The sequence below is a fragment of the Acomys russatus genome, chromosome 20 (genome assembly GCF_903995435.1).
Source record: "Acomys russatus chromosome 20, mAcoRus1.1, whole genome shotgun sequence".
NCBI lineage: Eukaryota > Metazoa > Chordata > Mammalia > Rodentia > Muridae > Acomys > Acomys russatus.
The window spans coordinates 49,053,023-49,125,111 of record NC_067156.1 but is presented as its reverse complement, the minus strand read 5'-3'; the positions used below and the strand labels follow the sequence as shown (position 1 = coordinate 49,125,111).

The window sequence follows — 72,089 nt, the reverse complement described above, 5'->3', positions numbered from 1 at the left end:
TCAGAGGATGTGAACACACTAAATCATGGTAATATGCCAGCCAAATGGAAGCCAGCATTAATTTGGGCATGTTATGTAATCCTCTTTCACAAGGAATTTTTTGTCTCAGTGACTCACTAAGTCATCTTTAAATTTGTTTAAGGTTCTCTTCATGGAAATAGTCATTTCTTAATAGAGATGACACATCTGGCCAGGATATAACACAGAACTTAAATGGTTTCAGGTGACTCACAGCAGCTCATTTCCCTCACCTCAACCTTTAACCACTTTCAGAACTTCAAGAGCAATAAGCCCTATTACTTCCATTTATCTTCTCAACTGAGAACCTGTGTCCAGAAAATCTTGGACTTCTTTCATGAAAAGGTAAATTAGCCTGATTTTCATTTTCATTTATTTTTCTTTCTGACAGTAAGTCCCTGATTGCTTCATCTCAGGGTTGAAGGCAACCATCCACCCAGCTCCTTCCTGGACAGGGAAGTTTCCTAGGAGGTCCCTGAAAGATGACTGACTTTTAACTAATCCCTGCTGTAAACAGAAGATCTCTGTCAGAAATAATCAGTCAGGTGTGCTCATGACAAGTTCATGTCAGTTGGATATTCTCTACTGAGTAGAAATCAACATAACTCAGCATTTACAACCGACACAAGGTTTAGATTAAAAAAAAATATTATCCACTTGCCTACTTTACATTTATTGATGACTTAAACATATTTTAAAATCATTTATTAAACTTATCTTCCATGTGAAAATAAATATAAGACCTCTTTTCTGTATTCTGCCTTATTAGAAGGGCAATCATGTTAATCCCATTTTTGCTGTGGGAGTTGAATCTGGTAGGTTTTGAGGTTTTTTGTTCTTGTTTTTGTTTTTTTCTTAAAAAAAAAAAAAAAAAATATATATATATATATATATATATATATATATATATATATATATATATATATACACACCAAAGTTAGAAAAAAATCCCATGTCAGCTGGCACAGACTAAGAGCTGTGTGTGTGGGGCGGGGGGGGGGGGGGAAGCCAATCACTTAAGTGAAAGAAAGTGTTTATTGTGGTTCACAGCTGGACAAGATGTGGTCCCTCACCGTGGCAGAAGCATGAGGTATCTAGTCACATTGTGTTCACTCAGGAAGCAGAGAGATGGAGCCTGGTGCTCAGCTGTTTGGGTTTTGTTTTGTTTTTTCCCTTACTATTCTGTCTAGGACTACAGTCCATGAGATGGTGCTGCCAACAGCCATGGTAGGTTCTGGCTCCTCAGCTTAAGCCTATTTGGAAATGCACCCATTTCATCACTAAGTGATGCGCATGTCATCACTTAGGTGATTATTAATCTGGTAAATTTGATAATGGAGATTGATCATCACAGATTAACTTCTCCATCTACAGCAAAAGCTCCACTTTATACCCTCTGCTGTATGGAAGATATAGCCTAGAACCATACACAGTCATGCGAGCTAAATGTGTTTTGCCATATAATTTTATATTTCGCTAAGAATTAAATTTTTTATATCAAAGCTGGCATTGTGGATGTTATTTTGCAGTCAAATGATTGTTAACTGGTGCCAATAGAGAAGTCAAATGGACCAAGTTAAAGTCAGGATTCTGTTGGCCTCCAGCCTTGTCATAATACGTAACTGGACAAATCACTTCAATTGTTCATGCCTCAAATCCCTCACTACTACAAAGGGAAACAGTGCACACTCGCTGCCTCATAGTGAATGAAAATAACACATTCTTATAACGATTTCAATGCAGCTCCTTTGCCTTTGATTATAGAATGGCTGGCGATTACTACCGTAAAATAATTATGTGAGGATTTACTCCTCAAGAACATGATTAAATCATTTTATTCTGATTCAGTAACATGTTACATATTGTCGTATTTCAGAACTTTTTATGCAGTAATAAAAACTTTCAAGTAATGTGCAAGCAATTAAAGCAGCACCATGGCTCTCTTTGAATCTGTGCCTCATAGATAAAAGGGCAGTAAATCAACATGCAAGTCAGGAATATGAGCTTTGAAGTCATGGCCTTTGCTTACAATAATTACATACTATCAATTATTAGCCTTGATCACAGACTACATTTGGGGAGGGGAGTGAAACATAGTCTCATTCTATAGCCCAGCTATTGTGGGGTGAGGGTTGACTTGGAAGCAAGATATCCAAACTGATATAAGTCAGGAACGGTTTGACACACATACAGGCTTAGCTTAATCTGTCCAGAAGCTGAACCCCAAGCTCATCCAATCATCATTTTCTATATCTCATTTGTCACCTTGCATTCACATACAAGAACAGTAAAAGATAGTAATTTATAATTTTATTGGTTCTTCTAGGCTCGCAAGATGGTTCCGTGCACATAAGGGCCAAATGAACAGAATCAGATAAAAGCGATATATCCTGTGTAGAAGAGCTAAAAGTGTTTGTGAAGTGTAAGCTAAAATTTCCCAGCAGCTATAGATTTTACCGTAAGTGCAAAAGTGAGAACGAGTTGCCCAGACATAGCACAGGGAGAGGAAGACAGTATGGATCAGAGCCAGACTGAGACTCATAGAAAGTCCTGGCAGTGAGCTAGGTTTGCATCCTGAAGCTCAGGAGAGCTGCCTAGAGTCTGATGGATCTCCCAGGGCTCACAGGATCTTTGGGCTCTCTGCCACATCCCTGCCTTTGATGCTCATATCCCTTTTAGAGGCCCAGAACATCAGCTTGATGCACAAGTTTGTATTTCCAGAGCATCATAAAAGGAGCTGTGTTTGTTATATTAGCCGCATTTTTTACGAGAGCGGAAATGAGCCCTCTAAGGGAATCAGGCAAGGAAGGATCAGACAACCTCACAGGTTTGAATCCCTCAAAGGCTGGAAACCGTGCTCCAAACAAGTCACCTGTGTCCTAGCTCTCCCTTCACAGCTACAGGAAATGCGGTTAATTAGGATCCAGGAGACTCTTTGACCTGTTCAGGTCTTTCACAGTCAAGAATTTTAAGATGGATCCATGCCCATAAGGGCTAGGTCAACAGAAACAGATAAATGGCAGTATCCTCTGTAAGAGAGCCAAAGGAACACTAATAGAATCTTTTTGCCATATTTTCAGTCCACTGGGGCTGTGGGAGTCAGATCTATTGCAAAGACCTGAGAAAATATAATAATAAAATCACATAGTGTCTGTGCCTGAGAGAAATAAGAAGGAACAATTTATTTGTGTCCTTAGGTAGCCTAGTCTTCAAACTCCCACCATGAGTAGGTGGTTATCCACCAGAGTAACCAGGGCCAGGCTGGCCTTGTCTGGAGTCAGAGCTTGTCGCCTCCAGATGGTCAGTTTGGGTGACAGCAATAGGTCAGAAAGGCATTCCTAGTATGAGGAGCTGGCTTCCTCCTGCTGTGGCAGATCTAAGAGATCTCCACTGCCACCTTTAGTGCAGTGGGAGCGGATGAGCTAGGGCCAGCAGGAATGTCTGGCAGGGGCTCCCATTTGCTTGTGTTAGCTTTCGCTTTTGCAAAGGGATCACGTGCCTAACTCCTAGTAGTTAGAGCTTGGTCTCTTGTATTTTGGTTATGGTTAGCTATTATTTTTAATGTTTTTATTTTTGAGCTTGGCCTCACATTTTGGTTATGGTTAGCTATTATTTTTAGTGTTTTTATTTTTAAAATTAAGAAACTCCATTTCTTCCCTTCTTCCCTTTTCTCCCTTCAATGCCTGTCATGTATCTCCCCTTGTTCTCTCTCGTGGCCTCTAGTTCTTTAATTGTTCTTATACACAGACACACACACACACACACACACAGACACACAGAGGCACACACACACACACAGACACACACACACAGACACACAGAGACACACACACACACACACACAGAGACACACACACACACACACACACACACACACACACACAGACACACACACACACAGACACAGAGAGAGAGAGAGAGAGAGAGAGAGAGAGAGAGAGAGAGAGCGCATGTTGCCTTCTCAATCCACATCATTTAATATTTGAAAACAGTGCAGCTTTAGTGGGTAGGATGCATTCTGTTTCCACAAGTGCTGACTGGGGAGCAATTTGCATTTCTGCCAAAGGGTGCCTTTACCTCCCCCCTCCTCTCTCTCTCTCAAAGTTTTTTCTTATTTAACCTTTTAGTCCATGAAGAACCTTGAATTTGCCCTCTTTGGAACAATAGTATGGGGGGAAAAGTGTATCTTTCACCGAACACATAAATATCTCCTTGTTGTTAACATCTTTTCAAGTGGGTTTCTGGTTTTCCTAGCTGTTTAGCTAGTGGCATATGGCTGGCTAGCTGCTCCTTTAAAGGCATCCCAGATACCGTCGATACATTTTTGATTATTTAATATTTGTATTGATTATTGACCAATAGAATACAGTTTATTTGACATTTGTAACTACTTGGCTTTTAGACTTAAAATTATTTGGAATTCCCCTGGGAACACCTGTGGAGTCATTGTAGGCATTGAAGGACTCAGGCATTGACCTCTTAATCCTAGAGTCAGTTACCCAAAGAGGATGATAATAGAGGCCAAAGTATTGTACAAGAGAGAGACATTTCCTTCAGTGGTGTACCCACTAATAAGTTGCCCTTGGTCCAGGAAATTACTTTCTACTCAAGCTGTGGTTAAAAAAAAAAAAGTCTATTATTAAAGTAATTTCTCACATCCAAAAAGAAAAAGGAAATTGGAGGTGGGCTTGAGGGCTTCAACAAAGGAGAGAGGGAGATAAGAGAAGGAAATGGACGTATGCAAGTATTAAAGAATAATAAGTTAAAAAATTTAAATAGCTAAATCCTCATTTATAAGGTAGCTTATAACAATTGATAACTATTATAAAATATAAAATATTTACTCATAATATGCCACTAGAAGAATTGTTATATATCAAAGATTTCAAAACTACCAGAAAAATCCAACCCCCCAAATTCAAATTTTTCCAAGTTAAAAATATGAACTTTTCCTTTTTTATGCTTAAGTTGTATATATAAACTGTATGTGGAGTTGTTTTTGTTTGTTTGTTTGTTTGTTTTATGTTTTTGTTTGTTTGAATTTAATGTGTTGTGTACTTCTTGAGTGCAACATCCTGCAAATACACAGGATTTTCAGATGAGTGTAGTATTTCTCTTCTTAAGTCATAAACTGGTTGCAGTATTCCGTCTTTGAACCAGTTGCCTATTGTTTTCTTCTCAAGGAAGCAGTCACACTGTCTGCCATGCCACAGTGAGAAGCTGCAGTCTCAGAGGGACCACCTCCTTCAGTGTGCATTGCATCCTCCACAAACATGGCAGCTGGAAAGAGGTCTGAGTGTTTTGTTCTGTATGCTAAAAACCGATAGATGGCTCAAGTGCTGGACAGCTGGCTGTGCTGGGCGCCCCACAGGAGGGTTCGAATACCTACACAGATTGATACTGCCTGTTCCAAAGAAGCCATCTTAAAGGATGAGACAGTGCCATACCAAGAAACAGAATACAACTTAAACCAAATCTTCATAAGCACTTTACCATCGGTTCTTTTATTTTTAACATACTATATGTGAAGGACAACTTGACTGTGGTATCCTTGACATTTTCTTCAGCTTCTTCCACCCTGAATTCCGCACCCCCCCCCCATGATAATAGAGAATAAAAAGAAGTTTTATTTTGATTCCGTTGAAAATAAGGTAAAATTGTAACATGAGGGGATGTGAATTGACTGTGGTAGATTGAAAGTAATTTTTTTTTCCTTTAGCATGTTACATCAGCCAGCATGAGAGTCTTCATTTGTAGTCACTCCCTTTGGATGTATAGACAAGTAGAGACAAGCTTCCTGCATCCCTGCGGTGAAGCACGGGCCTGAGAAACTGCCTATAGCTATAGTAATCCTCACTTGTCTTCACTTTCTCTTTGTGAAGCAAATGTTTGCCCTTGGGGAGGTGAAGTGCTTTTGAATATACATGAAAGGCAATTATGTCTCAAGAAAAGGATGTTTTTTATACATTAAGTTAGTAATTAAATGAAATGGACCTAAAGGAAGTTCTTTCTGAAATTTTGGTATGAAATTTGGGTGCATATTTTAATAACCAAAAATTACTTTCTCTAGAAGTTTCCCTGTTGGCTCAAAGGAAAAATCAGTAGCTCAAATTGCCTAAACCAGGTCAGGGAGGTAAAAACTCTGGCTTGTTGAGTTATAGATTCATTGCTGAAATCTGAAAAAAAAATTAAGAAAAGTTTTCACATTGAAGACAGAAGCCTATGTTGATACCCTTGACCCACATTACCACCAAAGACCACAGAGATGTCCGTGGCCTGTGCCGGTACTTCATGGTCCAAGGCCCATGCTGTAGCCAGGAACCGTGTGGTAGTCTATGATCTGCGCTGCTGCTGACTATAAAGGCCTAGGAAGCTTCTATTGCAGAGAGTCTAATGACTACAGACTCACAGCTGAGAATGGGAGACACAGAAGGTTTTTGTGACAACCTCTCTTCCCCCATCCTCACCTCCTCCCCCAAAGAAACAGTCTAGACAGGAATCCATTGAACAGAATTCTTTAAAATTGTGATAAGGATGGTGACGTGTAGCTCTTCACAAGTGATGGCTTCCTGTGGGGGTGGGAGGTCAGAGTGGGGAAGAACTCCGTTTTATTAAGGGGCTGGCCACTGGGAGTTTAACCATGTTCCAGTGAGTATTGGCTTTGGTATATTATTTTCTTCTTTTTAGTTCCTCTTCTTTTGTTTTTGGGGTAGTCACAAGGATTAGGGGGATGGGGAGTGGACCTGGGAGGACTGAGAAGTGAATATGATGGGATGCATTATGTAACATTTCCAAATAATCAAAAAATTATGTTTTTAAAAAGACAAAAGCCTTTAGTTCTGGTACTAGAAAATGTTTTTTTTTTTTTTTTTTTTTTTTTTTAATCAGAATCTTCTACCATCCCTGAGGTATTACATGGAGTGTCCTGGATCAAGACTCCCAGTTTCTACCCTCCACCAAGTGAGCTAGTCTGAAGTACCTAGGAAGAGAAGCAAAATATTGCTGTACAAATTCCAGCAGATCAAATTCTATCTCTTTGTTGTTTTCAAAAAGTTGCTCCCCAATACCAGGACTCAGTCTTGTGTCGTGCTCCTGCTTGAATGCTGCAGGGTCTTTGATCCCATTGTGATTCCTGAGGTGGTCAACTGTAAAAACCTATCTTTTGTTTGGCGTGGTTGAGCCCTAGCACACACCTTTAATCCGAGAGCTATCTGTACACAGGATTTAATAAAGTTAACCCTAGGTCAAGAGGCAGAACAAGAAACCAGCTGACAAGGATTAAAGAGTAGGAGGGACTTTGAGTTGAGGGGTATTTAAAACAGCGTGTAGAAGTAGAAAGGTCTTAGGATTTTAGCTTGGGCTCTTTTAGCTCTTTTTATCTCTTTGGCTCTTAGCTCTCTGGCTCTTGAGCTCCTCAGTTGCTTAGCCTGTGGCTTTTGGGCCTTTGAGCTAGCAAACCTTTGGCCTTGGGGTTTTTGTGTTTGTTTGGTTTTTGGATTTTGTTTTTTTGTTGTTTTTCTTTTGGCCTTTTTCTCCTGGGCATTCAGCTAATCTTTTGGGCCTTTTCCATCATGATATGATGGTCAGGATGTGAGTAGGATGGTCAGCTGGGTGCTTGCTCTTACTCTCTAAGCTGGCAGGTTTTTCACCCCAGCATGTGGCTCCTGAGTCTTTATTGGTAAAATGGAAACATATAGGATTTTTACTTTCTTTGTAACAACATTGAGTACATTTGTCTTTGGTATCCTCTGATCATTCTTGAAACTCTTGAACATATCATCCATCCAAGAAAAATTTACTGAATTTCTAAACATACAGTGCTGGGGTGCAGTATGGTGGTACAGCAGTAAGCAAGTGAGACGGCCCCTACTCTCACTAGGCTCTCTGTGTAGTTCTGAGGTTGCCATGTACTAGGAAAGGCATCATAAGATCACCTGGCATTGCATTTGACAGTCACCTAATTCTATCTAATTGCTCTCTTGTAAATCTCTAGTGAACATTTGTTGAGAATTAAAAGACCCATGAGAAGTGGTCCCAGGCTGTATGGTTTAGGATTTGGATGTTTTTGATGATATGTGATTGGGTCTTAAAGTTCAACTCTCTTGTTTGAAGAATGCAAACACAGGGAGGGGTTGGGGGGGGTGACACTTCTCTGACACTACTTGGTCACTTTCTCCTCAGTGCTCTTACTGACATTCCTCAACTCAGGACCATTTGCCCCTCACCCTTTTGTTTTTACTTTTCCTCTATCTTCAGCATACAGCTCCCATCTTCTGCTGTCTTAACCAGACAACAGCAGCCCCTTGACTGCCTGCCACCTAAGGAATGCAGAGACACCATCATCTCAGAGATGGTGGAGTATGCCTTTCAGGTAGAGGGCAGCTTGAAAAGTGCATTTTATTGCTGTCTTTAAAGGATGCTTAAAAATGTCAGGTGGGCTGGTGCATACCTGTGGATGCATTCCTCAGAAGGCTGAGGTTGAAGGTTGTAGGGTTGAAGTTTGAGGTCAGCCTGAATTTTGTGGCTAGTTAGACTCTTTGGAGATAGATGGAAAGGGGGCGGGGGCGAGAAAAGGGAGAGAGGGAGGGCAGCAATCATAAAGCCACAAGATTGCAGCATTAGAGAAAGAATTTTCTATTTTAGTTTACAATTCAATGAGAAGGCTGAATCAATACCTCTAAGAGATTGTGAGTAAACCTTTGAGTTTTATCTCAATTGCCTCCACAAAAAGGACCTCAGGTCCCCATAATTGAGCCTGCTTATTGTCAGGAATCTTGAGTATTCAAAGAAAAAGTACAATTTGTTCAGATAATCTATTGAGCGACACTACTGACGCACAAAGAGCCAGGCATAGGGCTAGAAGCACAAGATGCGATGAAGAATGAGATGTTCCCTGACCGCTCTGTACTTTCTTTGTTAATCAAAGGGCTAGATAATGGAATCTTACATTAGTGGGTTCTGGAAGTAGCTCCAGATTTGCATATAACTGCTATTAACCACTGTGGCCGGAACCTGGGGGTAGGGGTGAGTTCCTTGCTTGTTTTCTGCACTAGTTTTCAGCTGTAGGATGGAGAGACTACCAATTATTATAAGAAGTAATGTGCATGTTGCCTCCCATTCCTTGTCTTCACCCCGCCCCCCAAACTAGGAAATGAAACCCCAAAGCATCCATTGATCTAGTTTCTTCCTGAATCTGTACTTCTCATAGCAAACAGCCCCGGATCTTCTACTATTTATAAGACCTAGTATCCAGATTTTTACCATATTGGCAGCCCAAGAAGTTCCACTCCAACTGGAGAATCCAGAACTTAGCATGGTACCCCAAATATGGTCTGAAGGGAATATATGTCCTCAGTGGTTTGCACATTGTGCCTCACAATCTGGAAATGACTTGCAAAGTCCACAAAACTGGCAGCTTGTTTCACAGGCAGGGAACCAAAGCTCCAAAAAGAGGCAGAACTTACCCTGTGAAAGCTGCTAGGCATGAAGTGAGCAGCTAAGCTCCTTGACTTAGGTTTTCTTCTTATCTATTGCTCTGTAGAAAGAACCGTTTGTTCCAAGACATTTCACTTTGGCCAAACAGGCTGTGGAACTTCTAGCTTTGTCTTCCTAGGAAATCTGAGAACAGATCTTAGGTTTTAAAAACTTACTTTCATAAAACGTAGGCTAAATTTTCTCCTGGTATCATTTTGGTGAAGATCTGAGCTAAGCCTCATTGAATTTGTCATTAGACCCTTCAGTATAGAATTAGTTGTGTGTGTGTAAGTGTGGCATCTTCAAATCCATATATAATAATAGAAATAACACAAAATCCCCTTGACTTTCCATGGCCAGGGCTCTGTTTATCTAAATGTCTTACGTTAAATATGGATATGTCCAGAGGGGTAGGAATGGGTAAAGGATAATAAAATAGCAATTGCCTCTAGGGAATAAGAGAGGAATGGATGGGAAGTAACCCTCTAGTGTAAAGTTGTGCGTCTCCTATTCACTCTTTTTCTGGAGTCATTGAATCAGAATCTTGAGGTTGAGAGGAGGGAATAGAAGGCAAAATATGTAAGCCCTGTGAAAAAGAATCCCCAGAACTACTCATTCTAACTTAGTCTTTAATGCCTTCATTTCCTCCTTACAGAGAGTAAGCAGGATGTATTTCTGTGCAACCAAATGACAAGAAATGAAACAAAACAAGGCATTGCTCTACGGTCTGTTAAAAAAACGTGTTTCTTTTGGAAGTCTTCTTGGTGTTTGATAACAGTGACTTTTCCTTTGGTGTCACATGGAAATAGAACCCTTGCAGAGTGACTTCATAATAGAGTCTGAGATTCTCACAATGGGGGCATCATCATTATTAGCTCCATAGTAGAACTCAGCCTTGAGGTCCTTGTCAAGAAACTCTGGGCTGAAGGAATCCAAGTAGAAGAATCACATTGCTACCCATGGAAAAGCCAAAAGCATTCTTCCTGGCTTTTTTGGCTACTAGCTATTTCTCATGTAAGAATCTGTCAAAGATCCCCAGGGAAGGAATGAGCATTTAATATTCCATGGTGGGAGAACAAGTGAATATTACTATTTAGATGTAGGAATGTTTGGAAATCCTCAGAGATGAAGAACTTAATATCATGACCAGAATGAATATGGGTGATTGACTCAGGTTTTTTTTCTTGTTTGTTTGTTTTGTTTTGTTTTAATATTCCGAGACATCTACCACGGATAGCTTTAGACTTAGGTTTTTAAGTAATGGTCTGTGAAGACCACAACCAATATATAAAAGATAATTTGGCCTTCTGTGCTGACTGTAAGCACTTGTTTCACTTTTTCCCCCTAATTCTTTCCCCTCTACTCTTAAACACACTAGTTGTGTGTGTGTGTGTGTGTGTGTGTGTGTGTGTGTGTGTGTGCACATGTGTATGTAACTGGTATGCATACACAAAGCATTCTAAACAAAGCATCCACTTTGGAAATAGTTTACTATTAAAGGACTATTGGGTGTCAAATCTGTGGATGTCTCAGCATGACCCTGAAATGATAGAACAGATGGTGTCATTGCCACATCAGGGGTGGAGGACAGGGACAGGTGAAGGGATGTCTCAGAGCAGAGCAAAGCAGAATGTAAAATATGAATATGAAGCTAAAAAATCTGTTCATAATTTGGGTAACTACTGACATAGAATTTCCACAAAAAGAAGCTTCCTTCTCAATAGGTTGAAAATATATATAGAGAAAGGTCTTATTTGAGACAGAAATATTCATCAATGAAGATGTGCATCTAGTTGCCTGTCAACCAATAGCTAGGATAACTATGAAGAAATACTTTTCTCTGAAACAAATCTACTTGATACCTGTAGATCCCAGTAGTATATGGCATTGATGAATCCCTGACAATGAAGCCTAGCATTATGGCCTCCTGGTTAAGGCCAGTATTAAATCTAGGAGTAGGTCAAGGTTATGTTTTCAGACAAAATATTAAGGGTCTTTTAAAAGTCTGTTTTATATATTTGGGTGTTTGGCCTGCATGTATGTCTGTGTTTGGTGCCTATGAAGGCCAGAAAAGGGTGTCAGATCCCTTGAAACTGGAGTTACAAATAGTCATGAGTCTTTGTGTAGATGCTGGTAACTGAACGCAAGTGCTCTGTAAGAGCAACAAGTTGCTTTTAATTGCTGAACCATCTCACCAGCCACAGAGGGTCTTGAACAAGAAAAAAGAGAACAAATCTGGGCATCAGACATACTTGTATAAATGAGGCAATTGTCTATGACTTCCGTGGTCAATATTTATGTGACTGACTTAATGAGCTTCACATTTCAATACCTCATTGTTTTATTGGATACTTTTAACATTTTTATTACAGATGTTATTGCTGACACTTCATTTAAGGTAAGTTTGCCTCTGTATAAAAATAACTTGTAGAGATTCTATTATTTTAAACCATATGAAACAGCATTTGGCCATTTTCCATCCTCGTGATGTCAGTTTCATATGGTTCAGACTCAGTATCACTGTCAAAATCAGTCCTAGAGATTGATCACACACTCTCATATGTGTTTTACCACTGGCAAAACACGTTGTTCAGCCCTCATTGTTTCCTCTTTAATGTTGCATTTCCTCTCTCTTCTCCACTGACCCCCTTACAGACAACCTGCTCCAGGCACTGGCAAGGCAGGGGCACCTGTTTTAGGAAATAGAACTTAAGTGTGCTCCTTCCTACTGCTCCCTCTGTAGCAGTGGCTGTTTTCAGGTTACTGCATGGTAGCTTGGTACCCCAGAAGGCAAATGGCTGAAAAATCATGACATATTTACCACCTGGCTCTGAAGAGGAAATGTTTGCCAACCTCTGCTTTAATCTTGAGGATGGAGTCTATACAAAAGAATCCTAAGAGAGACGTCTTTCTACTTAAAACAATGACTCCTCCTGTTGTTAAGACCAAGCCCTGTATGCTTGCAGTGTCTTTTCTTTTTCTTTAAAGGCCCTTTATTTTTCTAGATTCTAGTTAATGGAAAGTATTTGGGTGCACATACTATTTCAGTTTGTGTTATTAAGTATACAATTTTAATCTAATTTTTAAATTTTAGGGAAGTTGATTACATGAGTAATGTATTTATATCATTCTCCCACTCTTCGAAGCCACAGGAAAACATAGTTTTATAAACTTTCTTACAAATGCAATCACTTCTTTATAATTAAATATTCTTATGGAGGCTGAAGAGATGGCTCAGTGGTTAAGAGTACTAGTTGCTCTTCCAGAGGACCAAGTTCAGTTCCCAGCGCCCACATGGTGACTCACAACCACTCGTAACTCCAGTTCTTGGAGATCTTGCACACTTTTTTGGCTTCCAAGGGCATCAGATATACGCACGGTACACTCATAGGCATAGAATATAAGTAAATATTCAAAAAATAAATATTTTTCCTATTCCCATATCCAACTTTAAAGCCATTTTTGCATGTTAGAATGTCCCACTTAACACATCAATTTTTGGTAGGATCCACCCAACATACCATTCTGACTTAGTTACTGAAAAAGGAGATAGGAAGTATTTCCCTCAGAGAACTTGAATAGGGTCATTATTTTACTTCCCATGATAATGAATCTACTTCAAAAATCACTGCTAGTCTTTAATGTTTCAGAAAAAAATGTAATTGTATCTTCGGATTTATTATTGACAGTTATGCTTAAGGTAAATTAACTGTTGTTAGCAAAGTTCAAATCTTGTCAATTTAAGAAAAAATAGCACATGGACTTGGAAGGAATCCTAAATGAAGTGACAGAAGTTTGGAAATAGCTCTGTCATGAGAGGCTTCCAGAGGACAGAGCTGCCTAGTGTGCTGTGTCAGGCCTGTGAATGGCCTTTGATCTGCTAGTGTAAGACATGTGGCAGCGCCTGCCCAATCAGTGCACTACACAGGGTCCCAACCCTACAGCCTCCATTCTTTCTGTAGATATCTCACTCTAATATTCACGATGCTCCAAGGAAAGCTTATTCCACCCTTATGCTGCTGAGGCAAACAAAATGAAAGATAAATGTTAGGATGATTTAAGCATTGCAACTCCTCCCCTTTCTCGTCCAGAAATCTAACTCTCAGAGGCCTGAACTATGGCCATTGTTGGGTTGGGATCCCATGTAAGAATATGGCTTTGGACCACAGTAAGAATATGACTTTGGACAAGAAGTAAAATCATTGCCGTGGCAACTCTAAAGTGATCAATCCCCTTCTCATTGTGTCTCCCAAATGGTTCTCTTCCTTTGCAGCCAAGGGTCTGAGCTACATAGCCCCAGTTACCTTACGACATGCCAATCACAAAGGGCCCTGCTTGGTGAATTTATCAGGAGACAGTCTTGGTATTTGAAATTTAAAGGAGAGATGTTTGACCATTGTTCTCCTTTGCAAGAAGAAAATACCCCAGCACTACATGTGAGAAGCCATTGGCAGGTCATTGGAGGAGAGACAGTTTAACCTGTGAGTTTTGTTTCAGGTCAGCTCATGCAGCCATTATCAAAAGAAGTTTGTGCAGAGGAAACACATATGCTCCATAAGAGTCAGCCCATTGTGTGCATCTAATAACGTTACATATCCTAATTCCTGCGTGTACTGTTTCGCCAACGTGTAAGTTAACATGGCACCCGAGTCAGAACCCCTCAGGGAGTCTAATGTGTACCTGACCATATAGACTGATTGGCATTTACTCCTTTGAAAAATGTACATGAGGGGCTGGAGAGATGGCTCAGTGGTTACGAGCACTGACTGCTCTTCCAAAGGACCTGGGTTCAATTCCCAGCACCCACATGGCAGCTCACAGCTGTCTGTAACTCCAAGATCTGATACCCTCACACAGACATACATGCAGGTAGAACACCAATGCACATATAATAAAAGTAAATTTTTTAAAAAAGGGAAAAATGTACATGAATTGCTCAAGATATGACTCTGTAAACTAAAATTGCCTGTCACTGGCTGCATTTGAGGGCTGTGGGTAATGGATAGAAGAGGAGTGGAGCACTGAGGCCCAGCTCCCTGTTTGTAAGAGAAGCCTTATTGTATATGCGTTGAGCATTCAATTTGCTAGGAGAGTGGATGAGAAAAAAAAAAAAAACCTATCTTATGAAAATGTTTGAAAAATTACCCTCACCAGGATCAGACCAAAGCAAGAGGTCTCAATATTTGAGCTCAGAGGGCTTTAAGTTGAGTTCTGTCCCTGTGGTAAGAAAGATGGAGAAGTCGCATAACCCCTCAATCTCCTTGCTTCCCCCCCCCAAAATCTAACTCTGTTTTTCCTTCACTCACTCATAATGCTTCAACCACACTAACTCTTCTTTCCAGCCACTTTTCAAATGTGTACGGTCTGTTTCTGCTTCTAAAGTTTTGGACAAAATTTCCTCCTCTCCACTACCATATGATGGATATGGTGCCAGGACTTAAAAATATGTGAATTATGTATAAGCAACTATAAAGTATTAAAAAGTACATGGTTGTGGCCTTCTGAATACTTATTAAAATAACTGATTTTAACTTAGAATGTATTGTATAGCAGACACTGTGCTTCGTTCTGCTTAGGAATATCTCCTTCATTATTCAAAACAGCCTTCAACACAGACATAAGATATCTACTTCCCATCTTATATATAATAAAACAAACCTAGTGAGACCCTGGACTTGTCCAACTTAGAAATAAATATGCAAACTTGATCCATAGAAGAAACAGGTTCAGCTTCCCATTTTCTTACTTCAAAATTAGAATTTCATATCTGTACAGGAATTTAGAATTTTATAGAAACTCTTTCTTGGACTGGGTGGGTAGTTCAGGGGCAAAGTCCTTGTCTAGCAGATATGAAGCCTGAAGTTTTATCCTGAGCATCTGCAAAAATATATATTCTTCTGTCATTTGCCCTGTGAGTGCTTAGTAAGCACCTGTTGCATTCCAGGCACTGCGGCTGGGTGTAGTGAAGGGCAAAACGCAAATATCAAACAAGATACTGTTACCCTCACACCATCGTTTCAAATACTATGGACACAAGCAAACCTTTATAAGAAAATAATTTCCAAAAGCAGGGCCTTTATAATACTCATGGCAGTACTCTATTGTAGGCTGGAAATGTGGAAGGCATTTCCTTTCCCATATAAAAAAAGGACTCCAAACTTAATTTTCTTTCCCAAGTTTATACTGGGTGTATTTATAGAAAATGGATGCTTGAATCATTTCAAGTGGGTTTTATATAGATACTTTTACTTTTTAAAGTTTGGGCCATTTTTATATGAATGTGCAAGTAAAACCCACTGACAACAATGTAGTGTAAAATTTAATAATTGGGTTTCTCTTGTAATTAAGATTCTGCTGACAAATGTTTTCACTGATGTTTTCCATGCCCCTTTGTTTCGCTTCTTGACCATTGTTAGTTTTCTCATGAGAGGTGATTGTCTTGTTTATAGTTTATTCACACTGAGCTCCCAAACATATATCTCAATAGGTTATAAAAATTATCATAATTTTATAGATCTGATCATTATAATTCAGAGAGGTGAAAAGATTTCCCCAGGATACAGCAACTTGTTGGTTCCACCCTCCTTCTATCTCCTGGGGCACAGGTTTCTATCTTTGCTTCAAACTCTTATAATTATTCACTATGGTTACAAAACAAAGGGGTCTCCATGACAGAAGGGTGGGGGAGAATGATTTAGTGAGACCAGAAGCAAATCTCTCTAGGTAAGGTGCATGTGTAACTCAGGAGTTTACAAATCAAGGCTCCCATGCCTTCTAATCACTATACAATTATATACTAGGAAGCAGAAAGGTTGTATTTCATAAATATTATGTATAAATATTTATATCACTTTCCCTTAGAGCTTTGCATCTCACTCTTCGAGTCCAATACAGTGGAAAATGTCTGAAGCCCACTTCTTGATTGTTCTTCTTTCAGCATAAGTGAGACATTTAGAACAAGTGTCATCTTTTCTTCATAAGGCAAAATTATTATTACATTGTTTTAAAAAATCAATAAATATTATTTTTTGGAAAGATCCTTTTTGTCTTGAGATATAATTAATGAGACACATCGGGGCTGTTTGATTGTTGAAATAAAAAATTAAATTGAAGGTTGTTCCTGACTGAAAAAAATTACAGTTTAAGGAACTAATTGAACTACTGGTCATTTGCCAGGGAATATTATTTTTAATGAGAATAAGAAATTTGGCTAGACTCTTGTTTGTGAGTAGTACCCAAAAAATTCATGCACTTTTGCATCTTACACTCCAGGGGAAAGAACAAGAAAATACATAATTGAACAATATTATTCAATGGGATAAAGAGGAAACAGGCTGTGTATGAGCCTTGCTTTAAAATGAACAAATTCACAGAACATGCACATCTGACAAAGTCGTTCTGTGCCTATGATGAATCGCAATAAAGGACGCAAAACTAGCTAACCGTGCCTGAATCCTGGCAACATACACACATTCTCTAAGCCACAGACTGTCACATATGCCCTTATATTAAGACTAATAAAATGATGGATGTTTCACCACTTGTGGCTTTTCCCTTCATTCAAACTAAGGTTTCTGAAGACACCCAATGGAAAGATGGTGTCTAATCTATGAGAGTATTCAATCCAAAGCAAACCCACCCTTCTTTAAAACTTCCTCAGAATGAACTCGACAGTACAACCTCCTACAGTAGCTAGGTCTCTGCAATGCCTTCTTAGAGGCATGGTCTGTGGACCTCCAAGGTCGTGATGCATACTAGCAAACCAAACTTGCTGGTGTGTTTCTTTGTGTGAGATGGTGACAAGTGTAGCACTTCATCTCTGTTGTCCCAGAGTTTCTTTTTTTTCTTCCTCCTCCTCTCCTCCTCTGCAAGGATGTCTAATGTGAACACAGATTACCACCTCACACACTACCCTGCCCTCTAAATAACCTAAGTGGTCAATGTTATTAATGCAGGCAGGCATACCAGAGAAAGCTGCTTAGAACTGCTAAGAAAGACAGCATCCTGGCCAAAGAATATGTATGACAGTGGAGCACTAAACCAGGGGAGGGGAGTCCAGTAGCACTGATGTTTAAGTTATACTGCTTTCCACACAGTGGGAGTCTCCACTTCCCTTTGCTTACCTAGGGGTGACACGTCAATCAGCTGCTGTCAGCTTCTACCTCTCTGTCACTGTGACCATCTTCTCTGCTAGTCACCCATTCTCATCTCCATCCAGTGTGTCTGTCTTCTGTCTACAAAGCCAGACCTAGTCCTAGAATCTAGACATTCCTCATTTTCTTCCTTAATCCCGAAGACTTTGAGACTCTAGTTAAATCCTCACATAAATCCATACCAAGTCATTCTTTGTCTAGCACAATAATGATTGAGTGAAGTGCCATCCTCATACTGGGCATTTAAAGTACTAAGGGTTCTTTTTTTATTGGGAAAAAAAAAACAGTATATTCTAATCACGTCTTCACCCTCCATGAACCATCCTCATCCCAGATCCTCCTCACCTCCCCACTCACCCAACTCCATGCTCCTCTCCTGTTCTCATGCTCTCCCTTGGTTTTTATTTATGTCAAGCGTGAGACTGCTAGGATTTAGTGGCTAAAGCCCTGCAATGTCCTGTCCTGCTTGGGAAAAAAACGACCCAAAATGCCAACAGTGTTCCTATGAGAAACACCTAGCCCCCTCCTCCAGATAACAACTGTCAATCATACGCATCTCTTCTGCTCCTCATGCCCATGTAAGATGCCAGTGATCAAGGCCAGCATACTCCACTGAGCTGGCTGTAAACACACAACCTCTCTCTCGGTAAAGCAACTAGGAATGCTTGCATCAGAGCTCAAGGAAGAGAAACATTCGCCACCTCTGTTTCTACTCCTTTCTTTTTAAAACTAAGTGACTGTCATGGTTTTTGTTTTGTTTTGTTTTTCCTTTTTCTGAGACAGAGTTTCTCTGTGTAGCCTTTGTCCTGGACTCGCTTTGTAGACCAGGCTGACCTCAAGCTCACAGTGATCTGCCTGCCTCTGCCTCTCGAGTGCTGGGATTAAAGGCGTGCACCACCACACCTGGCTCTGTCATGGGTCTTTAAAAGCCTACTCGAATTTCCTTTCTAGACCTTTAGCCATTTGAATCCTTGTAAGGCAGAGGCTCTGGAGCTGAGCAGTTATAACTTATAGAGTACTCCTTCCCAACTGGCATTCTTTTTATTAACATTCAAAGTTAGTGTAGAAAGTAATGCATTTTACAATGCAGCCAGCAGGTGTTTTTGTCAGCAAGTGTGTAAAAGCATTTACTGCCATTGCTTGCCTCAAGTTCAATAAATGAACTACACCATCTAGTGGAGAACTCAGAGGTCATATCCTAAACTTATTTGGCAGTAAAACAATCTCTGTCTATCATCTTCTATACTGGTTGGCTCTCTAGTTAAAAAAAAAAAAAAAAAAAAAAAAAAAAAAAAAATGAAGACAAAAAACATATGAGGAAGTGTAAGGAGCTGGAGGTGCAAGAATTCATGGAAACAAGGGCTTATGATAACCTAGTAAAAAACCTGAAATTCAGATACGGTTGTGTGAAAAATCGCCACATATTTTGACAAGAAATCTCTCTCCACATGTTGGTTACATCCATGCTTTCATTTATTTTATAGGTTTTTTTTTTTTTTTTTTTTTGAGAATTGTATATATGGGTGCGGAGTTTACATTATTCCCTCATCCATCCAACCCCTCCCCTGCACTTGTAAATCCATGGCCTCTCTTTCTTTAATCATTATTGTTACATACATATGTGTGTACATTTATACACACCACCTGCTGACTCCATTTAGTGTTACACATATATGTATTTAGGGCTGACCACTTAATATTAGATAACAAATTTATCCCTGGGCAAGACTGATTCTCCCTTTCCCAGCAGTAATTAATTGTCTGAAACTCTCCATCGATAGGTAGGAGCATCGTGAGATTTCTCCCATCCATGTTGGCATGTCAAATGCTGTTGTGATTGTTCCGGTCTATTTTTTTTAAACAACTAAAGTGTTGAGATTCCATAACTGTAGCTTCCCGACATATATAGACCACATAGTCTTGCAGAAGATATTCTGGTTCCTGTTTTCCAAGATTTTCCCTGAGCCTTATGTGTAGGGGAAGGTTTTAAATGTACCACCTGCGGCTGGGAACCTCCCAGTCAGTTGTTCTCTGAAGTTTGATCAGTTGTGAATTTCTGTGATGGTCCCTGTCTGCTTCAAAAAGAAGCTTCTTTGATGTTGAGTGAGAGCTATACTAAGCTATGGGTAGAAGGGTAAATATTTAGAATGAAGTCAGAAATTATGCTGGCTTGGGAAAGTGGCAGGAGTAGGGTTTCTTCTGGGTTCTGCGACCTCATCAGCCATTACTAGTTGGCTATACTCACAGTAACAGGCATGAATTCCCTCTTGTTGATCAAGCATTAAGTCCAATTAGAGAACTGTTGGTTACCACAATGCCACTATTGCACATTTGGGGACATCTCACTGGGCTGGTTGTTGTTATGGTTTCTAGGTATGACATCTATGTAACACTAATGGCTGCCTTTTCTCTTTTGGCAGTTTACATGGCACTTTGTACCATGAAAGGTAGTTCTCAGGAAAGAGGTTTTTGGGTTGGTCCAACTTGATTCCCTCAAGTCCTGCATCCAAAGTGTACAGTGTCTTCAGCAACAGGGACTTACTTCCAACTCTGGGAAGGAAGTGAGGGCAATGGCAATTGACTATTGTTTTGTGGAGCGTGGTGGAGAGTATTATGGATTCTCTTGACAAATAACTCAAAAAGAGGTTTCTCCTGCCTGCTACTGGGAATTTTGGTGTCTATGGCTCATGGGGCAAGCATATCACTCCAAGTGGTTTAACTTTATTACACACACACACACACACACACACACACACACACACACACACATATGTGAAATATAAATTTATATGATTCCCTGTGGACATCCTTAGTGCTATTTATCCTTCGTCCCCCACTCTTCCTCTTTATTGCCCTCCATTCCCCATTCCCAGTTAAGCACTCCTTTTTTTTTATTAGATTTGTTCTTCATAATACCTGTTACTTCTTTCTCCATAGTCCCTTCTACAACCCGATCTGTTTCCCATTTATTTATTTATTTATTTATTTATTTATTTATTTATTTATTTATTTATTTTTGCTTTCCTGCTACCAGTGGTTACTCCAGCTATACACTCACACTTAAAGAGGGGGACCTGGGATCCATAAATAAGAGAGGACATGTCGCCCTTGTCTTTCTGGGTCTGGGTTACCTCACTCAACATGACTTCTTAATTTCATCCATTCACCTGAAAACTTCATGATCACATTTCTCGTTACAGCTGAATAGTACTCCTTCTGTATTTCTGCCACTTTATACTTGTCTGCAGAAGGACATTTAGGTCTGTGTTAACTGTCATCTACTGCAAGAACCTACTCTGATGATGATTAAGAAATAATATCATCTATGGATATAGCAATATGTTATTAAGAGGTTTTTTTTTAATACTATGCCCATTTATCAGAATAATAGCATTGGCTTCTCCACTAGCCCCTATGACCTATCTAGTCGCAGGGTGTTAGACTCTTTAACAGAGATGGATTCCACTCATTGTATGGGCCTTTGGTGTAATCTGAAAGAAGTCAGTTAGTCCCAGAAATGTCCTGCTACCCTTGTACCAGTGGGTGCATGCAAGTACAAGCACTATGGAAGTCAGTGTAGAGGTACAACCCGCCCCCCAAAAAAGCCCTGAAAACCAATCTTCCAAATGATCCAACTATATCACTCCTGGGTATGTATCCAAAGAATTTCATATTCTACTATAGAAATACCTGATCATTCACATTTATTGCTTGCATATTCAAAAATAGCCAGAAAACGGGAACACTGTAGATGTCTGTCAACTGATAAATGGATAATGAAAATGTGGTGCCTTTACACATGGAATATTATTCAGCTGTGTGTAGTGGAAGTTTTGGTTTCTTGAAAACCCAGTTATGTTGTTGTTTTAATCCCAAGTGTGTGATTTTAGTTTGTCCAGAGCTGATAACTGCCTCATGTGACTTGGAAAGGCACGTGGTCTTTTCTAGCTGCAGATGATTTAATTCTGAAGACTCTGAGAGGGAATAAATACCAGAGCTCAGAGAGAGAAAAATAACTCAAGGATTCTTAAAGGAATGCTGGGGGCAGGAGGTTCGAGGAGATGATCAGAGAAGGAAGAAGGCTGCTGCCGGACATCCTGATAACTGAGGTTGGTATTGTCCCAAAGAACCCAATGACCCTAACAAGCAGGGAGTAGTAAAGAGGCCTCTGCACCCTTTCCCACTAGCTTCCTTTCTCTCCTGCCTACTGTTGAGGGGTTGGTAGAAGGAAGGTAGAGGTGTAAGATATCCCAAATAAAACAGTTAAACATAGTGTCAGCAGCTATGAACAAAAGTAAAGTTATGAAATTCTCAGTAAATGGATGGATTTATAAACAGCCATCTCTTCCTACAGAAGGGAAAAATGTCACTTTTTATCTCATTTCTTTCAATCTTCAGATATATATGCTCCATTTGTAACACTCACATAGGTCAGGAATTTAGCAAGGAGGCACTGGGAAGAGAGGCCTTCGAGAGTGTGGGGATAGAGCACAGTAGTGCAACCGGCTAAAAGGGAACCATGGAACATGCTGAGTTACACTGTGGTGAAGTATGGGAGGGCAGGGTAGAGGGGGGAATACGGGGAGAGACAACCAACATGAAAGGCCTTTGGCAGATGCCATATGAAAAGCTTCGCACAGAAGCATAAAAGTGTCCCTACCATAGAAGCCTCACAAAGCATTTACAGACACATGTATTAAAAGGTTTGGTGGAGTTATTCTACAATGGCACGGACAGTGACCCAACTAGATATCTCATGCTAGCAAATAAAAATCCCAGTACTAGGAATGGGTTGTTTCTTTTGGAGTTGTCAGGGGAGTGATGGCTTTTGCCAATACTCCCGCTACCCTCCAGAACTGACAAGACCCTGTTACTGACTGAATCTCAGATCACGAAGCCAGCAAGCTGACACTCTTCTACAAGCTTTACCCTTACAAGCTAGTGCTCATGTAAGGGTCTATGCACACTGTCTAAGCCCCGATTTCACTCAGCTATGAACTTTAAAACTTACAACAACTTCTCTGACAAGAATGTTGGCCACTTTTTGATGTATCTCTGAGCCATTTTTATTTTTTTTCCTTTGAGAACACTGTTCACATCCATAGCCCACTTTTAATTGGATCACTTGCGTGTTTGTGACTCTCTGTTTTCTGACTTTTCCTTCTTCATGTATTCTGGTTATTAATCATCTACCGGGTGTGGAAGTGACAAACATTCTCTCCTGCTCTGTGGGAAACTTCTCTTTGCAAGAGACAATATTACAGAAATACCACAGTCAGAATGCAGAGTTACGGAGCCCATTCCCAGTTGGCTCTGTTTCTTTACAATTAGACTTTATTATACAACCCAACTAGCTTACACAAGAGGGAAAAAAGGTTAAAAGGAAACAAGAGGGAACCTTCCGGTATCCGTTCCATGTGACGGGTCCCTAGATGTCTCTGGCCTGCGCGCTGGTCCAGTCTACTCGCTGATCCTTTTTCTGATCCATGTGCACTTGAGCTCAGTCTGAACCTACTGCCCCTCTCGTCCTCTCTGCCTGTCTGTCTCTCACGTGCAAGGGCCAGTCTCCTTCTCCCATCAATTAGAAACACAATAATTCAGGTGGAGTGTGTGTGTGTGTGTGTGTGTGTGTGTGTGTGTGTCCCCGCTTCTAGGCCCAGGATGGCTCCACCCAGTCTATCTCAAGGTTAATCTCAAGGAGTATTCGTGGTGTGTCCAAGGGCAAAGCCCGCCAAGACTGCTTTCACCTGTGACAAAGCTTACAATCCTTCCCACAATTCCCAGTGGATAAATCTACAAAGCGATCCTTCACCTAAGGCTCTGGGAACGATGCAGAAGAGGGAAAGGAAGGGTTGTTGGAAGCAGAGGAGCAGGGAGTTTTCTGCTCATCAACATGACTGCCTAAATATGAGCTGAACAAGGACAACAACAGACATTCCAAAGTGGATGGGAGAAACATCCCAGGCCTCAACCCTACACAAAGAACTAGAGGCAACTAAGGAATGCTATGGGAGAAACAGTCTTCTCCAGGGAAGAGCACACCAATTGGTTATCCAGTACCAAATGGTCTGCCCTGAATACATATATACATATGAGCAACATTATACAAACCAAGCAGGTTATATTTAGGAACATAGGTGTATATATATACTGTTGTGTTTTTAAATAATGGGGTGACATGATTTTAAAAGAGGTAGAGTGCTAAGAATTTGTGGAAGAGAGGCCAGAGCCATGATGGCTACACAGGAAAATATGAATGATAATAAGTACACTAAAGCCTGCTCGTTTTATGAATGCTTTCTGGGGAAAGAGATAAGCACTTACTCATCCATTTGGTGGTTTGAATAAAAATGGTGCCCAGTGGTCCATAGGAATTGGTACTATTGGGAGGTGTGGCCTTGATGGAGAAAGTGTGGCTTTATTGGAGGAAGTGTGTTTCAGCTGTCTTCCTGCTGCCTGCAGATCCAGATGTGGGACTCTCAGCTCCCTCTCCAGCACCATGTCTGCCTGCCCGCCACCATGCTTCCCAAAATGAAGATAACGGACCAAACCTGTGAATCCAGTTTTTCTTTATAAGAGTTGCCATGGTCACAGTGTCTCTTCACAGAAATAAAACCTTAACTAAGACACTGCAAATAGAGGACCAACAACAGACTGAAGAAATGATTCTGCCTAAGTAGCTTGGTGGACTAACATGCTTAATTAGTGTTACTTACAGGAGCATGGGTGATTTATGAACAGATGGACCGCTGAAGAAAATGTGTCTCTTCCTATTGTACGATAGAATTTTCTTGGGGAGATGGACCAAAGTAACAATTGTACCAATGTCCAATTTGGAAAACCAATAAGATTTTTATTGGGTTGCTAACAGGAGGATGGGTAAGAGGTTACTGACAAGGAGCAGGGATGACTCAAAAGCAGCTGCATCACCACAAAGAAGGCTGCTCATCAATCAGAATATTTTTCTTTGGGGGTGGGGTGGGGTGAGGGGTTCAAGACAGGGTTTCTGTGTAGCCTTGGATGTCTTGGAACTCAATTGTAGACCAGTAGCCCAGACTGTCCTCAAACTCAGAGATCTGCCTGCCTACTAGAATTAAAGGTATAGTCCACCATCACCACCACCACCACCACCTGCCTTGAAATATTTGTCTTTCTGCAGTTTGTCTGGTTAAAGAGTTTCCACCTGAGAAACTATTTATTTACTTTTATACTATTGGGTGTGGCTCCTTTAAGAATTGTCCAAGTTTCTGTTGTTTTGGATATGGAACCTTTTGTTCACTTCCTGAGGCTCATGAGCTTCCCCTTCCTTCCTCTGGCAGATGTTTCAACTGGAGGAAAGGGAGAACGTGCCATACTACCTTCTCAACACCCTTTAGCTTGTTTATAGCCCCCAGGGGGGAGCGGGGTTTTCCCAGCCCCTTCAACCCTAGCAACCTTTGGTTACTGTTAGTTCCTTGGTGAGAAGTGGGGCCTCATGATGCCCTATTATCTTCACCACAAAGCAAAGCCCAATCTTGATCAGTCTGTGTTTACCTATTGAGATCAAAAGGCAGGAGCCCTGTCATGCGTGGAAAGCTGTTTCATGACACTTGCGCTCACTAGTTTTATGTCAATTTAACACAAACTATAGAAATATGAGAAGAGAGGGCCTCAACTGAGAAAAGGCTCCATAAGATGCAGCTGTAGTTCATTTTCTTAGTGACTGATGGGAGGGCATCCAGTCTATTGTGGGTGGTACCATCCCTGGGCTGTTAATCCTGGTTCTATAAGAAAGCAGGCTGAGCAAGCCATAGGGAGCAAGTCAGTAAGCAGCTCTCCTCCATGGCCTCTGTATTAGCTTTTGTCCTGTTTTGAGTTCCTGTCCTGACTTCCTTCTGTGATAAACAGTAATTTGGAAGCATAAGCTAAACAGATCCTTTCCTCCCCAACAGATTTCTTCGTGGTGTTTTATCACAGCAATGGTAACCCTACTTACGACAGAAATCTGTTCCTTCTTCTGCCTCTCACACTCATTTCAACCTCTCTTCTGGGATGTTCCTTGAGCCTTGGAGGGGTGACATGGATGCTCCATTTAGGGATGAACATTCAGTCGTCATTTATTCTCACTACTTTGAGAAGTTATAAGTCTCTTCAGTGACTGCTGCCCACTTCAAAAAGAAGCATCTCTAATCAAAGACGACACAAGCAAGTATCTATGGGCACAAACATAAATGTTCACGAGACAATTTAGCAATTTGTCAAGTTGAGTTTTAAACGTCCTATGTACACGAACTCTGTCTCCTTGGGGTGCCTACAGAGAGCCAGATGCCATCCATGTTAATTGCAGGCCTGTAAGTGCATTGACAATCACCTGTACGTTAGAAGTCTAGATTTCAATCGAGTTTTGCGACATTGTCACAGCTATCCTCACTGAAGACAATTTAGCTACAAAACCGAACCAAAAACTGATCTCATAAGTCAATTGTACAGTGTCTCATTTATTAAACACTGATTTGAAAACTCTGGCGTTCAAGAGGCTATAAAACACATACATGCAAAGACGATGATTGAAAATCACGTAAGGGATGATTTAACAGTATCTTTGCGCCCCTCCACTTACCCACACCCCCTCGAAAACAAGGGTCCTATTTTTAGTTGAATAAATTCTGGGGGAAAACATACTTATTGCACCTATTCATTTTGCAAATGATGAAGCGAGGAGAAAGATCACATCTAGGATCTCAGAGTATCAGCACTAAAGAAAAGCTTCACAAACTCCACTACCTAACATTGCCGGCGTTTCCGGCGGGAAACTTTTACGTCACCGGAAGAAGGGCCGGTAGATAAGCTTCTGGAAATGCCACGTTTAACATGGCGGCCTCGCCGGGTCATAGCCACACCCAATATGGACGCAGTGAGGCCCGCCCAGGCCCATCCCTGATGACACTTCTTTGGAAGGGCTCTAGAGGCGGCGGAAGCGGAAGCGCTGCGAAGGTGGGGGCCGCAGGAAGAGTCTGTCGCGTTTCTCGGTCCCTCTCAACCACAAAAACAGACGGAGGGCCGGCGTAAGTGAGCCGCGGCCTGGGAGGCTGTCGCAAAGGTGGAGGTGCGCGGTTGTGGGCAGATGGAGGGGTCTGGGGCTCCCACCGCCCAGACCCTCGCTCTCGGGCTCTGGAACTCTTAGGCCTAGAGAGACCGAGAAAGGAGTGTCTGAATATGTAGTTCTGGCCTTGCAGGCCTTGCTTGTTAGGCATCCAGCCCTATCCCGCCATGCAGAACCTTCTTTGGGTCTCGGTTTCATCAACCAAATGGAAGGTTTGGCCAGACTTTGAGCCCCTCCCCCAACACACACACTCTGGGCGTCAGCAATGCAATGATTTTAATGTTGAGTCCTTCATGCCAGTAAATTGAGGAACTCCTGCTTAGCTCTAGTATAATACAGTCAATTCATCGTGTGAAAAAAAAAATGGGGAGACCTTGGGCTTTGTCCCCAATGTTACTATTTACTTGGTGGTTATTTTTGAGCAGATACCTTCATTGTTTTGAACAGGGAAGTTGTTGTCTGTCAGGGCAACGTGTTGGAGTAAACACTGGCTTAATCTCCTTTCCCACTCCCCACTCCATCACAAATGGGAGATACAGTAGGGTTTCTGTAAAGTTATGATTTTTTCCCCCCTAGGAGGTAGGAGAAATTGGAACATGGAAACCACATATTAAGTAGTTATAGACTGTAAATATCTATTCTTGTAATTTTAACTTTTGTTTGAGAACCACCATTTTTAGGTGACCAGAAAGAATCCATCCCTCTTGTCATAATTTGTGGTGTTGTATTTGTACCGTATTTGGGAGCAGGGGGTTGGGGTGTGTAGGTGCGTGTTGTAGAGTGCCATCCTCCAAGCTGAACAGCCACTGGGTTTCGTCAGAGCATGTATGGCATCAGGCAAAAGACCCTGTTGTTTGTTGGCATCCCTTCTTACAAAGACGTGGTGGTGAGGGGTTATTGGGCCCTCACCTTCCACAGTTCCTGGCCATTTGTATATAATTCTGTCCTAATTGTACATGACCTCTTGGTAGGGAAGTATATGTAGTCTGGGAAGGTTAACCGAAGCAGGAAGAACTCTGTAGGTACAGCTATGTGGGAGCCATCAACCACACCAGGTGAAGACTTGACAGTCTGGCTGCTTTCCAGCACACCAGGCTTCTGTAAGTAGCCCCTCCTCAGCCATGCACTGTAAGTAAGTAATACACACATTAGTTCCCCAGGGTAAACTGTGGCGGAATTACACTATAGTTTGCCATTTGGGGCCTCATAGGGAGATTTATATCTCCCTAGGGTAGAGATCCAGACAACTCTGTGTGTGTGTGTGTGTGTGTGTGTGTGTGTGTGTGTGTGTGTGTAAATGCTTGTGTTCCTGAGGTACACATTTTATCTTTAGTCAAAAGGGCATGACAGAACAGAATGGGAAAATTACATTTCACTAGAATTAGGTGGTGTAAAAATTAGTCTTGTACTGGAATTGAAGGCCTAGATCCTTACTTCAGAAATGGTACGTTCTGCTTCAGTGACAGACAGATATGTATTTTTCTGGTACTCGTTTTCATTATTTGTAAAATAAAGAGTTGAACTAGATTCCTTGTCCTTTTCGTTAGTATAGATTTGGCCCCGACTCTCCTTTTAAATCAAGATAGTGTGGAGGATGGGTGACAGACACTCTTGAGGCAAGAGGGTGCATCCTAGATGGTAGGTACATAAAATGTTCTGTGAATATTAATTAGGTGATTTGCAAGGCTACTTTGGCATAACAGACTGAAGCCAACAGAAGATAAAGAAATCTGAGGAACCTTACAGTAGGACCATTGGGTGCTTTAAGGAGATGTTTGTTCTGCATTTATGTTTGTTTTCCAGGGTAATAAGGTGTCATTTGATCTTAGAAGTCGGATTGAGGAATAAACCTGGTAGGATCTAAGAAATATGGTAGGAAGGCTTTACTGTTACCTGTACTTACCAAATAGTAAATGAATGAGTGAGGGAATGGAGGAATGGTTAGGTACCAGTAATCGAGATGAAGAGATTTTTTTCAAGAGAATTGCCATTGATTAGATACAGATGGAGACATTTATTCAGAATTGTGTGTGTGTGGGGGGGGGGGATGAATCTTAACAGATCCCTACAATTTTGGTTAATTTTGTGATAGTTTGGTTCTACTCTCTGCAATACCAGTGTGAAACAAATGCGTGTTCCAGAGTGTCACAAGTGAGATGGGGAAAGGAGTAATTACTCCTTTCTAATTAGTAGCCAGTGATAAAGATACTGACAAGATAGGTCAGGAAGAGGACGATTATCAGTTGAAAGGGGTTTAAGGAGTCCAGGTGGTAAGATTTGTAGGCACAGGTGATTTCAGAATTAATGCACCGTAGTGTTAAGTAAATACATCTATGATAGAAGTGCACAATTAAAAGAATTTAATTGCAAGCAAGGCAGTGTTAGAGCATTAAAGCTTAAGACAGGCATAATTTGAGGAGCAACCCAAATGATTTTGTCGAGTTCTTATAGTGTCCTTTTAGCTGAGGACATGGCTGAAGCAGAAGAACAGCCTTGGAGAAGACACATTTTAGAAGGACCTGGTTTAAAGGGTGCTGGCATGGAACTGAGGCTTAAGACTGTGCTTGGGATGCCAGGACAAAATTAAGGCTTTCTGTGCTTAAGCTCTGGTAAACAGGGCCCTGTGCAGTGACAATGGGCTACCCAGGTGGCAGAGAGCTACTGGGTGGGAGCCAAGGTTTGTGAAGGAGGATATGGCCAAGATTTTAATAGGCACATCCCGAGGCCCATCTCTAGGCATTGGGGTGCAGCTCTGGAATGTGGGCAGACAGCTGTTGTACTTGAGGACTGACAATCATAGGGTGTGTTATGTAGGCCACTTAATAGTGGACCCAAGGCAAGAAACTTCCGTATTTACATTCTCTGATTATTTGCTTTTCTAAAAGAGCCTCTGAAATTTTATCTGTAATTCTGTTTGAATGAGAGGAGGAGAGAGAAGTGACACTGCTATACTCTCAGATGAGTTGTAGCCCACAAAAAGTCAGCAGTGTCACTAGGTAGTCTCTGAGGGCCCCCTCAGCATTTAATATTCAGGGATTGGCTATCATTTCTGTCAGAGTAACATTTCTTGGAGGTTCAGAGCCTCCTAAAATTGTTAACTTTAGGAGTAATGCTGGTATTTTAAAAGGCCATCTTTACATATTTACATTCATGTGTTGTTTATAGTCAGCTGTTCCTCCTCCTCATGACTCACCCTTCATGTGCTGCAGGTAACTAGGATTGCCCGCGCCCTCTCTGTTAACCTTGTACTCCCTTAGTCCTTTTTTGCCTTCCTCCAGGGAAGCAGAATGGTTACTGCTGTGGGGATGGAACAGGTGGGAAGAAAGGAAAACAAAGGCAGTTTCCTTCATCTTGACTTGCTCTCCAATCCCTCTTACCAGAAAGAAAGACATGATAGTCTCCTTCTCAGAGTGCTACTATCGCACTTGGGACTTTGTGTCATGAAGTGCTTGGTGTCTTCTTCACGTGCAGGAGCACAGGCCCCTGTTACCCAGTGCGGGGGATAATGCTCAACATAGCTTCGCTTGGTATGTGATGTAAATGAGATGATGCCCGGTGGAGCTGAGCAATTCTGTTGTCTCTTCTCAACGTGCACTGGGGCCAAGGAGACATAAAGGAGCCCCTGTGAGGAAGGTTTTTCTCCTGAATGTTTGGAGGGTACCTGCCTGTATTTGAGAGGGCTTCTTCTGATGTAAAGGTCTGTCCCTTACCCCAGTGTCATCTCAAGGCCTCCCTTCACCAAAAGCTTACAGCCTCCTTTACCAGACAAGTATGTACTTACAAGAACACATGTTTAATTATGGGCCTAATGTAGGAGCTATGAGTGCACTGTGAGTCCTGATAATTTAGGTGTTTTGTTTTGTTTTGTTTTGTTTTTGTCACTATTTTTTGGTTTTAGATACAGACTATAGGCTAAATAGACTTTCATGAGTTCATCAGACACCTATCTTCCATATGATTTATCTCTGTAGTTTTTTTAGTTCTAAACTAAATATGGCTCAGAAAGAGCACTGCAAAATAATAACGCATAATCAGAGATAGTCATAAGTGCAAGGTGCTTTAAGTGCAGTGGATTCAGTGGTGCTAAGGAAAAGGCACGACCCTGTCATTTGAAGGGCTGTCAAAATTCTTAAACCTGAAACGTGCTCGGTATCTGGAGGACTGTTCTGAACATCTGGGCAGGCCCTAGGTAGATAGATTGGGCTCTGCAAGTTAATAGTGTTTTAGAGCTCTTGCATGCTATAAATAGCTGTTGCGTGTGTATTTACTTATTGGGCTAAGCTCTGATGGTTATTTCCTGCCGAGCAAGCATATTGAATGTTGTGGCAGCAAACTTCTCACAAGAGTGTGAAATGATTAGCAGGTGCATATAGATAACAGATTTATTATGAGTGAAGACTTGTTAGCTCCTGGAGGTGAGATTGAGATCCTTTCCTGGCAAAAATTCCCGACAGTCAAGCACTACCCAGATTGCTGTAAAGCATGTGTTCCGTAGAGTAGTCAGTTGAAATAAGTTTTCACGAAGCATCTAGAATTTAAATCGAATTTTGAAGGCTAATTAATGGTTTTCTAGACTAGTGAGAAGGATCTGAAGAGAAGGGGAAATAGGAGGGGGTGGGGAGGCTGAAGAAATATGACTATTCCAGCTAGAATTAATGACAGATAAGGAAAGATGATGTGTAGAAAGCTGAATGGGTGCTGGTCCTGTTGGAGTGACCGGGTAAGTGGAATAGAGTCAGGGATAAGGGTTGCAGGGTGAGGTTAGAAAAGCCACTGGAGGCTGGGTTGGAAAGACCCTTACCCTTTGGGAGCCAGGGTTCCATGGAGACAGATTTTCTTTCCTTCTCTTTTCTGTTTTCTTCATTTTCCAAGAAATCTAGGAGCATGATCAATCTGAAAATCTCAAATGATTAAGGTAAATATAAAACAATGTTTTTTTTTCTTGGTCATCTGCTCTTATTTTTCAATAGGAACCACTGTTAATATTTTGTAAGAAACACTCACATATTTGTCATTACTATTATCTTGATTAAAATCATACTTGATACTTGATCTATAACTTGCTTCTTACTTTTTAAAAACTTATTAAGAAATCAGAAGAATGTGTTGAAAAGATTGCTATAGCCTCACTGTAAAATGTGGTATGATGCGCATTTATCCAATGAATTACCTACTGAAAACTTGAGCTATGGTTGGCTTTGTGGTCAGCCTTGACGGCACACTGCCGGGTACCACAGAGAAAGCCATCAACCACAGGACCCCAGATGAGGATTGATGGAGTCCTGGAAGCCAGTGGGAATGCATGTAAGAATAGCAGTAGCTCACTGAGCAGTCATGGAAAGTGAGAGATCTGGGTGTGTTTAGGGTAGTCAAAGCTTGTAAGCTAGGAGTTTAGTGAACCACACCAGAGGGCAGAGTGTGCTGTGTGTTGTGTTTGCATGTGTGGGAGCTAAAGCCTTAGGAATGGCTGTCAGTTAGAAGTGGGCTTGCAGGGGAGCTGGTACAGGAGAGAGTGGTCACAGAGGAGGAGCTCATTTGGGGAAATGAGAGAAGAGTGGTCACAGAGAAGAAGGTTGCTTCAGAGCCCAAGGCCGAGAAGCAGCTTCAGGAGCTACTGTAGCATAACAGGTTTCAGTTGGAGAAGACAGGCATTAAGCAGGAAAATGTGGGCGTGATATTTCTAGAAGCTGGTTTGTATATTTATCTTTAGGCAGTTTCATAGCTATAATTTTGCTGCTGTTATGAATTGTAATATAAATACCTGAAATGCAAGATACCTGGTGACCGCTGCTTTTGGCCCATGCTGTTAGGTGTCTTTTGATAAGAATCCACAAGGGATCTTCTTTTCTTGCTTCCTGGGTTGTGACTAGTTGAAGCAACCGATCGAGGACTGTGCATAGGGTCATGTGTGGAGTACTGGAACACAGGCAGTGGCAAGCATGCTGATACCCATAAGAATCTTAAAGTGCGGCGAGAGGGGATTAGAACACAGACAAGCACAAGGATGTGTGGATTCATTTGCAGTACAGTTTGTCCTGCTCATAGCTGAAGCAGAAGATCCCTGGATCTATGAGCATTACAGTAAGCTGAGCCCCTGTACTCCTGGGCGTGGTCACCGTGACAGCTCCTTAGTGGTTTTTCATCAAGAGCCCCGCTAATAGTTCAGTCTTCTCTTACTTTGGTTTCACCTTCCTCATCCTAACACCATTGGTTTTATTTCGGTTCTTTATAAAAACAGATTCCTTCTCAGAGTTCAGCACATCTGGGGAGTGTGTGAGGACCTGAGTGAATGTGTGTTGTTAACAGGGGTGCAGCCTCCTGAGGACCCCCGCCTCAGACCCAGAGGGGAGTGGCAAAACCGGCCCCGTCTAGTCTACATATATGTGTCCATCCTAGCTTCTCCCCAGTGTCTGTATCCTGAAGACTGCTCCCCTACCTAGACTGCATGCCCATTAAGAGTAGCTGAGCCTGTGTGCTATGCTGCAGTTTCTCCATCCAAGATCCCAGCCCACCTCACTCACTCAGAGTTTCTATCTGCCCAGTAAGGCCCAGCTCCCAGGGAGCCACCCAGGGTCATGCAGACACATGCTGGGACCTCTGAGAACTTTTCTTAAACTTCCCTACTCCCTTTTTGTCCTATTTTGTGATCATCCCTTAGATATCATTTTAATTGTCCTGTCCTTCAAAAAACCAGCAGTGAGTGAGGCTGCCGTGCCTTGTGCTATTTTGAAGCCGGTGCTTTCTGTGTAGCACTTATCTCAGCTTGAAACTCTAAGCTCATTTGCATGGTTCCTCACCTCCATGCTGTGTCCAAGATTTTTTTGTTCATGATGCTAAGCTTACTAGAGGCATTGCAAATATGTGAAGGCATGTGTGAATTAAAGAATACATTTCACCTGTTAACTCTGACTACAGTGCCCCATTAAAGAGACTCAGCTCATACTTTATAACTATTCTATATCTGGACCACCATTGTTAAAATTCTCCCAGACAATCTGACAATCTGGGTGTTACTCCCACATACTAATAAACAGAACAAAACAAAAAATGTTTCTGCTCACCTCATTTTCCTTCCCTCTTCCTCTTCCCTTACTAAGGCTTTATTTTAAAAGCAAGATGTATATACTATATAAAAATGAATTTTCTCTAAAAAATTGCAAGTTCTATTTTTTTGTTGTTGTTCTTTTGTTTTTAAGAAGAGTGTCTATAGTTTGATTTTATTTCATTCATAGAAGGTATAGTCTGATTTCTTCACTTTACAGGTAGGAGAATGAAGAATTTAAAATGTTGATTCCTGTCCTAGAAATAATAATTTGTGGCAGGTCAAAAACGAGAGTCCCAGAGTCTGCTGGGTTAGGGCTAGCTTCCATATTAATGGCCCCCAAGTGAAGGGCAGATGAAGCTCATAGCTGAAAGGCTCTCTGTGCATTCACACATGCTTTTACACATGAATTTTGAATGCATGTTTTGAATCATAAGCTCTTAGCCAGAAGCAGTTTTGTTACCTAGTTTAATTATCTTGCTTTATTTACACACTGAAGAAGTTGATGCCTGGGGAAGGAGAGTGAATCAGCCGGGTAGGAAGCCCCAGAGTATAAATTAGAAAATGGGACTTTATTCTTGGGTTTTGTTCATTTTAAATAGTTCATATTTATAATATCAGCTATTTTTGGGAAAAGATATTCTCTGTCTTTAGAACAATTGAATACTTTTCTAAATTTGAATATGGTGTATTCTTGTACTGACATCAGCACTGTAAGCTTTGCCCATCAGTAATTCTGAATGAACACTGCTTGAGCTCACACATAACAGGGACACCTGGGGGGTGAGTGTGGTGTGCTTCGCTAGGCTACTCAGCTCTCTGTTTGCCTTTCAGGTGTTGAACTAAACCCAGAGGAGAGCTTTGTTCCTTGACACTAAGTGCAGCACAGCGATGGGGCCACGAAAGAAAAGTGTTAAAATGTGTCTGATGGACAGTGCACTCCCAGAGGAAATGACAGCAGAGGAAATGAAGGACTATATGAATCAGCTGTCACATGAAGTGCTTTGTCACATTTTTAGGTGAGATTTTGTGTCGTTCACTTTTTTTGTACCTAAAATGCAAAAATTAAGAACAAACTTTTATAAAACTTTTTTTCCTTTAGATTTATTTTACTGTATGTGTATTAGTGTTTTGCTGGCATGTCTGTCTGTGTGCCATGTGGCATGTATATCTGTGTATCATGTGTGTGTTTAGTGCCCATGACATCAGAAGAGGGTGTTGGATCCCTTAAATCTGGAGTTGCAGGTGGTGTGAGCTGGTTGCAGGGAATCAAACTTGGTTCTTACAAGAACAGCAAGTGCTCTTAACTGTTGAGTCTTCCAGACAACTTTAAGTTTTACTTTTTACTCAAACTGCATTATAAGAACCATTAATTAAACCAAGAAAGGAAATGTTTTATTCCAGCTTTCATTCTTTCTTTCATGATCTTTATCCATACCATTCAAAGACTAGAAAACGTCTCTGGAGTTAGAGACCCAAGTTAACATCCTTGATCTATCCCTCTTTACTGATGGACCAGTGATGGGGACAGAGGTGTCTTAGGATTCAGTGGTGAAACAGCACTCATTACATTGTAAGGCATAGATACATGGTTTAATGATCATATATTCTCTTCTCTTTTTTTTAATGTTGCAATATGTTTTTCATATTTTTCTGTGGCATAGTATACCTTTTATTAGTTAATTTCTAAGAATCAAAGGCCTAGGTAAAACAATAGATAGTTTTCCTACTATCAGAAAATGATGTTAAAATTCATGTGCTAGAAAAAAGTATGTAGAAATTGCCAGAAGTTTCAGAAAAGGCAGCTAACTGTACCTGATGTTGAACTGTATTTTAAAATACACTGTAGTTGGGTTAAGGGCTGGAGCAGCCTAGTGACAGCTGTTATGTTGACTGGTAGTCACTACACAGAGTATATTATCTTGATTGATCATGGTATCCCCAGAAAAATGTACAGAAACTATATCTCAAAAATAATTTAAAATGCTTGGATATATTGTGTACAAATTGGACCGTATGTTACATTAAAAGCAGATACCATTTTATAGTTGTGTGGGTTATTCAGATGTAATGGTGAGAATCAGGCAAAAGGGTCTTGCACTGTTTCCAATAAGATTCGAGCACATGAACTGAATGCAGGAACTCAGCTGCTCTGAGCTTGTGGACTGGGTTTCTCTAGGATAAATAGGCTGAGTTTTATTCTTAGGCTTCTAAGATTTTTACCTGAAGACTCCTGCAGTGCTTGTGTGGTGATTACTAAGTATATTCTTGAGACAAAGAAAATGCTGGTTTCCCTTAAAAGAAGTCTAATCTTTGTTGACTCTTCTAAAATGTACTTCTGTACTCTATTAAATACAATTTTTATTATCTTGTGAAATTTAGGTTTTCTTACCCTATTTTTCACATAAAATTGGTTTTTGTTGTGCATCCATCCTGTGCCTCCTGCTGGCCATTTTCTCTGTGCCCCTATAACTCTAGAGTTTTAACCATATCTTTCATAGAAAAACATACATTTCTTCTTCCTAGAGAAAGTTTGATGAAAAATAGTCTTGATTTCTTTTTTTTTTTTTTTTTTTAAGTTACTCAGAGCTTATAAAACTAACTCAGGCAACTATTGGATAACCATAAAAATATTGGAATGGTAGAGAACTTGATTTAGAACACAAATTCAGTGTTTTTCAGTTGCTTATATAATGTGTAGTCATATATTTTCTGAAAATTGTTTAAGTTCTAAAGAGGTAATTAAGTTATGGCTAGCAGTAATGGCTTTGGTGGAAAGTTAGTTTGACTTCATTCTCTATTTAAATAGCTTTTGTAAAGGACCAGTGGTAGGAACACAGTACAGTAGAAGAATAGTGCACCTGCTGTTGGAGTTAGCATAGGTGTGAGGAATTAGAATCACTACAAAATGTTGGCATTGCTGCCCTTCCCACTTGCTTAGCTGTAAGAATTTTTGTAGGCTTAGCTCTTCTAGGCAGGTTCACTACTTTAAAAATAGCACAGTAATAGCCCCTACCTGATGAGTGAGGATTCCAGCACAAAAGAAAGAATCAGTCAGCAGGTGTTTGAAGACAATTTAGTTAGGAGCTTGTTACGTAGTTGTAAGTATCCTTGAAGGAAGCAGCGATGTATGTTGCAGATTCATCCAGGAGACTGTTGGCGGCAGAGAGCAGCCCTGCAGCTGGTGCCACCTCCTTGCTACAGTAGCTGTTAACTAGAGGCACAGAGGAGAAAAAGGGAACTGGGCAAGGGTTGTGTGGCAAAGACAAGCAGCCGCATTCCTTGTAATGCAGTTGTGACACAGGACCCATTGGATAAAAGGTGACTTCCACTTGACAGTCTAGGTGTGTGTGGAGGGCTTTTAAGAGACAAAGATAAGGTTTTCTGTGACTTAAAAATACATGTCTATGTCATTAGAAAGTAGGTAGAGATGTGGCAAGAGTTCATTATTTTATTTGGTTACTTGAGTATTTGCAGACTTACCTATTATTACTCATAAGATAAGCGGGAGCAGGAGGGAGAGCAGGTTCAGTGGTTAAGGGTTCTTGCCGAGGATGCAGGTTTGATTCCTCGCACCCACATGGTATCTTACAGCCATCTGTAACTCCAATCCCAAGGAATCCAACATGCTCTTCTGACCTCCGAGGTCACCAGGGGTACATGTTCAACACATAAACATGTAGTCAAACATTTGTAAAATAAATTAAGAAAAAATTATAAGCTGAATGACCTCACACATTAAAGTGCTGTGAATGTTCCTAAGACCTTACGTCATTTAAAGGGCGGGAGGCAGGTAGAGCGGAAAGGCCTGCATGCATACCTGATTAATACCTCTTTCCATTACAAGGTACCTCCCGCTGCAGGATATCATGTGCATGGAGTGTCTCTCTCGGAAGCTAAAGGAAGCAGTGACTCTGTACCTGAGAGTCGTGAGAGTGGTGGATCTCTGTGCAGGGCGGTGGTGGGAATACATGCCAAGTGGTAAGAAGACAGGGCTCTGCTGCTGGAGAGAGTTGTTAATGGCTCCATAGACTGTGACTCTATTTTTAATTTTTTTAAATGTAACTAGTCTGTGACATGAAACCAGACGGGGACTGTTGGAGGGGAGGAAGAAGGTGTCTCTAGCAGGAAGAAGGGAACAAAAGATGATGGGGAAATCCGTGATTCACATGTATAAATATGTCATAAAGAGCCATTAGCGTGTTTCCTTACTCAAATAATAATAAAGAGGGCTGTCTTCAATTTAACAATTGTCTGTTAATTAGTATACTTTGCTGTTGCTTATTAACTAGACTCTTAAAACCATGCTTCTAAAAGATAATGTTCAGACCAGGAGACTTAGAACATGGATTGAGGCTGAGGCAGACAAACTCAACAACAGCGACAGAACATCAGAGAAGCCCTTCCCAGAAACCTAGAAATGGAAGGCTGAAGAGATACCTTGTTTTGAAAGTTCTCCTGGCCAGGCAAAACAGACTACCTCTAGAGTTCTGTGATGTGCAGCTTGTGATGCCCAGCTTGTGATGCCCTGGCCTTTGAAGAGACGACAGCATATACATTCCTGAAAAGACCGTTGCAAAGTGTGACTGGCAAGTGCTCATTTAACCTTAGAGAGCGATGCCTTGTGGTAGGCAAAGCAGTCAGGGCAGCATGAGAAGAGTCATCTCATTCTGTGTTAGGTTTGCTGTAGCAGAGGGTGCAAACAGGACTGGAGGATGGCAGAGGTCTCGTGTATTCCACACTTAGCACAGTTAGCAAATTAGGTAGAATCTGTGCACAGGGCCAGTTTTCAGACTGTAATAAATACCTGTGAGCTCAAAGCTTTTCATCTCTGCAGTGAATATAAGAGAAAATGAATGCAAACAATTTGTAGGAGAAGACCACATTAGCTGGCCTAGTCTCTGCCATCCTGAGTCGTTTTTAAAGACTGGGTTTCACTGTGTAGGCATGGCTAGCTGGAACACACTGTGTAGACTAGACTGTCCTTGAATTCAGAGATTCACCTATCTCTGCCCCCTAAATGCTGAGATTAAATATATGCACTGCTGTGTCTAGATGAAGCCCTCAATCTTGATGGAAGTACCCAATGGTTCATATGTGTGTGATCTCTTTGGAGTCATATCCCATCTAGTGTGTGTAAAAAGAGGCCAATGTCTGTAGTTAGTGCTCTCATTCGGCTTTGAATTCTAGCATTGCTAGTTAATTCTTCAATAATAGTTCCTTCAGTGGACACTACAAGAGAATAATAGGACCTGTTGGAATTGTAGAGAGTAAGTAATCTCTATGGTCACTTTTTACTATTCATTTTGTTGTTGAAATAGATTGCTTGTAGGGCAGGCTGACTTTAAACTTACTAGGTAGGTGAGCTGACGCTGGCCTTTCAGGTGCTGAGATTGTAGGCTGCACCTCCATGCCTGGCTCTTACTGTCTACCTTTGTGACTCTGTAGCTAGCAACTCTGGATTAGCCCTATACAAAGAGAACAAATTTTAAAAAGCTTCAGTCCTTTGATTTAGTGGGAAAGTTAATGTCATCATTGCTGAGAGTTGGCTTTCACCTTCTGAGGCTCCAGTAATAGAAAACATGTCATGCCTGTGACGTGTTTCCTTACATATTTAACCAATAGTTCCTGCTGTGAAGGGTTGCCAGTCTCTGTTTGCATCATGTTAATTCCTGCTGCAGAACACAGCTGGCCTCCCAGATATGCAATGTTTATTTTTTTATTTTTTACCATCTCAGCATCTGTTCACATTCTCTCATTCTTGTTTTCTTACTTCCTTCTGTCTTTTTTTTTTTTTTTTTTTTAAAATAAACTGTCTGAAATAGTGGGGTGTAACAGTTAAACATATAAAAGAAAATCACTAGGAAATAGTTAGAATAGGGTGAACCTAGGTTGGGATGGTAATTAGGTCAAATGTTGGATTTCTTAAAGGTGAGGACCGTAGCCTATTTTTACTTATAGTGCTCTGCAGAACCCTGAAGTTTTGTAGAATAGCAACTCTGGGGGAGAAGGAGGAGAGACTGGGTAGGAAACTGATGCATTCTTACTTACTGTCTTCAGTCTGTACCGTCACATCATCTAGTTAGCATGTGCTGCTAGTTGAAAATTTAAGTGCTTTGACAGTAGCCAGAACAAAAAAAGGACACAGTAAATGAAAACCTTAGCTATAAAGTACACTAAATACACAGTGGAACCCTGGGCAGGTAGTGCGTGTGAGGCATTTTCAAGACGCACATCCTCTGTTGTAACAGTTTATTCAGCTGTGGCATTAGCTTCACAGAGCTTTTAAAGGGCCCCCCATCTGTTGGAATTTTTGTTGAAACTTAATAAGTACTTAGTAACTCTTTATGAATGAATGATGAACCTGTTCTGTGTGCTTCTGACCTCAGGTTTCACAGATTCCAGTTTCCTAACGCTTTTGAAGAAGATGCCAGATGTTGAACAGCTCTATGGCCTTCACCCTAGATACCTTGAGAGGCGAAGAGTCAGGGGCCATGAGGCTTTCAGCATTCCAGGAGTCCTAGAAGCTTTGCAAGCATGCCCGAACTTGGTGGTAAGTGCACCTGTTGGGATATTTTAACATCAGCTGGTTGATGAAATAATGAGTCAGCAGCCTCACATGCAGAGTGCACACATAGTGAATGTTGTCTTAAATTCCATTGCATATTTAGCGTCTTGTAGACAAAGAGACACTTTGGATACAAAATGAAAGCCTTCCTTATGCTTGCCGTGGTGCTATTTTCTAGGGTGTAGAAACATCTCATTTGGAGTTGGTAGAATCCATTTGGACATACATGCCGCATGTTCATATTTTGGGGAAATTTCGTAATCGTAATGGAGCATTTCCAATTCCTCCTGAAAATAAACTGAAAATCCCCATAGGAGCCAAAATCCAAACTTTGCATTTAGTTGGTGAGTACCTGCTTTCTGGTTCACTTGTCATGCCTAGAAACACTGTGTAAGTGAATAGTCACTGAAACAGGCACGAGAATTTAAAGATCGTCTTACTGATTGCTTGTAGAAAAAGAAACTCTTGTGAAACTTATAGAAAAGCTCAATTTTCCATTAGTTAAAGGTCCCTCGGGGAACGTTGCTTCTGATGCAGCCATGTTGAAGACAGTTTTGACAGTTTTATATTTTTGTGTTTTTCCATTAAGCTATAATTCTGCCTTTACTCTGATTTTGCCTTTTAGAGGAGGGATCTTCAATGTGATTTTTTAAGAGGAAGAATTTTGTGTAATATTGGTTTGTGTATGTGATGTGTGGGCATGTGCCCACACATGGTGCACTTGTGGAGGTTAAAGGGCAAGTGCATATAGTCATTTCTCTCTTCCCATTTTTAAACGGCTTCTATGGATGCAACTAGGCCATCAGGCTAGCGTGGCAAGTGCCTTTACTGCACAACACAGATAGATGCTCTTACCCACCAAGCCGTGGGCCAGGTTTTACTGTGCTGTCTGGCTCATTCCTCTAAGGAATGAATTTTTTAAAATTCATTTAAATTTCTTCTTACTAAAATAGAAATGAGCCAGGATCTTCTGTGTAGCTCAGGTTGACCAGAAGCTCTCGATCCATCTTTGTCTTTCCAGCTCCTGAGTGTTGGCAATACAGGTGTGCACTACCATGCCTAGTTAGTTTACTTAAATAGGCAGGTGTAGCCAGGGCCTACTGAACCTCAGTCTAGAACATTATAAAACCCTGATAACTGTTAGTTTTTCTTTTCTAGTAAAATATTGCCATGTCCTTCAATCTAGAGTCATTGGAATGAACATTTGGGCTCTATCTTTTTTCCTCTTAAAAAATGGTGATGGAGTGGTCTTTTCCAGAAATGCCTTTATTTGCATATAGTTACATTATGCTTCCTCCATGTGCATGCTTTTTTAGATTACATCTATAATTTCAACAAGGGCAAAATATTTTGATCAACTTTAACTTTTCATCTTTGGCTTAATCTGCCAAAAGACTTTTGAAGGTTCCTTATTAATACAGTCTGATGCTTTACTTTTTACTTATTTTGAGACAGAATGTTATGTAGCTCAGGCTGGCTCAGACTCACTGGATAGCTCAGGGTCGCCCTGAATATCTGACCCTCCTGCCTATTCTCAAGAGCTTGGGTTGCAGGCATGAGCTACTTTGCCCAGTTTTATGTGATGTCAGACAAAGATGAAATTCAGGTAGATCTTGGTGCGTGCTAGGCACTCTTATCAACGGAGTCATATCCTCAGCCCAAATACTTTCAGTTTATACTTTATTAATTAAGTTTATATTTTATTATTCTATTCATGTTCACATTGACTTTATGCTATATTTCAAAGATTACTCCAAATCTTGGGGATATTCTGAGGATCAGAAATTTCTGATATAGGGTTAGATAGTCATAGGAGGACCTGAAGGATAATATGGGGAAGGGCTTATGACTGTAGGAGGATAGTAGAGACCCTCTTATTTGTAAGATTGTGGAGTGAATCTGAGCAGGGATTTGAATATTTTGATTTTTAAGTGATAAAGTGGTTTTACTTCTGTAATATCTGAAATTTATAATGTAACCTCAAGATAGAAGATTTTTATATCTTCACATTTTCCGTAGTGCCTGCACCAGTTAGTTGCCAATATAAGTATTTGGTAAGTTTCACTGAAATGCAATAATGATTTGATTGACGCACACACTAACTGTGTGGTGGCTCGGTGTGAAGAAATACACATTGCCCTTTGTGTTAGGCTAAATGTGGCAGAGAGTAGCAGTAAGCATCAGGCAGCTGTGTTTGGAGCCTTCTTGCCTTGGCTTTGACTCACACAGCCAGCAGGGCCACCTTTGTGGTAGACACCAAGCTTGGTTTGTGAATTCTGTCCCTTTCTTGGTCTGATTTTCTTCCTGTGGTCCTATCTCCATTTTTATTTCCCATCTGTATCCATATGGTGTGTTTCCATAGTAAGAACTAAAGTAAGCTGTGGCTTTCAGAAGACAGACTGAGGAGCACTCCATGTAAGTGGTAGTAGGGGCATTCTGCAGAGGTTAACTATTAGATAACCCACTATTCTTACATTGTGTGATGTTGCTTTCTTCAGCTGTTCTTTGATAGCAGGCTCAGAATAAAAGTGGTGTTGCGTTAATTTGATCAGCCACTGTTTGTTAATTACCGTCACACTGGACCCTTAGGTTTTCTCATAGGCTTTTGTCTAACATGCAGTGTTTTGACTGTTGGAGCATGTTTCTGAAGCTGCCTCCTTCCATTTAGGATTTACAGATTGTCAGTCTTTCTTCTTCCACATCGGCTGACACCTCCCCCCTTGCACACCCTTTCCCTTTGCCAGACTGAGTCCTCTGTAGATAGGATTCATCAAAAGCATAAAATAGCCATAACAGTTTGAGATATTAAAATAATCAGCTGTCAGATTTTATTCTCAAGGCTATGCTGGCTTCTGCATATTAACAAATGCTTAAGATTCATGTATTTGTGGAAATGACTTCAAAGTGTATCTTGCTACTACAAACCGTAATGTTAAAACTTAGCTGGCCTCACCTTGTGCTGAGAAATGGAGCTTTCTTACTGATGGGACAGAAGTGGTCATTGGCGGCCATACAGTATTTGTGTGACTCACTTCCATCTTCACAGTTGGCCTTTTAGAAACTTACTTTTACTTTGTACCTACAAGATACAGAAGTACAGAAATAGATTTTAAGTCCCGTGATTTATAATATGGTTCGCATAAAAGTTGTTTAATAGCGCATTTTAAATAAACCAAATTTGGTGGACTTTAGTTATGTGATTGGTTCCGATAAACACCCCCTTGAAGGGCAGACTGTCGGTTGAAAACTGGACTCTTGAGCATCCTGTGTGCAGAGTGCACAGTATTGTTGCTACTTTCTTGTCCTGTGTGTGTGCTCTAGGTGTCAATGTTCCGGAAATCCCCTGCATCCCCATGCTAAGGCACCTGTACATGAAGTGGGTGAGACTCACCAAAGCACAGCCGTTTAAAGATTTCCTTTGCATCAGCTTGCGGACTTTTGTTATGAGGAACTGTGCAGGTAATGCTCTACAGTTAGGATTAAATTAAGCGCACACTGGTAGAAATGGCCTGACAAACTCTGCATTTGTACAGAAATTATGTTATTACTACCTATGTTTTTGACTTACACAACTTATGAATGCAGCATACCTTTTGTTTTGTGTACAGCAGAAACATAATCAACCTTAGCAAACAAAACAAAAACAAAAACTACAGACTAGCTGAGTGTTTTATAGAAGCGCAGGTTTTAGGCCATTGGGTTGTTTTAGTAGATTTCAGTCTTTTTAGTCTCTGATTTCTTAAACATTAACAACAGTTACTCATTTTCATTGCTGTTTTGAAAATTTTATCTTTTAAAATAGTTTATTACATTAAGATTTGTTTTTGTTTACTTTTTCCAGGACCCACAAATTCCCTGAAATATGTGCCCTTGGTAACTGGTCTGGCATCTGCCCGGAACTTGGAACACTTAGAGATGGTTAGAGTCCCTTTCCTGGGAGGTCTCATCCAGCATGTGGTAGAAGACAGCTGGAGATCAGGTATTTCTTTCTTTTAGTTACAAAAGTTTTTAAAGTTAGCTTTTGATTTCATTAAGGCATTGTTTAGTTGCCTCTTAAATTAAAAAAAAAAAAAAAAATAATGCTTATAATCGTCTTTGCTTTCTTTAGTGTGTATTTGATGAAGATAATTATCCATGAGCTCAGGCTAATACTCCTCATCTTTTTATGCATGTTAAACCTTCTCAAGAGAAATAGAAGAGTGATAAGGCAGTTTTTCTGGTTTGTTATTTATTACTTGGTGAATGGATAATCCCTTCTCTTATCCTGAGCTCTTTCTTAGAACTGCCAACCCAGTTTCACTGCCCTCTGAGGAGAGATGCTCTGTGACTTGATGGCTTTAGTAGTGCTGTTGTGTCTAGGACTGATTACTGTGTGTCGACATTTCCATGCCTGGGACCTGGACACTAGATTGGTCTGTCAGATGATAGCTCTTGAAAGAAGAGATACTCTTAACACCCCCTTGCTGCAGGAGAGAGAGCCTAACAGTTTGCTAATCATTTCCTTGCTAAGAAAAAAAAAATTGACCTAGATAATTAGTAATTAAAGCTAGAATTGTAGTTAATATAAATTATTAAGAAGGTAAGATAGAAAAGAAAGTAAAATGGAAGAAGAACCAACCTTCCAGTAACATTGATAGCGTACAGATGTGGTTAACACTGCTGAAGCATGCTGTGGATATCTTGCTACCTGCTCAGGTACGTGACCTGTGTCCAGTCTGCATTGCACTGAACCAGACATGAGAACAGGCTCCCTCCAGACCATCATTACTTTTATTTTTATTTCAAAAAACAAGATGAAAGTCAAAAGAGCAAAGGTGACCACAGTGCCCTTCCCTGCGCACTGGAGAAAGCGACAGAAGGTGTACCTCAAAAGACATGATTGAGCGGGAAAGGCGATCTGCATACCGAGTGGGAAGAGCTCTTAGGATGAATCTCTAGCAGAGGGCTTGCATTAAGAATATACAGGGAATCCTTGAATTTAAGAAAAAAACCCGCATCCCAGTAGGGAAACACGGAAGGACTAACACCAAAGTCTTGACAGAGGAGTTTATCCATAGAACCAATAAACATGGAAAAAAAAAAAAAAAGGTCAGCGTTCACAAGACTTAGGAAGTACAGATGAACGCTGTGGTGAGCCACGCAAGCACTGGCATGACTAGTACAAAAGACAGCAGTGTTGGCTGGTGTGCTCCATGGGACAGTGCTGACGGTATAAGCTGATGCTTCTCTGCTTGGATTATTGATAGACAAAGCAACAGTTGGCTTTGTGGCTTTGAACCCAACAGAAGATAATACATCTGTTTACCCAGAAATACATGTGAGATTGTTCATAGAAGCATTCTACCTAATATGCCCCCAAATGCAACACCCAAACACTGGTCATCCATAGGATAGATAATTAAAATGTGGCGCACTCACATCCTACTCTGTACAATGCTAAAGAGCAAGCTTAGCGCCGCCAACAGCAGGGTGGGTGAATCTTAGTCGGAAGCCAGACACAAAACTGTACACACTTAGTGATCTTGTGTTGAAGTGAAATTCAGTGTACTATACATGAATGATTTTTTGTCTGCTGCCCTTCCCTTTTGGTATGTAGTTATCCCCTTCAAAACAAAATATAGAGGCTGAATGCACGTCCCTGGGTAAAGGCCTTGCTACCTGAATAAGCTGGACCTGTCCCAGCACTCAGATGACATACGAGGCAACATCTGTTTGTACCCCTGTATTAAAAGGCAGAGGCAGCTGAATGGCTGCCCAAATGGCAAGGTCTAGTCTCAGTGAGAGACCCTGTCTTAAACACAATGTGAGGAGACCTAAAGAAACCTCTGGCTAGCACGTGGGTGTGCGCACAGGACACGCACATACATGAAATTAATTGAGTAATTACAACAAAATTCAAAAAGTCAAACATGAAAATGGTCTTGTTCCATGATGCAGTGGAGGTTCAGGGTTTGCCAGGCAGGGTCAGTCTTTATACTTCCCTCATGGATTTCGCATTTTCTTTCTCCTGAGTCTTGAAGTGTTCAAATGTGCAAAGCGTGTTTTCAGAAGAATATAGTTCACTTTGAGGTAATTTGGTTGCAGAACAAAGCATTTACTTTTAAACAAGTAATTATTTCTTAAGGCACATGTAATATGTTTACCCAAAGCTCTCAGGTCAGAGAAATGCTTATATGTGTTCCTTTTTTCTTTAACCAGGTGGTTTTAGAAATTTGCACACCATTGTTTTGGGAGCTTGCAAGAATGCCCTTGAAGTCGATCTTGGCTACCTCATCATCACTGCTGCCCGTAGGTATGTTTTGTCTTCACCTTAGGGTTTTTCTTCTAGCATTAGAGGTTTTAGAAAACTTGGGAGCTAGTGCATCTGTACATGTTCAGGTATAAAATTTGGTCATGTCTCATTTGGATTGAAAATACAAAGGGGCTAACTGCTTCAGGAGCAGATGGCATCACTTCATGTTTGCCCTACTTTAGAGCTAAAGCCATTGGAACTGCGTTCCTGGTGGGTCAGTTGTAGGGGCATAAGGTAGCATTGCACAGCAGAGCAGTGTTTGAGTGTAGCATCAACAGCAGCTGGTGACGGTGGTATCTGAAGGCCTCTCTGGAACCATTCTCCATCGTATTTGGTTTTCTGAATTGTCTGAGTTGATGATATACTTGCCAGTCAGAAATCGGCCTTTAGCCGGCCTTTGCAGTGTTGGATGACCATAGTTTCTTAATGTGTCTTCATTTCACTTTATACCACATTAGCTACTTCCCACCTTTTACAAGTCTAGCTCTTCTTAAATTTTTCTATTTTTCTTAAGTTGACTTTGTGTTAGTTTATTAGAAGTTGTTTTTACCATTAGAATATTAATTATGAATAAAACAAAACAGTGTTTCTAAATTTAAGTTAAGATTCTGATGTACCACAGAAGTGGGTCCTTTATTAGAGTGAAGCATTAACGATAGCATAAGAAAGCTGTCAAAGATCCCAGCACCAGACACACACTCTCACGCTGTCTTTATTGCTCTGTGCGTGTGTGGTGTGTGGATGCATGCGTGCGTACATTCCACAGTGTGAATGCGAAAGTCAGAGGACAAAACTTTGGGTAGTCAGTTCTCACCTTCCACTGTGGGTTCCTCGATTGGAGCTCAGGCGCCGTGCACTGAGCCACCCACCAGCGCTGCATTCTTACCTTGATCGAGCTTAAGGAAGATCTTAGGGGAGACAGATCCTCGGGCAGGTTCTAGGATTCTCACTGTATTGTTCAGTGTTAGTAATGGCATAGCTAGAGTGTACTGCCTCGTGTGAGGCTGCACTTGAAAAGGGCAATCTTGGGGTTTTGTTTGGTTGATTATTTTGTTGATATTGCTGTTTTTTAATGGAAAGAGGGGAAAGTTACCTGTGGTAACTGTAGTAAAATTATAAACTAGATTCTAAGCTCTATTATGAGGAAGAATGATTCATTGTTTTCCTTTAACACGTTCTTCTGTTTGTAGGTTACATGAAGTTCGCATCCAGCCTTCTTTAACCAAAGATGGTGTCTTTTCTGCCCTAAAGATGGCAGAACTGGAGTTTCCCCAGTTCGAAACCCTTCATCTAGGATACGTAGATGAGTTCTTGCTGCAGAGTAAGACCACGTTTTATTGCCTGAGTTTGCTGTGAGAGACATGCTTGATAGACTGAAATGCTGAAATCTGAATATCGTGTGCCTTTACCTTCCTGAGCATAAGCTGGCCTAATAATGGCTTAAGTGCTCGTGTGTCCTGAGAAGAGCTGTTTTACTTCGATGACTTTCTCTTCCATATGGCCTCTGGTGTTGGCATGCTGTTGGGAATGTAGCAATTCACACTATGCCAAGAAAATCCTTACCTAGGTTTCCAGTTGTTCCACTTTGCTGTCCACATTTCTCTGATTTTGCTTCATTTTCACAGAGTGTCATTCATAGTTCCATTTGTTGAATTTTATCTGTCATATTTCTTGAAGCTTTTGGTGGTCTCCTCAGATGAGGTCCCATTCTTTGCTCATACTTTGCATTTCCATAAGAAGCCTGCTGGGGTTCTGGACTTGGCAGACACCGAGCCCACAGTGCTTAGTATCCATTTATGGTAATTGCTGCTGGCTTGATAACATTTTGGGTGTGCATTTACAATTAGGAACTCTTCATTTAGCGTTGAACTTAAGTCAGCCAAGTTCATTATTCAAAGTGTTTTCCCACATGGCATTTGTAAGATAGTTAAGAAAATTTCTACTAACAATATATTTTCATTTTTTCAAGAATGAATTTGTTTCTCAAGTAATTTATAAAAATTCTTGAATATCAGTGTAGTTCTGTAGTACACTAGTTTTTTGTGCTTCCTTTACATCTAATTTGCATCACGGAACATAGAAAGTTAAAATACTATTGTCCAAGTCAGCCTAGGTCAAAGCATAGGGCAGTGCTGGCCAAAGCACATGACTGCCTTCCTTATTCAGTTCAGTATTTCCCTCTCCTCCTTCTTCTCCTTCTCCTCACCTCCTCCTCCTCCTCCTCCTTCTTCATTGAAGTTCTCATTAGTATATATGCAGGATTCCTTAAAAAAAAAAAAAAATCAAAGCACCCATTTTTAGACAGTTTAACACCGGAACTACTTTTAATCTGTGTAGCTTAAAAACTATCAGGTTTTATCAGAATAGCATTAAGAGGCGAAAATAGTAGAATGGTTTCATAGAAAATTAACCCTTTTCTTACCCAGCTTCCCTGGCTCTGAAAGAGGCTGCCAGTACCTTCTATTTCCTGCAGCTGATCTAACATCAGAATAGGACGTTCTGTTCCTAAAAGCTCATAACTTAACCACTGCCCTATCTGCAAGGTGGCCACCTCCAGGTCTACTGAAAGGTTACCTGCTCAGTTAAAATCCCGTTTGCAAGGGAAAGGCAACTGCTTCCTATATTTACAACCAATTACCATCCTATTGTCTTTCTCTTTCCTCACCACGTTTTCAGTAGGATATAAACACTACTTTTTGACTCTTATTATTTCATACTTTTCACAGCAATTTATTTCTTTCATATTTACTAGGCTCTTGCTGTTAGCCTTTTTATAAGCCATTCCCTTCTTAGACCATTCAACCTGCTCATATATGGACTCTGCTTCTCCAAAGAATCCCGGGGACTGTTTCAGGATAAGTGTTAGGTTAGAGACTGGTTTTTTGTTTGTTTAAGATTTGTTTATTATGTAAACAGTGTTCTGTCTGCATGTATGCCTAAACACCAAAAGAGGGCATCAGATCATTTGTAGATGGTTGTGAGCCACCATGTGGTTGCTGGGAATTGAACTTAGGACCTCTGGAAGAGCAGTCAGTGCTCTTAACCTCTGATCCATCTCTCCAGCCTGAGACTGTATTAAGAAAAATACAAGCTAGAGCGCTGGCTAGGCAAGCATGAGGACCTAAGATCAGATTCCAGAACCCACATAAATGTGGATGTGGTAGCACACATCTAAGACTTTCAGTTGTAATGCCAGCTTTGCTTTGGCAAGGTGGGAGCTGGAGACAGCAGAATCCCTGGACGATCTCAGTACAGCTAGCCTGGCTTGTATGATCAAGCCACAAGAGAGTCTATCTTAATTTAGAAGACAAGGACCTGCACCAGAGCTTGTCCTCTGACCCCCATGGCACATAGGTGTCCTCACACACACAAGACAGAAAGTGAGAGAAGGCGTTGCTGCTCACTCTTGCTCTTTTGCTTCATCTGCCTTCTTAGTTATTTATATTTTGAACCAGGAAGGTGAAGGGCTAGTACCCGCTTGTGAAACACCTCACTTTTTTTTTCTGCTGAAACAGATAAATAAAACATCGCCTTTGTCCTCTAGCATCTATGAAGATTGGCAGCACCAGTGGTTGGTGACGAATGTACCAAAAACCTGGTGCTGTGTCATAGGAATAAAGGTGGCTGGGATTCAGTGACCTTAGGAATACTTAGAGACGGATTCTTTGTTTACACAGATGTGTTATCTTAGAGCTTTGTGTGAAGGTGATCAAGATGGAAAATCAGTAATATAGATTTCCATACTAGAACTCTAGAGAGAGAGATGGAATTGAGAGTTGCCGGTTGTTGGTCATGTTATTGTATCATAAGATACTTGAGTACTTCCTTACTTTTCTCTTTAATGCCTCTGAGGAGATGCTGAAAAAAATGATAAACATAGCCAGGTTTGTTGTCACATACCTAGAATCCCAGCACATGTGAGCTGGAGGAAGGGGAGTCAGGAGTTCAGCATTATCCCTGGCTACATAACAAGCTGGACACCATCCCAGGCTGCATGAGACCATTTCCAAAACAAAACAACAGCAAAGAGATAAATATATTTATAGCAATTTCTAAAACTTGAGGTATCTAGTAAGTAGTAGTTTTTACCTTTAGCTGTCTTGTAAGCTATGAGATAGAGAGGGGTGGGGGGAGAGAGAGAGAGAGAAGAAGAAGGAGGGGGGGGAGAAGAAAGAATATGAGAGAATGAAGAGAAATGAAATTCTGGTATTATCAGGATTTTACGAATTATGGTCAGTAGAAAACTTCAGGAGCAGGAATTGGTTGCACTAAAGACAGGCCATGCATTTGTCGTTTTACAGTGGAACACTTATGTAGACAACACCTAATAAACAGGGCCAGTTCAAGATTTAACTCATCTTTTTTTTTTTTTGATTTAACTCATCTTAAGTGAGAAAGAAGTTTCAGGTTCAAAGAGTAACAAGGAAGTTGATGTTTAGGGTGGTGTAAGAAATATTTCTGCAAGAAATGCCAGTAAATAGTTAGGTTGGACAGTAATGGAAGTATGAACTATATGGAAAGGAAACTTGATAGTACTTGGGATGGATTGATTGATTGGTTAACACATATTTGAAGCTAAAAAAACACAGTGCTCTATTGTTCAAGACAGTTTCACCAAGAGCAGCTGAGTTTTCCTTACAGGATTATTCAGTTAATTTTAAGGCCTACAGGCTTTGCCTGTATCTCTGTCTCTCTCTGTCTCGTGTGTGTGTGTGTGTGTGTGTGTGTGTGTCTTAGATCCCTCGCACTACCCTAAGGATACAATTGAATTAAACATACCATCCTTCAGAGAGCTCTTATATTTAACTAACTGTCCTGGAGAATGAGGAGTGGCCATAAGGATGGGAGAATGATGCTATGCAAGAGATGTGGTGTGGTTCCTAACAGCATGATGAGCTGGAGCCACCCCCACCCCCACCCCAGATTGTGACCTGACCAGTGGCATTTGTCTGAGTTAGAATCCAATGCAGGGCACAGGTAGACACCTATCTTCACCTATGCAATGGGCTCCAAAGTGAAATCTGATCCTGGTTTCTCATAGCCACATCAGAGTTCAAAAACTTGGTGTGTGTGTGTGTGTGTGTGTGTGTGTGTGTGTGTGTGTGTGTGTGTGTGTACATATGTATGCATATGTATATATACATATGTATGAGTTTCATTTTTATGATTATTTTCTTTTTAAGAGATAAAATTTCATAGTTGTATGAACCTCTACATCTTCTCTCAGTTATGCTTTTTCCTCTTTCCAAACAGTTGAGTATTAGCTGTCACTGATTTGTAACATAAGGTCTTGTATGAGAATGCTACCATACACTGAGATCACTGCCTTCAAAGTTGAAGCCAGTCCGATGATGACCACAGATGGAACAGAGCAGTTTCATCACCTGGAATGATGCGATACAGAGTTGGAATGACACTGAGACTGTGTATGACACTGATTTCTTTCTAGGCAGGATGGCTAATACAGATCTCGTGAAGTATGGTTTGGCTGATGTGGTAGAAAATCCTGGTATCATCACTGATATAGGGATGAAGGCAGTCAATGAAGTTTTTTCCTGTATCAAATATTTGGCAATTTATAACTGTCCCCATCTACACAACCCATATAATTGGATTTCAGGTACTGTAAACTTGGAAATATCACTATGTTTTCTGTCAGTGAAATGATATCTTTTTTATGTGATTATATTTCTTATGTAAATATTATATATGCATATATCTTATGTGGATTGTTTGTAGAAGTTCTGAGTACCATCATTCAATGATCTGGAAATATATTCAGTGCCTTCTTCAATTTTTAAAGGTCTTAGCATAGAAATTTGCACTGCCACAGTTACAGATTTAAGTGCCCTCATCTTCACACGTGTACCTAGGATACTATTGTTTCCTTTGCGAATTACCTTCAAGGTGGCCCATCATCCGAGGAGACACAGTTCAGGCGTATTTCTAAAAACCTAACTTACGGGACTTACTACTCTTACCTGAAGTGAAAGCTTTTATTGGTCAGAAGTCCTGTTCCGTTGCAGCCCTCTTGCCCACCCCTATCATGTATCAGAGTGACTTGTACTTGAAGGTTTTCCTTCTGGCACAATTTCATTTTCTCCTGAAAGAGTAGCACTGTTTATTAGCTGTCTGCATTTACAAGGCTTTAATGGATTAGCAATTAGAGGATGAGTTTCTTGTGAATACCTACGTTAACCAAAGACCCTTGTAAATACCTACAACCCTTGACCTCTGCTGTCAGAGCAATTGCCAAGGATCTGTACCTCCCTGCCGAGCTGCTCAGGACTGCCCAGTGCTCTGGAGCCTCCTCTGAGATTGCTTGCCTGAATGGCTGTACCTCACCTATCAGTGGCCCAGATGACCCAACATGTTACTGGAAATTAGGAATTTTAGTATATAGCGGATATAGAGCACTTTAAAAAATAACATTTATTGGGTTTTTGGTTTGTTTTTCTTAAATACAGAAGAGTATAAAGAAGAAAACAAAACAAAACAAAAAAATGGCTTATAATCCCATCACTCAGAACTCCTGTTAACACTTAAATTAAAGTAATACATGCACTTGATAAATTTCAGACAGTGCAGAAAGGTACAAAATGAAAAGTCTCCTCTTCTCAAGGTAACCATCATCAACAGTTTCTTATATATTCTCTGGACAAATGACTTTGTGCATATTACATCCTATCCATATATAGCATTTAAAGTGATTTATAGACAGACGGATCTTCCTATGTGTACACTGTCCTGTGCCTTATTTTTCATACTAAGTATGTTGGGGAGAGCTCTCCATCTTAGCAAATATATAGCTCCTCTCATTCTGTCAAAGTAGGTGCATCTGTTTGACTAAGTGAATGTGCCATGCTTGCTTTACCACAGTGTCCTGTTGCTCAAAGGCATGTAGGCTGATGAAGAGATGACATTTAAATCAGGGCCACCTTAGTTTCACATCAGTGGTTCCTGGGCCATGTATTTCTCAAAGTGAAATTAGCTGTGGATGCATCATAACAGGGAGTCATCAGGCCTTAAAGACCGTGAAGCAAGGGAAAGGTTACTCAAGAAGAAAAGGATTGGAAAGTCTTGTGATCTGTGGCAAAAATTCATCAGTTACTTGGGGACAGTGCTAAGTACGTTCTCTGTCATGTCATTTTCAACAGACCACTCTAGATGGACTCGATTGGTTGATATCAACCTCGTGCGGTGCCATGCTTTGAAGCTGGATTCCTTTGGCCAGTTTATTGAATTATTGCCTAGCCTGGAGTTTATTTCACTGGACCAGATGTTTCGAGAACCACCCAAGGTAAATCACATTGAGAGAAGTTTTTGTTTTTTGCTTTTTGTTTTTTTGTTTGTTTTTTCAACTTGTTTTGATACAGGGAAGAAAGCAAAGCAGTCTGTGGTGTTTATTTCTTTGTAATAAATGGGCCTTTATGCTGTTATAGTTGTATTTTTTAAAAGTTGCATCTTCAGTGAAGGTATAATGATGGAGGGCCTCTTGTTATTATCAGTGAGTATTGAGGGTTCTTCAGGGCAGGGCAGGGCAGGGCAAGGATGCTGCCTCTGTTCATAATTTAAAGGTGAGTTAGAGGTGAAGCTGCAAGTCTGAGTCAGGGCAGGGCTTTCCCTGAAGCGCTCAGGAATTAGTCAGCAGGAACTCAAGTCTAGGGAGTAGGAATTTACTTTGGAGATGTTTTAGTTTGCTTCTGTGTCCTAACGCATTAGATGTTGAACAAGCCAAGGTTGCCCACTTGTTCAGAAGGTTATATTACAACTGTCTCACCAGTAGAACTCAACTCCTAGAAGTCTCTGCTGCTGTGCTTCTGTTCTCACGCTTGAAATAGTTAGTTATAACAGGAAATGCATAGGACTGGAGGTCCTGGAACCTCTTGTCAGTTCCCAGCTAAACCACTTATTGGTGGTGTGCTGTCACAAATATCTCACCCCATATGCACCTGATATTTGTAAATCAAGCTAGCAATGCTTTATCTTGCTTGAAGTGTTGTGAGCCTCGGATGAGAGTTTTTATGCATATTTGAAAGCCTTTCATTTCTTAAGTTGTACTTTTAAATGCTAGTTACTAATGAGGCACTCTGTAGTAACCCAAACTTACAAGCACACGGTTTGGTCTTGCCTAGGGATGTGCTCGAGTTGGCCTAAGTGCGGGAACTGGCATTGGGGTTTCCTCGGCGCTCGTTAGCAACCAGAATTCTAACAATGACAATGACAATAATGCTCAGAACAATAATGCCAACCTTCATGACAATAACCACCATCACCCTGATGACTCGGATGAGGACAATGACTTTCGTCCAGACCTACAGCCAGGAGAGCAACAGTTTGCAGCCGATGGTAACTCAGGCCTTTCATGAGCTCCAGCTGCAGATGAATGTTGCTTTGGGTTCTCTGGTCCTCTGTTGTTGGGTTTTGTTTGTTTGTTTGTAGTTGCTTTTGTTTTGTTTTGAGCTTGTCACTCTTTGTTCACACATAGAAATCTATAAGAGAATTCAGAGAGTAGGAAGGACAGATAGATGATTACAATCGGGGTACATTGATAGCATTAGAGGCCTAATTTACCTGAGATTTAACTCCGTGGATTATGGCAAAGTAGCTTCTCAAACTATTGGTGGAAAAAAAAATGAATACCAACTGTATGCATGGGCATGTGTCACATACTCTTAATCTGTAAATCTTCACAACTGTGCAGCAGTAAAGTACATGAACTAACTCCAACCTATAAAACTTCAGCTCTGTAATTACCTGCTTTACTAACTAGTGGACAGCTATTGTACGCCAGCCCATGTACTGAGAGGCTCTGCTAATGGGGAGCTGAGGTGGTTTCCTTATGACGTTTTCTAGTTTCTCACTTCATCCTTCAAAGCTAGAAAAATAATTTCTCTAGCCATCTTCGTCATTCTTTTGACTATTCCCTTAGAGATTGTAGCTAAGAAGAAGTAGGGTGCCCTGATCTGTGCAAACTTATACTTGAAGGTGTCCTGTGAATGTTCTGGTCAGAGCAGATGTCCTGACCAGAGAGTCACCTGTAGACTTTTCCTTTTGTCTTGGCAAAGTCACCAGCAGACTGCGTCTGCTTCTAGCTTCTTGAGCTGCTGTCTTCTCTTTATGATTGTGGCCGTCCCTGCTTCACCCTGACCTCATTTGTCATTTCCTCAGGCTCTTCCCCTCCCCTCCCCACTATTCCCCATCTCTCCTTTTCATCGTCATTTAGAATCATGTCATTAGTGCCAACTATACATTTCTAGCCTTGAACTTCGCACTCTTTTAAAGTAAATGAGGCTATATATGACTTTAAGCCTTGCTATTTTCACATACAGACGCCTAGACATTGCAAGCTTAGAGTCAAGTCAGTCTCTTGATCTGAAGCCCAAGAGATACAACAAAGTATAATGCTAGCAAGTAGTAAAGACAAGAGACGGAAGTGTGAACTGAGTATTGTCCATTTGATAGGTCCACGAGAACAGTCATGTTGTAAGACTCACACCATGTACAGATCACAGGCACCATAAAAATAAAGACTCAAAACACATAACTCATCTCTGGGAAGTTCTTACAACTGTAATGAAAAACTACAAATCCTATAAGCCCAATTGTGGTGATGGATTACAATGGAAAAGCATGTGCTCACAGCTCAGTTCAGAGGAGGGAATGCCTTTTGTTGCAAAGTCTCATTGTATTCAATGCTGGTATTCTGACTCCAGCTGAGAGATCAGTCAAAGTGTTCTGAGGAGGATGCTGCTGGATTAAATGTCTTAAATGTTGCCTTGAGAAATTTTGCACTTAATTTTATAAACATTTGATGAAGTCAGCATTAGTAGTAGTTATGAGTTGAAGCTTATTTGTCTTAAAATTTTCATGGGGCATACCCTTTGGATAATGTGAGAATAAAGCCACGTGCTCTCATTCAATGATAGGCACTAAGTATAATAGTAAACACTGAAAAACATTAAGCATTTAAAGGCCATATAGTATTATAAACTATATTGGGTTTATTAATGGTCCTTACCATACATTAGTCAATAAATGACAGCCTAACCTCTAGACAGTACATGAGAAAGGCAGGATTTGACTTTGCATGCTCAGTATAGCCTACTTAAGACAGCAGGCACACAGGCTCATTGCTCATAAAATGATCGTCATCTTCAGGCAGATGCCATAGTGGAGACACCACCCAGCTATCCTTGGTACCGCTTCAGGGATGAATAAGGTCTTTTGTCTCAACTGTGACCATTTCCTCTGCTTTTATCTTACATGAAATAACCCTGTCCCACCTGTGGTTTCCTTTTCTGTGGACTAGCTAGACCCTTCTCTGTTGAACCAGTTACCAGCTGCTCTTCTACAAGCAGGCCTCACAATGACTGGCTGTTCTCTGCTCAGCGCTACCACAGTTTTACATGCGCTGTGGATTTTTTGTTTTCTTTAGTTTTCACTTTATTTTTATTTAAGCGTTGAATGAGATGGAAGACATGGTGCAGGAAGATGGAGAGGTGGTAGCGGAGAGTGGACTTGATGTGCCAGCTCACAATCCGGGAGTTCTTCCTGTGGATGCTGATGAGGAGCAAGCAGGTAATCGTGTCACTCTTTCCACATCCCTCATCCTGGAAATAATGACCAGGCACAGTGGAGGATAGGAAGGACTGAGGACAAGTACTGATGTGTCATCTGCTGCTCGCTACTGAGAATTGAAATGAAGCATTGTTCTTCTTGCCATATGCAATTATGTCTTTTCTTATTGTTGTTTGCTTTTTTGAGACAGGGTTTCTCTGTGTAGCCTTGGCTGCCCTGGACTCACTTTGTTGATCAGGCTGGCCTTGAACTCACAGAGATCCACCTGCTTCTGCCTCCCTGAGTGCTGGGATTATAGGCATGCGCCATCATGCCCTATATCTTAAGAGTTGTTGTTGGTTTTGCCATTTTTGGTTTTGTTTTTCTTTGTAGCTGTAGGCAACAACTACTTTTTCTGTTTCACTATAGGCTTCGTCTTTGGGGATGTACTAAAAGAAAGGACTCAGACTGTTGATGGAACATAACCCAATTAAATACTCTTCTATTTATATGATCAATATTCAGTGGACTCAGCAAGCTCTGTGTGTGTGTGTGTGTGTGTGTGTGTGTGTGTGTGTAAGTTAAGAAGTCATAAATGTGAGAGGTTGGAAGAAAGGGCTGTAAATGATGTAAGGACAGTGTGCTCATTTATGTAAGTCTCAAAAAGTATTTTTTTAATTTAAGATTTAAAAAGTAATGTGTACGCTGACCTCATTTGAGAGGGGACAAGGAGCAAGGCAGAGGCTGATCTGGGTTAGTATGCAGATCAGAAGGTAGTCGACCACAGTGGCAGGCTCGTGCCATAGGTCTTTAAGTGACCTTGATCGGCTCTTTGGTTTATGACAGGAAACAGTTTTTCAGAGGTGATGTGCTCAGCACTACTTGAGAGTGACAGGCACAGTTGAGATTAGAATGCAGCACTGTCCTTCCTGACTCATTAGCACAGTACCTTGTTAAGTGTCTAACAGGTGCAGTCACTTACCCAGCGGACTTACTGAGTGTCAGCTTTGCTGGGCTTTGTACCGTGTGACACGGAAACGCAGGCAAGAGTCGGCAGCCAGTGCTTTATCAGTCGTGCTAATGTTAGTCAGTCGTGAGGCTCCCAAGGGAAGAGCTGATGGTCTGAAGTTGTGCTTCTGAGCAGATAAGGCATGCTATGCACAAGTGCCCATCTGCTACCAAAGTGGAACGTGTTCCTCAAGATAGGCCTGCACTCACCACTGAGTAAATAAGCATTCTCAGGTTTATCTTGTTTGCTGTGGTTTATGTGTTTACAAAATTGGGCAATTGTGGCTCTTAGTTTTTAAAATTACAACTGTTACTCTGTTATATTAGGGATGATTTATTACGCTTTCTGAAATAGTAACATTGGGACAGGTTGTTCTGTTTGGTTGGTTGGTGGGTCGGTTGTTTGGTTGTTGGCTTGGGTTTCTCTGTGGAGCCTTGGCTGTCCTGGACTCGCTTTGTAGACCAGGCTGGCCTCAAACTCAGAGCGATCTGCCTGTCTCAGCCTCCCAAGTGATGGGATCACAGGCACACACCACCACGGCCGGCTGGGACAGATGTTCTAAGCTGCCTCTAGAAATGTATGCTATCAGTTGTCATTCTAGTCATACTTGATATTGTCATACTGGCTTTAGCTTGTTAAAATGCTTTCACAGAACCTCACCAGGTATTTGTTTGACTAACGTAGGCCACAGACGCTGCCCTGCTGAAAGCATCTCGCTGAGCACACATCTCTGAAGCAGTACTTCATGTGAGGGTTTTTCTCGAGCAAAAAGTATTCTTAGCCTTGTGCTTGTTGTTCTAGGACCTAGTGGTCTGCAGCGTGTGGTGAAACCAACCCCAATTAATGTTCACGATTCAGAGAGCGATGATGAGGAAGACAGTCTAGAACTCCAAGAGGTCTGGATTCCTAAGAATGGTGCCCGGCGTTATTCAGAACGGGAAGAAAAAAATGGAGAGTCGGTACAGTCCAGGGAAATGGCAGGTGAGAGGACGCCTGACATTGGCTTGTTGGTGGGAGGCATCACTGCTTCTCTTGGTCTTGTAATGTGTCTATACTGCAGCTTACAGTGCAGTTGACACATTATGACGAATGGTAAGAAGCAAGAAGGCAAAAGTCTAATGAGTGTGGTGTGGGCGGAACTGCCATGAGTGAGTAGGACAGCAAGATGTGGGAGGGCAGTGAGTGTGAGGACTCTTCCCATGGGGCGTTAGGTAGCTGTGGCGTCAGGCTGTCAGTGGTCAGCAAGAGGCCGTGGTTTATGAGAGGGAAGGGAGTATCCAGTGGAGAAATAAGGAAGCCCCTCTCCGCTGGTACTCCATCCAGTCGTAGTCTAACTGTGGCAGCTGCTGCAGACTATTGGGCTCCCTTTCTATCTGAGGGCTTTGGTGGCGCTGGGGTTTTGGACCCAGGCCTTTAGCATGCTGGGCAAGCACTCTGCCACTGAGCTGTGTCTCCAGCTCCCTAAGATGCATTGTTAATAATCCCTGGCTTCCCGTTAGTCCCGGGCAGCAGCATATTCTGCTTGCCTTACTAAGAGACTAGTTCTTCTCTCTTAATTCCCGGGTTTCCCTTACCTTTCTTGTCCTCTCAGTTCTCAGAATCAGGCACTCACTGCCGTTGGCAAAGGGTACTTCTTTTAGATTGTCTTTTTAGTTTGTCTAAACTGTCTGCTCATTTGTTCTTTATTCCTTAATGAGCTTGACAGCTCAGTACACAGCTAACACTGTACCTGAATTATATGTAATCTTCATTTACTATCCACTGACGGATTATTCAGCTTTTTATTCTCTCCTTTTAAATTCAAATAATATACTATGGTTGAAAAGAAGCTTCATGGAAACTTAAAATTTAGGGGAAAACATGACCAGCTGACTAACCTATAATTTTTTTGTGGAAAATTCAGTTTCTATATGGGGCTGCTAAAGTTTTTGCCAGCCCAGAAACCTACCTCATTTGTTTACTCCATTCTGTATTCATTGAGTCCCACTGTGCTAGGGGCTTTGTAGGTGCTGCGAAGGATCACAGGCTGTATTACGTCATGGTGTGTCTGTCCTTACAGAGCCTTTAGTCCAGTTAAAGTCTGCTAGAAAACATGAATCACACTGTTGCAGGCATTACTATAGTGGCTTTAGGGTGGGGCACACCAAGGCCTTGCACAGAGCTCCAGACCCTTGGGTGGTGAGGCGGGGCTCTGTTGAGGGAACTCTTGGGGCTGGGTGCAGAGTGCAGTTAGAGGGGCCTTAGCCGGCCAGCTGGAGAGACGAACCAGGGAAGCACTAGAGCCGGTGCAGAGCTCTGCAGCAGTGAAGGGTCCAGTTAGGGCACCAGGACACATTGTCTCCTGTCCAGATGGTCCAGAATTTTGTGGCGCACGCCTTTAATCCCAGCACTCGGGAGGCAGAGGCAGGCAGGTCTCTGTGAGTTCGAGGCCAGCCTGGTCTACAAAGCAAGTCCAGGATAGCCAGGACTACACAGAGAAACCCTGTCTCGAAAAAAGTAAAACAAACAAAGAAACAAAAACCCCAGAGTTTGTACTGAAATCTTGTCTTTTCACGGGCCTGTCTTCTTTTTCTGAAAGCAGTAAGTGGAAAAGGCAAGACTCCACTTCGAAAGAGGTACAACTCCCATCAGCCGGGCCCGTCGAAGCAGTTTCCGCTGGAGGAGAGCAGCTGTGAGAAGGGCTGCCAGGTCACCAGTGAGCAGATCAAAGCCGACATGAAAGCAGCTAGGGACATCCCTGAAAAAAAAAAGAACAAGGATGCCTATCCCAGCTGCAGCAGCGCAGCTGCCAGCACTGTGGGAAACTCCAGTTCACCCAGCACTGCTTCTCAGAGCCCTGACTTTGTAAGGACGGTGACCAGCGGCCGCTCTTCCGAGCCTAGCCCTACAGAAGCGGATGAGTCCAGGCAGTGTGTCTGTTCCCCGAGTGGGTCAGAGGACTCTGAGGCCATGGAGGAGGGAGATGCAGAGAGCTCTGTCTGCCCCAGATGCTGCTGTCGCAGGTCCCAGGAGTCTCAAAGGAGAACTAGCAGGTGTTCTGATGAGGACCGTCCCTCAACCAGCCGAGCCTGTGTTGTGAATGGCCCGGATGGTACGAGATCCGCCTTTTCCTTTAGGATTCTGCCACAAGGGGGGTCTTCAGGCCCAGCACATGATGAGAGGACTAATGGGAGTGGCTGTGGGGCTACAGGTGAGGACAGGAGGGGGAGCTCCCAGCCTGAGAGTTGTGACGTGCAGTCTAATGAAGACTACCCTCGGAGGCCCCTAACCAGGGCCAGGAGCAGACTGTCCCATGTACCGCTGATATCTGAGTCAGGTATGGCAATGCTCCCAGGACTAGGAATTGCAGGGCAGGGCTGGAGAAAGCCTGAGCTTGTTTCATGAGCTTTCTTATAAAAAGCTAATTTTTGGTAAATTATACCCTATTTGGGAGTTCTGTGGATCATAGAAACTTTTAAATAGTTTTTAAAAAGTGTTTTGGTGGAAGGGGGTGTAAAACACATTCAGTCCAGAAAACTCAGAATCATTTTACCTTTAAGAAAAGTTAAACTGTGTATATTTGCCCTGAATACAATTCTGATGCCTAAGTCCTCATAGAAGAATGCTGCTCCCCCCTTCACCTAGGGTGCCTTGGGGAAGACCTTAAGGGAAGGTAGGAGCATGAGCTAGCTGGGCTGGCGAAGTTTCCTATGTGTTCCTGGTTCTGCTTTGGTGGGTTAGTGATAGTTTTGCTGTGTTTGTTTTTCTGAAATCTGTTTTGCTCCCAGCTAGGTTTGGCAGGAGACAAGCAGGTAAGTAATTAGTTTTCCTCAGATTATTTGGGTGATTGTATGTACATACATGCATACATACATGCGTACATACATGCATACATACATGCATACATACATGCATACATACATGCGTTCACACACATGCATACATACATGCATACATACATGCGTTCACACACATGCTAGTTATAGTGTATATGCTGAAGTGAATACATCTCTTAATCTCAATTATATATCTGTTCTAAGGTGATCCCTCTTGTCTTTATTAAATTACTAATAAATATCAGGAGATATTAATGGATTTTAATTTTCTTTTAAGCATTTCAATTGTCAAGTTGTAAAGCCAGTCCCTCAACAGAGGCAGAACCTGTTTTTTCATGTACTGAGTAAGCTATATTCATGAGGTGTTAAATTCACAAAAGTAAGATTTCTTAAGTACAAGACTTAACTATGTGCAGATAGTTATAGTGATATAAATTCATATAAAACATAAGTTGTATTTGAAGATACATTGTGTTTTGTAAACTCCGCTCCTCTTATATAACAAAATTACTTTTTCCAGCATGAATTTTAAATGTTTTGTGATATTCTTTTTAAAAAATGTGTGGGAAAGTACATATGATTAGAGACAATATCATTTTGAAGTGTGCAGCTAGCTCAGCAGCATTAAGAATAGTTACATTTGCACTTGTCACCAACATTCAACTTGTTAATTGTCCTGAATCTGTGACGTCAGTGTACAGCCTCCTTTACTCTATGAAAGGCCAGTCCTCATAAGTCTTATCTTCTCATTTTATTAAATGCCTCTGTTTATTTCTAATGCAGTTATGCCAAGAGTTGGAAAACTTTACGTTGACTGATGAAAACACTATCTTTACAGCACTGAGTTCTATTTAAAAACTATTATATATTTCTAATTATTTGACATCTGTCTTGGTGATATTTTATAGTTGATTTTAGAAGTTTTTTTGATTTTTTTGTTTTTTAACATGAACCATTTATATTAACTGCTGTGCTTTGAGGATCTTACATTTTGCCTTGGGTTTTTCATATCCCTTTTGGCTGTTTTATTCTCATCTGTCACATGACTTTTTCATAGGTTAAGTAATTCACTGGAATAAAAACAAGAAAAAATCTCAGTTTAGACTTTCCACTATTTTCCTCATTTTTTTTTCCTGTTTGTGAGATAGCTTTTATTCGTGCATAAATTAGTTTCCATTATTTTTAAATCATCATGCAAATATCCAACTCTAATAAGTTTTCTTGGAAGAAAAGTAATCAATACTTTCTAAAAGTATTGATTTTGGTGTTTTCTAGGTCTCTTGGGAAGAACGGATTATTTTAAAGCGAACATTTTTTTGTGTCAAAGCTATTCCTTTTAACAGTATTAAAGAGAGAAATATACCTAATAAGTAATAAATTTAGTTGTTTTAGGGAAATTTCTAATCAGTTCAGAAAGAGCATTTGAGTTGTTTAATTTTTGTTTTGCTTTGTTTTTTAACTTAGGGCTTTGTGGCATATAAATGCTATGTTATAAGTTGATAACATTATTTTGTGTGGTTTTCTGTTTTTGAAGTGAATGCTTGTAAGGTTTCTTTGTTAACCTTCATTTTATTCATGAAACAAGTAGCACAGAACACCCAATGTGGTGAAATAACAGCATGGTTACAGTCGTTCTCAGAGTTGCTGGGCTCTGTGCTTGGCTCTGAGGCTGGGTTGAGCTGTATTCAGTTGGTGTGCCCACTGCTGTTATATTGTTATGTATCAAAGATAAGGATGAGACTTTCGGTAGCTTAATAGATTAAATAGATTATGTGGGTTTAAGTTTATATATAAATTTAGAACTTGTTTTTAAATAAAATCCTACTTGTACTGAAAAATATAAGCCTAGTCATCTAGTGACTAGAGCCATTTTGAGTGGGTGTGACCCTTGAAACCTATTTAACACCTTGGTAAGCTATTTTACCTTCCCATGATTAGTTTCCTCATATATTTAGTGAGGAGGATTTTTAAAAACCTATACTAGGGTGCTGTTATAAGAATTAAATGAGCTAATACAAGTAAAACCCTTAGAGCGGTGCAGGACACATGGAGGCGTCTAATAAATATTCCCTCAGTCCATGTACCTTCTTCAGTGTTGAAGGCCAAGGAGTTCAGTCAGTGTTTATTTTAATTCATGATGGCTAACACTGAAAGAAAAGTTGTTGCCTTTAAGGAATTTTTAGTTTAAATGTGGAGACAGGGATGTGGGGAAAGACAGAACAGTAACAGTAGGTGGAGTTTCAAATACATTTGTCAGAACAAATGATGGTTGTCTAGGACCAAGATGGGTCGTTTTCACACCCTGAAGGCACAAAGATGCTCTGAGCAGCAGGCGCTAGAATGACTAACAGCCTCAGTCATAGGCAATGGGAGATCCCTGAGGTCTGCAAAGTGGACTAATTCTGAGAGGAGGTGCAGTTGGGGCATTTACCTCCAGTGTCAGGACTGGAATTACTCACTAAGCAGCAGCCATTGAGAAGTTTGGTTGTAGGGAAGCCATGAGTTTAATTCACTGAAAGTATCTACAGTAGGTTGCGTCTCAGGCCAGGAACATGAGTGCTTAAGGTAGGAGGGGTGATTGTGACCTGGAGCAGTCTTTTAGCTATACCACCTAACTGTTTCAACAGCCAAGCTGAGATGTGGGTGTTCTGATGGAGTTTTCATTGTGTAGTCACATAATGTTCTGTGGGAGGAGACAAAGGAGGATAAAACTTGGATTTTTTTTTTTCCCCTTTTATAGAAGTTGCCAAAACAAAGCCATGCCATGCAATGAAACGGAAGCGCACTGCAGACAAATCCACCAGCACCAGCGACCCTGTGATTGAGGATGACCATGTACAGGTAGAGAGGGAAGCTCACCCTTCTCGGTCCAGCCCAGTCCATCACAGAAACCCAAGTTTCCGTGTTTATGTACTTCCCATATTCTAAAGAGAACCTTTGGTTATTGGCTTCTAGGTTGTCCCAGTGAAAAACAAAACCCTTAAACAAATCAAAGCACTGGGAAGATGCACTGGCTTCTAACTTTCAAACTCTTACTGTTACAGGTTCTTGTATTAAAATCTAAAAATCTTGTTGGAGTTACAATGACCAATTGTGGAATCACAGATCTAGTGCTGAAAGACTGCCCCAAGATGATGTTCATCCATGGTACGTATGCAGGGCCGTATTACATAAGAACTGCATGAGGCCCTTCTAGAATTAAGGCCAAACCAGTTGATGCAGGCTGAAACCCCAGCTACCCAGGAGACTGAGGCTGGAGGATTGCAAATATAAGGCCAACCTGTGCAATTCAGTAAGACCTAATTACAAAATAAAAAGTTAAGAAGAATTAATATGAGTTCTCTCTCTCTGTGTGTGTGTGTGTGTGTGTGTGTGTGTGTGTGTGTGTGTGTGTGGTGTATATCCACCTATGCATAAATGTACATACACAATGCAGTATAGGGTATGACTGCTAAAAGACACCTCCTACAACTAGGCATGACTTACATCTGTAATCTTAAGAAGCCTGAAGCAGGACTGCTGTGAATCTAGTGCCAGCCTGGGCTGGAGAGCAAGATTGTCTTCAAGGAAACATCCAGCCAATACCACTTTCTCTAATAATAGTATTGCAGGAATATTGTTAAAGTGATTTATTTACATTTTTCATTTCCTGTGGTACTGGTGATAAGCAAAGAAATTCTATTAAAACGCACCTTTTAAGCATGTCATAAAACTAGGAGAATAGAAAAGGATAGATAAAATCCCCTCTTCTGAATTCTGTAAGATGTCAGACTCTGTTCATGCTGCAAAAATTTGAATTTGTTTATTTTATTTCAACCAACAAGGTTTTCGCCGTAGGATATCTAATCAAGTCACCACCTCTTTTTGGAGTTGAAACAGAAAGGTCTGAAGGCATATGTCAGGGTTGTCCTTCCTAACTTACTCAGGGCGCCACCCTCTACCTCTGGGCATCTAAAGCAACCTCCAGGTGCTCAGGGCTCTGTCATCCTCAGAGCAGTGGAGCACTTGTTAGAGCCTGTCCCTGTCCTGACACACAGGATCTTAGATAAGTGCTTCAATCTCTAGACAACAGCTAAGTTGATGGCAAATGGGATGCTGAAATGAGATTAGATCTAGCCTTAACTATGTCTGGTTTTACAGCACAGAGCCATAAGGTCCATATCACCATCTGGTTTTCTCTACTTTATTTCTAATTCCTCCTTTCCTGACAAGGCAGAGGAGACAGTGCGCCTGAAGACAGGATGCTGGCAATGTTCAGACTTGGGAATTAGCTCCAGGATAGAGTGTTCTGGGAGATGGTAATGTTTGTGTTGAGGATCTTGTAGAAGATGCCTTTATGAAAAGTTTAAAAAGTCAGGCGTCAGCTTTGTGGCTTTATAATTGCATCCATTTGATGCTCTCTGAAGTTGAACTAGGCGACTTAAAACAAGGAAAGAGGAAGGCTAGGGTGTTCTTGGTAATGGAGTGTAGTGCGGTCTGTGTGGTGAGTCGCAGGTACGTCTCTCTCTGACTTCACGTTTGCTGTGTTGAGCGTGTTTTAGATAACCTTCTCAGTACATCTCTCCACAGCACTGCAATACCTAGCCGAAGACTTTAGAATCCACATAGCTCTGGGCCCTTTCTCAAGATTCTGTTTCTATATTTGTGACAGGAATTAAACTTAATTAGCTTAATTAACTCTGTTCAATTCCTATCATTAATGTTTGTGAATTATTCCATGTATGACCTTTAACTATATTGTCATGTCACGTTCCATAAACTTCATTATTAAATGTTTTGGGGGCAGTTTCTATTTGGGCAGATCAACTTCTAGGACTTAATATCTTTAGCAAGCAACATCAGAAGGAAGAGGGGCCTTGGTATCGCTTTAGACACCTGGCTGCTTCTGACCTGAGTCATGTCATTAGACCTTAACTGCTGTGTATGGCCAGCATAGTACCTGTTTACAAGCACGGTGTTGTCCAGAGATGCTTCCAGAATATGATTTGCACTCTTATATACATTATTTATAGAGCTTATTGTTTTGTTTTATAGCTACCAGATGCAGGGTACTGAAACATTTAAAGGTAGAAAATGCACCAATTGTAAACCGATTTGACTATGCACAGTGCAAGAAACTAAATATGGATCAGGTACTAGACCAAATACTGAAGATGCCGCCAGAGAGGAACCGCATCATCTACCTGCGCCCGATGCAGCAGGTAACAAGCATTGCTCGTTTATGATAAAATACACATCGTGCTAGGATTTGCTTATTTAGCCCATTTTGTTCAACCCTCAATAATGATTCTTTAAAATCTTGGAATTTTATAACCAAGCCAAATTGTCTTGCCAGTATTGCTTGTTAATGCTTTTCCACTAGGTCTTTAGGGATGCTTGGCAGTTACACAGGACTCATTGAGCAGGCCAGAAGCTGCCTGCTGACAAGACCGACACTCAGATCGCAGCCTCTTGGTTCAGATTCTGCTTTGACATAGAGCAAGTTCTTTTGTCTGTTGATTTCTCCTCTGTAACATTAGAATCATATTATACCTACATGCTGTTTTAACTAATAAAGACCATATACTAGGACACTTGCTGGTGCCCACTAAGCAATAGCATGATAACTATAATTATTATCAAAAGTTAGGTGCATCGTCAAAAGGAAATGTTAAAACAACTCTTGGATTCTGAGATTGAGGCCCCAAAATAAGTTCTTAATCTCAAAGCTGGCTGCATACTTACAAACAGGCGAGGCTTTATTCTTTCCTTAGGATGTTCTCCTTTCCATAAAGGTGCTACACGCACGCTCCACTAAAAGTAGGGTGGAACTCAAAACTAGAGATGGGGAAGGGCATTCGTGAGATGCACTGTCACGTGGTCTACAAGGAGGCAAGAAACATGGGAGCAGCATGCATGTTCTCAGCTCTGCAATACAGCCTGCAGTGAAACCTGAGGAGGACAGACAATGTGGAACTGGTGGAGGTGACTTACCGGAATCAGCTTCTCTGACTTAACAGCTCCTTACAGAGCAGTGGGGCTGAGTCTGCTGTGCAGAGAATTTGATAAGTCTTATTCCAAACATGGCAAGCTTACTCTAGGACAGAGTAATTAGTTTGATTTCCAAATCAGCCAGGGGTTTCAAAACTGTCTAGGAGACAGATGTCTCAGACTTGATCCTGGTCCAGAGACCTTTTTCTGCTCTTCCCCAGGTAGACACACTAACTCTGGAGCAGAAGCTCTTCAGTGGCCCCTACCCCTACCACATCTGCGTCATCCACGAGTTCAGTAACCCGCCCAACGTGCGGAACAAGGTGCGCATTCGCAACTGGATGGACACCATAGCCAACATCAATCAGTGAGTGACGCTGAGGCCATCATGTCTCCTCCTGGGTGTCCCGAGGGGCAGATCCTAATTCCTTCTTTTAAATGATAGTAATTGAGCTGATGAGAGAAAATTTCAAACTTAAAAGCGTGAGTGTATTTATGTAGCGTTTTACTCAAACTTAGAGAAAACATTGCAAGAAACTGCACGCATGCTTTACATTATTTCTCCAGTCCTGGAGGGTGGAAACCAGGCTAACGACAGTCTTAGGACTGATGCTCCACTCTTCAGAAGAGTTTTGTTTTTTTAATTTTACTAATTACCCTCAATATACAACTCATTTGTCAGTATCTTCCCTTTTCCTTTCCTTAATATGATTTGAAAGGTAATAAAGAAGTGTAGCTTAGACCTGACTAGACTTCTTCTCTAGCTGGGGTGACTGGAGGCTGCCAGAGAGTCCTCGTGCTGCCTGAGATGGTTGGTAGAACCTAAGCTTGAGCGTCAGACAGTGGCTTTCTACCCAGCATTCCTTTTCAGTCCTATGTATGCTTGATGTTTTTCCTGTTGCCTTCAGAGAGCTCATTAAATATGAATTCTTCCTGGAAGCCACACGAACAGAAGAAGATTTAAAGAAGTACCCTAAGTACCCCTGGGGGAGAGAAATCTACACTTTAGAGGGTAAGAAGTTATGTAGATTAGAGAGCTAAATTGTAAGCTGTGAGCTAGATGGGAGGGTGTGCCCAAGGGGAGAAATGGAGGGTCTTTGAAGTCATCACACTATTGCGAGGTTTGTGTCCCTGCAAGAGACAGAAACTGGATACATATTGGGGTGGGGGGTGGGGGCTTGTCTGTCTTTACTATCCCAGCATAGTCAATCTACTGGCATACAGAAGGTAGATAGAACATGAAGGGTGGCGATGGTTAGAAGTGACGTTGAAGGCAGTCTCTGTATCCAGCTCTAAGTGCCTCCGTCTCCTTGGTGGCTATCAGCAGTCCCATACTAATGGGACTTTTTCAACTGTCTGCTTATTTCAGGTGTTGTGGATGGAGCTCCATATTCCATGATTTCCGACTTCCCTTGGCTAAGGTCGCTGCGGGCAGCTGAGCCCAACAGCTTCGCCAGATATGATTTTGAAGATGATGAAGAGAGTAATTATGACTTGATTTGACTTATATTCTCTAGATTGAGTCAACCTTACTATGTTAAATAGTTAATATTTTGTTTGCAAATTAGGGACAATGCAGGGTTTGGTTTGATTTTCTTTACTATCTTAATATGTCCTGAAAAAGTCCCGGCTCTGAAATGGTGCCACAGATGCGCAGTGGATCTCATACAATTTAGAACTCGGCTTCTTGAGATAGGTTCTCATATAGCCCAAGCCTGCCTCGAATAAGTATCTCTCTTCACTTTCTCATTTTCAGCTACCATCTATGCTCCTCGAAGGAAAGGACAGTTGTCTGCAGACATTTGTATGGAAACAATAGGAGAGGAGATCTCAGAGATGCGTCAGATGAAGAGGGGCGTGTTTCAGCGAGTAGTGGCTATTTTTATCCACTACTGTGATGTCAATGGAGAGCCAGTTGAAGACGACTACATTTAAATAGAACTTTCCTGGCTTTTCTGGCCCAAAGCGGCCAGTAGTCTACATGGGAACCTTGGGCTTGGAATTGGGAGGCCCTGGCTCAGTTTGTTATATAGGAAATATATACAGAACACGGAAATTGTATACAAAGATTTATATATAGAAGAAATATACAAAGATACTTCCAAAAGTAACATCTTTATATCCTATGTTTATACATCTTAATTTAAAGAAGTCATTTGAATGAAGGCAAATAATTTGAGCGTTGATTTGTTCACTTTTCCTAAGTTCTTAGCGTCATGTGACTGAGCCCATTTACTCTGCTACTGCCCATTGTACCTTCAGTCTGTGCCTTTTCCTTCTCCAGCAGAGCTGTCTGAGTCAACCTGCTAAAGAGTGTTGTATCTTGTGTGTTTGTGTTACCATAATGCCAACTAAACTCATAGTCAGGGAAAACTATGTTTCTGTACTAAGATGTAGTTCTTTTTTTCTTAGTGTTTATATTTGGCATATTCATTTAAACGAAAAGATTCACAAACTTAAAAAAAAAAAAAAAAAAGAATTTGAAGGGCAAATAGGAAGTTTCCAGAGCATTTCTAGTTATTTATTTCTGCATTCAATTGTGTATATGCTTTATCTTGAACATAAAATAAACATTTAGTAAAAACTTTATTCTTGCCATGGACTTGAAACCATATTTTTACAGTAGGAAATTCTACATAGAAAAGCAATGTGTAGTAATGTCTAGCTCAGCGCCTGTGTCCACATTCTGGTCCACTTTAAAAGTGTGGCTCTAAGTGTGCAGCACACACAGCCATGGCAGAATGCTGTGAAAACAAATCACAGACTGTTTCAGAGGAGCTTCTCTAGGCATCAGTGATGGTGCTATTTTCAGGATTTGTATAGCTTCCCTTCCTTGAGATTAATTGAGGCCAAGAAAGTAAAAATCAGTCATTCATGGTCAGGACTTGGTGTTTACCGGCCAGGGCAAGATTCTGTGTTCCGGATCCCAACTGTATTGACTCGCTAATGACAGAAAAGTGAGAGTATCTGTGAGTTCCCTAACACTGAATTCTTGAATGATAGGTACCTGTGTCCAAAGTCTTTACTTCAAGTCTCTTAAAATAGAAATTTTTTGAAATCGTATAATGAGATAGTCCATCTTGTCATTGCATTGTTTTTTGACTCTTCATTAGATCACTGTTCTGGCTATAACCTCTCAGTAAGAGGCAGAAAAATATGCAGACTCAGCAAGACTCAACCTGTCCCTGGTTTCTCCCTGTAACCCTGGCAAGGAACTCATCCAAACAATGCTTGCACCAGCCACCAGAGGCCACTGCTCTTTAACTTTACTTGGTTTACCTACCTTACCACAAACTCACTAAATACAGCAGGGGCGCTAAGGTCCTTTGTAAAAATGCCAAAGGCAGACAGGCCAAACGACAAGACGGGAAGCCACCCACTCTCATAGGCACTTAGTAAATGTATATGGCTAACTGGCTGGCAGTGACTGCCTTATAGGAAGGCCAGCAAACTGTTTGGGCTAGGTAGTAAATAATTTGTGCTCAGTGGGCCACAGACATTTTCCACTGTGTGAAAGCCACAAACAGCACAAACACATAACCATGGCTATATTACGACAAAACTTTATTTATAGACAGAAATTTGAATGTCACATAATATTCACATCACAAAATATTACTCTTGAATTTCTACCCAGACATATGAAAAGTAAAAACCATTCTGAAGGCTTACGACCACATCTTGGCACCTAGGCCAGTGTGCCCACACCTAAGGGAGGACTGCTGAGATTTCCATCCCTCCAGTTGTGTCACCAGCTTTGTGGTACAATGCCCTGTTTTAAAGGCCTTAAATAAATAGTTCACAGATGACCTCTGGCTGAGTGTCACTGTCAGAAAGAGCCATGTATCTCATGCTGCCAGATATGGGCTTAGTACTTAAACAGCTGACAAGGTGATTCTTGAAGGGACACCGTACATGGACTCAGAAGTCCTGGGTTGAGATTCTGACTTCCTCTGACAACAGCTGTGATAAGAAGGCAGTCACTAGCCTATGCTGGAGCCTGTTTTCTGGTTGCTTTTGTGTGTGTTTTGTCATTTTACTTTCATGTACCCCCCTGCCTCCCCCCCCCCTCGCCCCCACAATAGTCCCACAGTGTCACTTAGACC

The 72,089-nt window shown here is 41.1% G+C and overlaps 1 protein-coding gene across 6 annotated transcripts; it reads left to right on the top strand.

The window, feature by feature from the left end:
* Window positions 1–26,529: 26,529 nt before the first annotated feature.
* Window positions 26,530–70,572, top strand: Fbxo38 (F-box protein 38). 6 transcript variants are annotated; one of them, XM_051163412.1, is made up of 22 exons: window positions 26,530–26,689; window positions 34,604–34,788; window positions 37,617–37,750; window positions 40,159–40,322; window positions 40,516–40,681; window positions 43,659–43,796; window positions 44,179–44,316; window positions 46,536–46,629; window positions 47,820–47,950; window positions 52,079–52,249; window positions 53,787–53,929; window positions 54,765–54,978; window positions 57,091–57,210; window positions 59,000–59,179; window positions 60,780–61,289; window positions 64,754–64,854; window positions 65,058–65,160; window positions 67,048–67,214; window positions 68,205–68,350; window positions 68,892–68,995; window positions 69,353–69,466; window positions 69,740–70,572. In XM_051163412.1, the coding sequence occupies exons 2-22, from the start codon at window positions 34,661–34,663 to the stop codon at window positions 69,916–69,918; spliced, it is 3,345 nt and encodes a 1,114-aa protein (XP_051019369.1). In that variant the 5' UTR covers window positions 26,530–26,689; window positions 34,604–34,660; the 3' UTR covers window positions 69,919–70,572. The 6 variants fall into 6 exon arrangements, with proteins under 6 accessions (XP_051019369.1, XP_051019365.1, XP_051019368.1 ...); XM_051163408.1 differs by having other exon boundaries at window positions 60,780–61,514; XM_051163411.1 differs by having other exon boundaries at window positions 60,777–61,289.
* The last annotated feature ends 1,517 nt before the right edge of the window (window positions 70,573–72,089 follow it).

Bases quoted from the DNA above. Each gene is read 5' to 3' on its own strand.
- Fbxo38 (XM_051163406.1), top strand. From the start codon at position 34,661: ATGGGGCCACGAAAGAAAAGTGTTAAAATGTGTCTGATGGACAGTGCA. The intron at 46,630-47,819 runs GTATGTTTTGTC...TTCTGTTTGTAG, and splicing joins ATCATCACTGCTGCCCGTAG to GTTACATGAAGTTCGCATCC. The intron at 52,250-53,786 runs GTACTGTAAACT...CATTTTCAACAG, and splicing joins CCCATATAATTGGATTTCAG to ACCACTCTAGATGGACTCGA.